The 56,904-nt window shown below is 47.4% G+C and overlaps 2 protein-coding genes across 3 annotated transcripts; one reads left to right on the top strand and one right to left on the bottom strand.

Moving 5' to 3' along the window:
* The first annotated feature begins 9,551 nt into the window (after positions 1-9,551).
* Positions 9,552-16,715, top strand: AVPR1B (arginine vasopressin receptor 1B). The gene is made up of 2 exons (XM_075910326.2): positions 9,552-10,461; positions 16,264-16,715. Exons 1-2 carry the CDS (start codon positions 9,552-9,554, stop codon positions 16,569-16,571), a joined length of 1,218 nt encoding a protein of 405 aa, XP_075766441.1. The 3' UTR covers positions 16,572-16,715.
* A 10,359-nt stretch (positions 16,716-27,074) lies between these two features.
* RHEX (regulator of hemoglobinization and erythroid cell expansion) lies at positions 27,075-40,843 on the bottom strand. Of its 2 annotated transcripts, none has more exons than XM_075910366.2 (6): positions 40,680-40,843; positions 35,806-35,877; positions 34,280-34,377; positions 31,142-31,249; positions 30,291-30,352; positions 27,075-29,295 (listed from the first exon to the last, which is right to left on the bottom strand). In XM_075910366.2, the coding sequence occupies exons 2-6, from the start codon at positions 35,817-35,819 to the stop codon at positions 29,089-29,091; spliced, it is 489 nt and encodes a 162-aa protein (XP_075766481.1). In that variant the 5' UTR covers positions 35,820-35,877; positions 40,680-40,843; the 3' UTR covers positions 27,075-29,088. The 2 variants fall into 2 exon arrangements, with proteins under 2 accessions (XP_075766481.1, XP_089629832.1); XM_089773706.1 differs by lacking the exon at positions 27,075-29,295 and adding an exon at positions 29,724-30,102.
* Between the last annotated feature and the right edge of the window lie 16,061 nt (positions 40,844-56,904).

Consider the following 56,904-nt stretch of genomic DNA (forward strand, 5'->3'; position numbering starts at 1 on the left):
ACCTCAGGAGAAATCAGTCCCTGTGGGCTCAGTTCTGTTCTCATTTGAGCCAATGACAAAGCTCCCATTGACTCAGACAATCAAGGGTAAAGCCATACCTACAATGGGATGCAAGAGAATGTATCTTGTGTGATATCACCACATGCAGGCTGCATATCAGGGTTATTTTAAAAGATAACCATGAAAATCAAATTGGAAAAATGTTAAGATATTCAACCCATGAAAGAAATAGTCCCTACAACTGGGAGAAATGCTAAGTCCATTGCCATCAACGAGACGTCTTTCTGACGCTCAGTTCTGCTGCCAAATGCTTTTTAAACTAATGCTCATAAAAGATCCCAAACTCTGTATTTTGCAGGGGAAAGGGGAGGATGTGGAATAGTAGTCAAGAGAAATATTATACTTTGATTTACTGACAAGGGACAGAAAATTAGCTGTTCTAAGACAGTATGAGACAAGCTATACAGCAGGATCTTAGTAATTGCATTAATCCATGTGTATGTCACCATCAGGCGGATGGAGAAAAGATATGGTCTTGTGCCTTTTTACAATGTGTGTTTCCTGAACAGATTTGGCTTGAACTCACTATTTGGTCCATGATTCGGCATCCTGATCTGCAAAGGGTGAGGTGCACCAACAAGAAGTGGCACTATTTGTTTTTCTGGGCTGGGGGGAGCAGGGTGTGTGGGGGGGCATTTAAAATCTCCTTTTGCAAATATTTCTAAAATGTCGGTTTGCACAGAGTCCATCATGCATGTGAAAAGTCAGCCTCAGTGACAGCTCAGCTGGAAACTGAATACATTCCAGTCCTACCAGAATACAGAGTGCTCAAATGCCAAATGAATTGGGCCTCCACAACAGAGGGGGGACCTCCAGGAGAGTCAGCACACAAGAGGTCTGGGAAATAGATTTGCATGTAGGCAGAGAGCTGTATTATTGATTTATTTAGTTTACTGAGGCTTATAATTGACACCCGTGTAGGAAGGCTAATTATGTATACCATAGTTATTCACTGATTTATAGAATATCTCTTTACAAACTTCACGCTGATTTACAACCTACACCCACAACTAAATTGCCATGCACAACTTTTATAACAGAGCAGCCAACAATGGCCAGGTGTTTTAGGGCAAGGAAGAAATATTGTATCTAACTGAAACTGCAGGAGGAATGTAGGGGAGTAGGTGATGGACAGAATCCATGAGAGACATTGCGAGGATCCCAGAGCAAAGACCCAGCTCTACCCACACTTGAAACAGTGCCCAGGTGCTTTAAGAACCCCTTGTCATTTTAGATCTAATGCTAAAGACCATATACTCCAACATCTCACTGAGGCCTTGTCTACACTGGCACATTTTGTCACCAAAAACTGCCTTTTGGGGACAAGGCAGTGAGAGCTTTTATACGGCAATGCAACTTTTGTTGGGAAAGACACCCAGTTTTAGTGACAAAAAAGGTCCACCCGAAAGAGACTTTTGTATTTTCGCCTCCCGTTATTGTCAACAAAGAGCCAATATGGACTCTGTTTTGTTTAGAGAACTGGCTTCTGCCTGTATCCCACAGTGCCTGGCCTGATGGCTCTGCTCAGTGTTTTGTGATCTCTGCTGCCCTGCAGGCAGGGCTGGCCTTACCATGAGGCGAACTGAGGCGGCCACCTCAGGTGCCAGACTGTGAGGGGGCACCACTAGGACACAAAGTGTAGAAAATTGTGTCTGCTTCTGGTGCATATGGAGGTAGCAGAGCAGTCCCATGAGAGGAGTACAACAGGAAGAAGGCAGAATAGAGACCTTTCAAAGTTTTGGCTCAAGCGAGGGGGCATGGGGCTGTCATTTGAGCTCCCCTCCTCAGGTGCCAAAATGTTGTTGGCTGGCCCTGCCTGTAGGCCTGTGCCCCTCCCCTTTCAAAGCTCTGGGAAGCATCTGACAGCTGAGCGAGCTTCTGTGTTAGTGGAGCAAAGAAACAAATCATTGGAATGTTCCTGTTCTGTTCTTCTAGGGACGCATTGACAGGCAGGCAGCTGCTGCAGAGGGAGGGCTGGAGAGACGGCTGTGGTGCTTTGACATTCTTCAGCACCGAGAGCTATGAGGGAACCCCAAAAAGCACAGGGATCAGTGCTGCCTTCCCACCACTCTGCACAGTGGGATGCTTACCCACAATGCTTTGCTCTAGCCGTCAGCAGGGTGCTAGCAATGTGGCCATGAAATGGCGACAATGGGAGGTAGAAGAACTAGTTTGACCAGTTTTCACTTTTGGCGACTTATGTCACCAAACCTTCCCAGTCTAGACCTAGCCTGAGACAGCAGCTAAATAACAGCAGCACCCACTATAGGAGAAGCTAACCAACAATCCTTCCAGCTGCTCTCCCATCCATATAGTAGCCTAGCCTCAACCCTGCTTTCTAAGGAGGTCTGACACTCTCACAACCCACGGTGGTACAGCTGCAGACTTCCCGTGGGAGCTGGAGATACTGTCCTACACATGCTCTCCTCTCTGCCTTCACATGGCTTAAAGGGATCCTTTAACAATGGACGTCAGAGCAGAAAAGCGACACCTTGCCATGAGGTTATGCAGGGGTGTTGTTGCATTACCTGGATTTGAACACTGGAGTTAACAATAATACTGCAGTGAAACTTTATGCCATGCGACTTCAGACTGGAAAGGTAATAGGCAGGGCTGTTGGGCAAACAGCTGGTAACAGCAGATGCCAGTTCAGCTGGAGGCCATGGGCTCAGATCCGGAGTGGGGCTAAACAGAGTAAATCCACTGACACCCAGAGCATCCAGCCCTTTTGTGCTTGCTGAACTGCCTGGTGGGAGGAGATTGGATTATTCGGGACACATCATCTAATGGGGGGTTGGAAAGTCCAGGAGAATGCTACTTACCAGCCAGCCTCCTCCAGGTCATCTCTGTGTTGTGCCATCCAGCTGGCCAGACCCTCACATTAGCACTCAGCTCTCGCCCATCCTGAGTGGGATTTGCAGTGCGGCTGGCCTAAACACAAAGGAAAGAAGTCAGCATTGCTATACGGAACAGTGACATGCTTCATTTCTCCCTCCCCTCCCTTCTCTGGGCCAGTCAACAGCCAGTCTGCAAAGAGCCTGGGGACTTCACAAAACCTGACACACAGCGCTGATCTCTTTCCCCGGTAAAACTTCCGGCTCCCAGCTGAGCCCACTCTGAAGGGGTGGAGGGGGGTGACCTCATTAGCCACAGCCAGCCCAGCTCTGCTCCCTGAATGGGTCTCACTATGGCCCTTCCTGTTAGCCCTCTGCCTGTCCATCCCAGCACGCCATCTGGCTGCCTCACATGGCTGTTTCCTATTTCAGGGAGCTCTGTGGGGGCTCGGAGAGGGATGAAGAAGCTAATTAAGTGGCACCACTAGTGTAACAAGGGGACCCTCGTCTCCCGTGAGAGCCCTCTCTGGTCGAGTGTGTTTGCCTGCACTGTCCCTTTAAAAGCCTTTTTGGCTACTCAGCCCTCTGGCCGAGACACACAGCCTCGTGTGACATCACTGCCCCTTCCTGGGTATATACTGTACTGGGGGCTCATTCCAGTGCCTCCTGTGGCATCTCTTGGTTTAATCCATTCTCCTGCCTGTTTCCCCTCTCAGTATGAGGATTGGTGCCTCCCAGGCTTCTGGAGACAAGATTCTACACAGCTCTTCATTCTGAGCTGTCCTTGGCTCTGCCCAAGTAGGAATAAGAGATCCTCTGGAAAAGGGCTTATTTTCCGGAGAATCACGTCTAGACTGGCGCTTTTCTCCGGCTTATCCCCAAGCCGGAAAAAAGCGGCAGCCATGTAAATGCAAATGCCGGGGGGGATATTTAAATCCCCCGTGGAATTTGCAATTCCGAAGTCTACATTAGCATCCCTTTTCCGGAAAGGGGTGCCAATGTAGACGTAGCCCATGTGTTTATGTTTTAAGTTGGATCTATTTGAAAGACTTCTCCACTGTCCATGTTGCTCTTTGATGATGTCTTTTGATTTATTCCTTTGAAGGCTAATTTTTATGTTGTGGCTTAGCATCATTCCTCTGAAAATATTTTTAGAAACACATTCTTTGCTCAGCTAGCCTGGTGGAAATTCAGAGTAAGAGCACTAACTTTGGGAGAATTGTTCCACACTTAAATTCATGTAAGTGAGATCAAAATCCTGCCCTGAAACTATTTAGATGCATCCTTCTCTCTCCAGAATCTTTCCTATCACCTCTACCTTCAAGTGGTTTTTCATTTATATATCCCTTTTCTAAAATGAAGTTTTTCTTCATGCAACACAGTCAGCCTGTGGAACTCCTTGCCAGAGCATGTTGTCCAGACCAGAACTATAACAAGGTTAAAAAAAGAACTATATAAATTCATGGAGGTTAGCTCCATCAATGGCTATTAGGTAGGATGGTGTTCCTAATCTCTGTTTGTCAGAAGCTGGGATTGGGTGACAGGAGACGGATCACTTGATGATTCCCTGTTCTGTTCATTCCCTCTGGGCCATCTGGCATTGGCCACTGTTGGAGGACAGGATGCTGGGTTAGATGGATATTTGGTCTAACCCTTTATGGTCTCTCTTATGTTATCTTCTGGAAAAGTAGTGGTTTGACTCTCAATTGTAAAAAACTGCAGTCATCCCTGTAATACATCCCTCCCTCTCTCTCTCTAACAACTCCAGTACCTAAGATATACATTTTATTGGGATGCACAGTTTCTGTGCATAGGGTCAACTCCTGAACATGAATGACCATTGAGTAAATATAAGCAGTGCTCCTTGTGCCCTTCTGAGGTGAACTGCAAACCTTTATTAAAAAATTAGTAGAACTCTTACAGGAAAACCAATGATAATATCACAAATATCCTGAGTCACAGCTGTCAAATCACCTGCAGGCAACAAATCCCATGTCAGAATAAACAATTTACATCAAGGCCTAGACTTAATTTTAAATTTTTTTCTGCAAGGAATGGCAGCAGAATTAGTTATTGACAAGTATAATCAATTTTGTTACACGGAACAGAGATGCCAATTATTTCTGTTTTGTGTGAACACAAAGATGACATAAAAATAACACACATTGTATGGTTGGTAGTGTGAGAAAAACGCTGCTGACTTTGATCTGATACTTTAATAAAACTGAATATTGTAATAGCATGAACTGCAGTCACAAGCCTCAGCTTTTTCGTTTTTCAGCGTAGCACCTGCGAAAGTACAGAACCATTAGCCCTTGTTTCTTACAGGCACTGCAGAAGCGGACGTTGCTCAAACTTCCAAACTCAAAGCTCTGCCAACACACTTCAGGCTCTCATTTGTGGCAACCTCCTGCTGTTCTGGATCCAAACCAATCATTCTGACACATCACAGTGTACAAAAATTAAAACAAACCTTAAAATCCTTTCCCCTGGGCCTGAAAAAGCCATAGTGAGCATCTAGAGAATGAGCAGTAAAAAGGAGTCTGGTGTCACTTTAGAGGCTAACAGTCCACATCCACCCGGATTGAATTAACTTTGATGTAACACTCCCATCTCTATATCCCTACAATCTGTTCCTTTTTCCATTCACTTCATGCATCTGATGAAGTGAGCCACAACTCACAAAAGCTTGAGCCATAATAAATGGGTAGTCTTTAACAAGCGTCACTGGATTCCTTATTGGTTTTGTGGAAACTGACTAACGTGGCTACCTCTGAACCTTGTCAGAATGAACACTGCAACACAGATAAATATACCAGTCTTCGGTGCTAGGTTCTATTCTATGCTTTTCCTGATACCGTGCCCATCACTGCAGAATCCCAACCTCTTGTGATTATGCAGATACAAACTCTACTGGTACCAGTCTTTCCAGAGCAGAGATAATGACAAATAATGCATCTTACATTCCTCTTCAAAGCTCTTTTTTTGAGATCAGGGCCCAGCTGGGCTTAGCAGTGTACACAGACAACGAGAGACTGTCCCTGCCCCCACAGAAATTACAACAGTTAAGTCAGACAAAAGCTGGAGAGTAAAGAAGGATTTTTATCCCCATCGTACAGCTAGTGAACTGTGTATTAACAATTAAACAAAGCCTTTCCCACCATGCCAGGATTTTGTAAATTTCAGTTCCCTGCTTATCCTCAAGATAAGGTTGTGGAATCTCCATCACTGAAGATACTTAAGAGCAGGTTAGAGCAACACCCGTCTGGAATGATCTGAACAGTACGTGGTCCTGCTGCGAGGGCAGGGGACTGGACTTGACAACTTTGCGAGTTCCCTTTCTGTTCTGTGATTAAGAACAGTAGCCTCGTGACCCCAAGAGACTCTTGCGACCATATACAATGGCCCACACACCCACACAAAGCAAGGAGAGGGAGGAGAGTGTCTCATTTTCAGCCCATCTACTCTGAGATTGTGTCTATACCAGGATTTTTGTTATTGCTACAGTGTACCATACCCAGTTGATCACAGTCTCCACCAATGGTGGCAGCAGTTAGCTCCTGGAGGACAGCAGGTTGCAGGGGACTGCCAGTGTTTGAAATACCATGTTATCTGCCCCTGCTCAGAGCAGGAAGACTCCTAGTAAGAAGGAATATAGCTGGAAAGTGAGAAAAACCAGGGCACCGGGGAGAGAGAAATAGTTTTTGAAAGGAAAAAACAGGGAAAGGGATCTCTCGTGTAAAGAAGTGAAAATCCCGGGGAGGGGTATTAAACCCAAAAGCTGGGGGAAATCCTCTTTTCCCTTCTAATTAACATAAAACATGTGTGCATTTATAAGGCTCTGCTGTCGGAGCATTCTCCAGCAGAGAATTGCCACCCACTTTACAAGCATCCCATGCATTCAACTTCACTGCACTCCCAAAAGGCAAGGCAATATCCTTGTCCCCGTTACAGAGAACGGGGAAGCGACTAGGCCAAAGCCACATTTTGAAGAGCTGGGCCCAGAAACCAAAACGTCTCAAATCCAGCCCCAGGGTTTAGCCACAAGGCCACAATTTCCCTCCTGCCAGCAAGAAACAGTCTCTTTCTCATAAGAGGTACGTCCGTCATCTGTATTTTCGGCGCTGTAATTTCCAACGCGTTTGCCTGTTGACAAAAGCTGCAGCATGTCTCACGGAGTCATTTATTGCATTGCTCTTTACTCAACATATATGCAATGCACTTTGCCCGCTGACGGGGATTATCGTGTGCTTGCATTCCCTTTCCCTTCCCATGAATTTGCATGTGGCCCACCCCCTAAATGCAGGACAAGGAAGACTGGGCAGTTACTCCAGACTGAAGACTGAAATTGCTCTGCAGGTGGATTCACAGAAGATGGGTTTTTCTTCTTCCCTGGTTGTGGGGAAGCTGCTGGCATCACTCTCCCACCAAACAGTCCAGAGACTGGCTCCTAGGTTGTCCTGAACTAACCACAGCGGAGCAGCCAGGTTTCTGCTCCCTGTCCTACGGGGGATGGCTTTCCATCTGATGAACCAAAACGACAGTAATTGGGCTAGGAGGACTAAGCAGGGCTTGTTCAGGTTATCCGGCATTGACCGGTCTCACCAAATTCTTGTAAGGGAGGGAAGTATCCTTCACCCATTGCACAGATGGAGGCTGGGGGAGGCTACACAATGAATCACAGACAGAGCTGGGTTATTTAGGGCACTCAAGTCCATCAGAATCTTTCCACCGACTTTAACAGGAATTGGATCAGGCCTTCAGTTTGTACTTCCTTTACAACGTAGATCGATATCGGCGACTCAAATCAGTCCGTTAGCTGTGAAAATCTTGGGCTGCAGGGGGTGGATTGTACCTCCCCCAGTGCACTAAGTACCCTAACAACAACTATGTGGGTGAAAGGAGACGGTTACTACAACTTTCCGATGCAGAAAAAATGATGAGACAAAACCACTCATCACCCGTGCCCAGTCGCTGCTCACAAACCGTCACTCCCGACCTGGCGTCAGCCCTCTAAGGGAACCTGCAGAGCAAGCTGAAAAGACAAGCCTGGAGCTTAAGTTCGTAACAAGATATTCAAAATCAGGTCCCCGCGCAGACCCTGCATTTACGGCTCCTCACAACAACCTGCTTTGCCCCCCCCCCCCGACTCCAGAATTGCTAAGTGCCCACATCACCTTGAATGCTCTCTCGCCAGAGGTGCTACCTACTTATCAGTGGTGTAGCCATGGGTGGGCTAAAGGGGACCATGGTCCATCTATTTTGCATCCAGGTTCCACCTACGGCTTTCCTTGTTCCCCAGCTCTTTCAGCAGGTAGGGAGCTGGTCGGGGCCTCCAGCCGGGAGCAGGGCAGGAAAGCTGGGGCTTACTCCATGTCTCCATCCTTGCCCACCTACCTGAAGTTGGCCCCCCCCCCCCAGTGTCCTTCTGGTTACCACTGCTGCTTATGCCTAACAATATGTTGCACCGTGTGTAAATAGCTGTGACACCCTGAAGGAGGCTCCTGTAAACCCCAAAGCTTAAGATATTGCCTCCTGCACCTTCTCTCTCTCTGGAATCTTGGAAGGAAGGGGAGGTATCGGAGCTGCACAAAGAAAGACATAGCTCTCCATGGTGCTTGAGGCTGGTAATAATGCCAGCCACTGAATGAGGGTGAGAGAAGAGATAGAAACATTCCCTGTCTGGGAGGCTACTGAGCATGTAAAGATTTAAAACAATGAAAGAGGCAATTTAAGGATGGGGGAGGGGTGTTGGGGTCCGGCACCCTCTGCCTGCAGATAAGTCACTGGTGGTGAAAACAAGCCTGGTGAACTGCTGGAAATCACAGCGTTGTAGGAGAAGTAGAAGGAGCAGGGATATTCAGCAGGGGAGATGCAGGGCATCTTCCTTTATTTCGCAAGGGAGGAAATTGACACCCACCTGTACGTGCTCCCGCGTCTGACTCCAGCCAGCTGCGGCTCAGCAGCAGGGTGGCAGAGGAATAGAACGGAGCAGGAGAAGGCAGTCGGCTGCCAGGCTATAAAACCCAGACCCAAGCCAGACACTGTTCACACTTCGCAGGCTGCACTCAGACAGCACGACAGCACCTAAGCAGGCACCAGAAACCTGCCTTTTCAAAAGTTACCCTCCGGATGAAAAATCCAAGTAGCTGGAGCATCTCTAAGGTTCTTGTCTGCATTTTTAGAAACAAGAAATTTCCAGGGGGGAAGACCTCTATTTAACAGCTGGGGGGGAAATATTTGGGAGCTGACCAGCCTGTGGGGGAAAAGGGGATTTGGATCTGGCTAGCACAAGGGGGAGAATAGGGATGTGGGAGATTTCCAGGGAGGCATTGCATTGCTCAAGAAGATTTGAAATTGACCAGGGTAAAAGGAGAGGGGATTTGATCTCAGCTAGCTCAGGACTTGTCTGAAACCGACAAGCAGCTTCAGGGAGAGAAAAAGGACAGACGGACTCACTCAGCTTCTCAAGAAAAGACCAGCTTTGGGATTTGGGGGTAAGGAAACGGAGCCCCCCGTCCCCAGCTCAGATCACTGGAGGGATTTGTTTTAAACATGTGGCTTTGAAAAAGAATTTCCCAGCTGGCCTCCAGCCCCAGCTGCTCTCTTCCTGCCTTGCCAGCCAGTTGCCAGCTCCCACGCCCATCTCGCCCAGCCATGGAGCCGGGCTGGGAGAGGAACAGCACGCCCCGCAGCAGCCCTGGGGACGTCCCGACCCAGGTGGGGGATCTCAACTGGACCCTCTTCCAAACCCGGGATGAGGAGCTGGCCCGGGCTGAGATTGGGGTGCTGGCCACTATCCTGGCGGTGGCCGCCGTGGGCAACCTGGGGGTGCTGCTGACCATGTACCGGCTGCGGAAGAAGATGAGCCGGATGCACCTCTTCATCCTGCACCTGGGGCTGACGGACCTGGGGGTGGCGCTGTTCCAGGTGCTGCCCCAGATGATCTGGGAGGTGACCTACCGTTTCCTGGGGCCGGACCTGCTCTGCCGGGCCGTCAAGTACCTGCAGGTGCTGAGCATGTTCGCCTCCACCTACATGCTCATCATGATGACCCTGGACCGCTACATCGCTGTGTGCCACCCGCTGCGCACCCTGCAGCAGCCGGGCAGGCAGGCCTACCTGATGATCGGGGCCACCTGGATGCTCAGTGCCCTGCTCAGCCTGCCCCAGATCTTCATATTTTCACTGCGGGAGGTGCGCCAGGGTTCTGGGGTGCTGGACTGCTGGGCTGACTTCAGGTACCCCTGGGGAGCCCGGGCCTACGTCACCTGGACCACGCTGTGCGTCTTCGTCCTGCCCGTGGGGGTCCTCACTGTCTGCTACGGCCTCATCTGCCACAAGATCTGCAAGAACCTCCGGGGCAAGATGCAGAGCGGGGCGGAGACAGGAGCCAGGTGCCCCTGCGGGCAGCCCTCCCGGGTGAGCAGCGTGCGCACCATCTCCAGGGCCAAGATCCGCACGGTCAAGATGACCTTTGTCATCGTTCTGGCCTACGTGGCCTGCTGGGCGCCCTTCTTCAGCGTGCAGATGTGGTCGGTGTGGGACGAGAACGCCCCTGATGATGGTAAGTGATGGGAGACAGGCAGGGAGCCGGGGGGGGGGGTGCCTCCTACAGCTCGCCAGTAACAACCAGACCCAGGCTGGGGTGTGGATGTCGGCACCCAGGGAGCCACTGGCTTCTAAAGCCTGACCTTTGCCCCCTGCACAGGTCCAGACATACCCCAACGCACTCAGCACAGAGAAAGAATGCACTCATGCAGAATTCAGTCCATACACCCCCGAAACACATATGCAGCACAGGCACACTACATGCATACATGGAAGACACACACAGCACAGCAGACCCATTGATATCCGCTTCATATCCACAGGTATCTAGGTTGGCAGATATGGAAGTGGGTATCCACAGCCCATTTTTGCGGGTAGAGATGTAGATACAAATGTGTGTATCTGTGCAGGGCTCCACGCACAGAGAACATGCACAGCACACTAACACAAACACACACAGCCCTCCAATACGCAGAAAAATTTTGTTGGCAGACACCAAAATCTTGATAAACACACAAAAAGCTAATCACTCACCATCCGAGAGATTCTTTAGACACAGAGTCTGGATACGCACAAAGACTATGCACACACGTTCTGTGCACAGAGATATCCTCACTCATCTAGCCTCTCTTCCATGCACAGAAGCATGCATTCAATAAAGGTACAAACACAGTCACACAGACTGAACAGCATACATTTCATACAAACCAGATGCGTGTCTGTCTGTTTTTCTCTCGCTCATACAAACAGAGTAGTTTATTAAACTGATGTATTTAATAATCATTCATCTCCATTTAGCTTAGAGTGAGCAGTATGAAGGTGTGTATTTTAGCTCTGAATGGTTCCCAACCTTTTTCAGTCTGGCTATGTCTATACTATAGCTATTTCCAATTGCTTTTCCAGAAGAGGCTTTTCTACATTTGGCCCCCTGTAGACGGGGCCAAATGGCGGAAAAGCCTCCTCTTTTGGAGAAGCCCTTATTCCTCGTAGAATGAGGTATATAAGGATCCCTGAAAGAACGCGTCTGCTCTTCCGAAAAAAGGGGGGGGGGAGAGCAAATGTGTTTCCAGTATCCTGGAAAACCCCCGCAGTGTAAACATAGCCTCTGAGACCCAAAAATGGGCTGGCAGATTTTTCCACTCTTCCCTATGGTTAAAATTATTTCCAAACAGATCAGAGGCACACTGCCAACAAAGCTCCATTCATTTTTTGTAATAATTTTACATGCTAGGTTTTTCACTCGGGTGGAATTTAAAAGGTTACCAATGTCTCATCCCAAAGTGCATTTAACAGAGTTTCAGTGCAAAGAGCTAAGATGTTATCCCTGATGCAAAATGTGCTGGCGCGACTTTGATTTCCTTGTTCTTGCGTCAAAGCTTTGCAACACTTGAGGACCAGCTGGTTTTTCAGACACAAGCAGTGTGTCTGTGTTACTTTCATCAGAGTCATTTCAGAGGAAAACATGCCACAAAGAGCTGTAGATACAAAAGGTAGCAGTGTTTTTAGGAGGAGATTGTCAGAGGCACACGTGAGATTTTATTTATTTCTGTGTAAAGTAATAGACTCCTATCAAAGGCTATGTCTAGACTGCAAGCCTCTTTCGAAAAAGAGCGCCTAGACTGCAAGCAGTACTTTCGAAAAAGCAAGCCGCTTTTTCAAAAGAAAGCAGCGAGTAAGTCTGGATGCTCTCTTTCTAAAAAGCCCTGTTGGCATTCAAGAACGCCTTTTTTCGAAAGAGCACTTTCGAAAAAAGGCGTTCTTCCTCGTGCAACGAGGTTTACCGCCGTCGAAAGAAAAGCCGCGTTCTTTCGATTTAATTTCGAAAGAACGAGGCTGCAGTCTAGACGCAGGTGAAGTTTTTTCAAAGAAAGGCTACTTTTTTCGAAAAAAACCCTGAGTCTGGACACAGCCCAAGGCTTCTAATATAATCAGTCATCCAAAAAATTTAAAATAAATCCAGTGAAAGCCAATGGGACTAGCGCTCCTAAATCTTCCAAGTGTTTTTGCACATCTTCCTCCGACTGTCTCACATTTTACAGATAAACAGGATGAAGTTTAATAAGGACAAATGCAAAGTAGTCCACTGAGGAAGGAACAATCTGTTTCATGCATACGGAACAGGAAAGAATACTGCAGAAAGGGATTTAGGAGGTCACAGTCTTACATTGTTGCAAAAAACAAACATGATTCTGGGATGCATTAACAGGAGTGCTGTGAGCAAGACAGGAGAAGCCATTCTTCCACTCTACTCTGTGGTGACTGCAATAAATTGCCCAGGGAGGTTGTGGAATCTCCATCACTGGAGATATTTAAGAGCAGGTTAGACAGACATCTGTCAGGGATGATCTAGATGGTGCTTGGTCCTGCCACGCGGAGTGGGGACTGGACTCAATGATCTCTCTAGGTCCCTTCCAGTTCTAGTGTTCTATGATTTTATATCTGGATATTCAGTCAGAGTGAAATGCAGCCCCTGGGCAAAGGGCCAGCACAGAAACCATAATTCAACTCCAAAGATTAAAAAGGGACTTAAGTAATATCTAAGTCTTGTGCTGACTCTCTGCACAGGGTGAATGTCACCTGTTAGGCACAGAGCCACAGCTACACAGTGCTTGGGTCTGAAATTCAGTTCCCACGGAGCCATCAGTCCAATCAACACCTCTGCATATTTAACGATCAGTGGAATATAATTAACAACTGCTGCACTGGTAGGAGTTCTCACCTAGTCATACTTCTCTAAGTCTTTCATTTCAGACACTGGCAGAGGAGAAGACAAGGAACTTGAATTATAATGATCCTATATGCCTAATAAGGCCTAATGCCTCCATGCCTGTCTTTCACAGAGTCCAGGAGGATTTCAGCCTCTAAAGAAGACCCATTACAAAGTTCTGATGGGATCATTTACATTGTTTTCTGTTCTAGCCTCTTATATCATTTGAATAAGACTCCTCTAGTGATAAAGTATTCCTACTGAATGGGAATCAGATCTCATGCTAGATTACACAGCCAAATTGGTCAGAAAACAGTGGGCCAAATGCTACAATGTCACAAATCCAGAATAACTCCACTGGAAGTCAGTGGCATTACTCCAGATTTAGTCTAGTGTGGGACCAGAATCTGGTCTAGTTACTGCCCAAGGATCCATTAGAGCAGTGTTTCTTAAACTTTTCAAGACCTAAGAACACCAAACAATAATTTTTTTAAAATGAGGAACACCAAGGCTTTTTGGTTGAGAAAAAAAAAATGGGGGGAGGGGGTCCTGGGGGGAGTTATTGAGCAAAAAATAATAATAATAATAATAATTACCTGCCCCTGGCCATTTTGAACTCTGTTGTTCTCCGTGGCACACCTCCAACTGCCTCACAGCACACTGGTGTGCCACGGAACACAGTTTAAGAAACACTGCATTAGAGAAAACATCCTGGGCCAGATTCTCATTTAAGGGAAGGACCCCTTTACTCTGCTCTGGCAGGGGTGTAAAGATAATCTATGCCCACGTTATCATTCCTTTACACTGCTAGAGCACTGTAGACGGGGCCTAACATATGAAGAATAGAGTCAGACTCTCTCAGTTCAAGACACGGGCTTAGAAACATATCAGAATAGCTGCCATACCTGGATATATAAGCAGCTAGCAGGTGACTTCAGATAAACCTAATAAGAGAACAACGAGCAGTGGCACCTTAGTGACTAACAAATATATTAGGTCAGGAGCTTTCGTGGATAAACCCCACTTCAACAGATGAATTGGAGTGGAAGTTACAGAATCCAGGGTGTATATCTAACTGCAAAAACAGTTACCTGCTAATTGGCAATTCCCCCCGCCTTTGATATCTGTGTTTCCACAATATTAATGAGACACATGCACCCTGACTTAATTAGCTTAATTAAACACGGGGCCTACAATGGACAGGTAACTGCTTTTGCGGTTATATATACACCCCAGATTCTGTAACTTCCACTCCAACTCATTTGAGGAAGTGGGTTTTACCCAAGAAAGCTCATGACCGAGCCTCTAAGGTGCCACAGGACTGCTCATTGTTTTTCAAGTTACCGACTAATCTGGCTGCTAGGGATGTGAAATCCCGTTTAATTGGTTAACACCCCTAATGGCTAGCCCTCTGAGACTAGTTAGAAAAGGAGCTGTTGACAGTCAGCTCCTGTCTCACGCACAAAACCCCCTGCAGGGTCACCGAGCAGATCAGATACACCAGTTTCGCAGCAGCTGCTAACCTTGCACCGGCTCTTACAGAAAAGAAACTCTCTCTGCAGACACGGCAGCCAGCTCCCTCGATAAACTCGATCCAAAGCCCACTGAAATCAGTGGGAGCCGTTCTGCTCACTTCAGCGGGCTTGGAAAGCTTTGAATCTAGCAACAGGGTCACTGCCCCATCGGTCTGGACAGAATAACCCAGCTCCCATCGGTCCCCAGACACCTTACGCATGCTGGGTGGCACTTCACTCACCGAGTGGCCCATTGGCATCGTCTGGACCGCTTGAGGAGTGGACCCCACTTCACAAGCATGCGGGAATCTGGTCTTGCATCTTATTTTCTGCTTACACTCATCATGGAGATGGCGGAGCCCGTGCTCGCCTGTCGTGCTTGTGGAGAAATGCCTGCAGATCCAGATCGCTGCTGTAGTAGAAATCTAGCCAAGGCGGCAATCTCTACCTGCCCAGCAGCATGCACAGTTGCCTCTACATACAGCACAAGCCTCATTGCCCACTGCAATCCCAGACTGCCCACAAGGAGCAGCTCTGCAGGTTGGGTCCTTAACAGGCCATGAAAGAAAGGGGAGGATTTTAACGGCATCTGTTATGGTTTCAGTGACCTCCGGGAAGGCCAGCAGCTCTTCCTCTATGGGGCTGGGCTGCGCACGTCCCTAGCAGTTCTTCAGCACCCAGCCCCTTGCAGGCTGTTGCTGAGACAATTGCAGACTTTAGAAAAAGGAGGTTTCTGTTTGCTGAGGTCAGATCGCCTCCTTGGACAGCGTGCAGCGAGGCCCCGGGTCGGGTGTGTTGGCAGGGGTGAGAGATGATGGGTGACAAGTAGGCTAGCCCCCCCGGCAGTTCCGCTCCGAGCCACCAGCAACCTCTTCTGCTGGGGCTCGCTAGTTCTACAATGTGTTGCCAGAGCAGAGAGTCCCAGACCCCAGAGGTTCAACCTGTATCACGACTTGTCTGACAGCGGCAACTGCCAAACTGAGCTCGGCGCCCCCTAGAGCACAGGGCTGCGCCCACATACAATCCCTGCCCCACTGCGCTGAAAGTTTAAAATCGAAGGAACAAACGAAGAGGGGGAGGGACGGAACCTACATGGCAGGCCCACGCCTCGCCCATTGGAGAGGAGGTGGCCGACCAAACCCGGAGAAGGAGCCAGAATTGACCAATGCACATTGCCCAAGAGCAACAGTTCTATGTCACCAGCCCCGATCATCTCCCCACCACCCCGCACATCCCGCCCACGAGCAGCCGCATTGGTCAGTGCCTCCTTCTCCCTTTCCTCCTGCTCACTGGCGTCAGCTCTGTCTCAGTGGGACATGGGTGTGACAGGCTCAGTGGAGAGGGTAGGAAGTGGCAGGAGACTAAGGGGAAGTGATTTAGGGCAGAGCTGGGGTTGAACAGTGAGCACCAGTGCAATGTTGGCACCTGTAGCTCCAGCCCCAGATTTGGTACCTATGCCAGGAGCCGCCTATTAAGTCCTGAAGAGCCGCATGTGGCTCTGGAGCTCCAGGCTGCCCACCCCCGCACGGACCACGCTGCCTCTTTGTCAGTGCCCCTCTGGAGAGTTAACGGGTGGTGTTTTTCATGTTCCTTGCAGAGTCCACCAACGTAGCATTCACCATCACGATGCTGTTGGCCAGCCTCAGCAGCTGCTGCAACCCCTGGATTTACATGTTCTTCAGCGGGCACCTCCTGCATGACACCCTGCGGCATTTCTCCTGCTGCCGGGGCGTCCGCCCGGGCCTCAAGAAGCAAATCTCCAACGGAAGCCTCTGCAGCCGGAAAACTACCGGCCTGACGCAGAGCCATCCTGCAGCCGTGGCAGAGATCCAGCTGCAGCAGGGGTGCTTGAAAGATTTCTACCAGTCCTACGAGGACACGGTGACGGAGTCGGGTGTGCTCTAGAACGGCAGCTCCGTGCCAGCTGCCATCATGGCCGGTGAGCCTTGCAGTTTGCCTGGCACCCAGAACATGGAATGGATGTGGGACTAGAGGACACGTTATGCCTCCTGGGTGAGATGGAGGACGGGGGAAGGGAAGTTTTTTCACATCAGGCAGCAGAATTTTATTCCGCAGGAACCTCTATGTTTAACCCGGCAAGCCTCCCAGTGTCTCTCTTGTCCTTATGTGCTTTGCTACTGGGCAGAAGCAGCATCTTTCACTCTCTTTCCCCAGCACAAGGGAAATCAGGTCTTTCCCCTCTTCCACCTGCCCCATAAGTTCCAGGAGACGTTGTCTGGTGTAACGCTATGGTCCACGTGCCTCTTAAATAACCACATCTCTCCCACCCACCTTCAAAGCTGTTCTGCCTGGAAGCGGGTATGAAAGAAACAAGCATCACTGAAGCTTTTACTCAGGCTTTACTGACACAAAGTTTCCATTGCAGTCTTGGGCCCGGGTCTCACTTACGCCTCTTGGCGGGAGTCAGGGGTTCTATTGCTGTAAGGTGAGGGGTGAAGCCTATAGATCATAATGCATGTTTTGCCTGAGAAAGGCAGGATTCAGTGAGTGGCTATGCAGGGTCCCTTAGGCAGAGTGGTACATTCCCCAAGTGATCTGTGAATGCATTGCAAAACCAGCCTCCTGCCCTAGGGGCACAGGAGTTTGATCCTGCGGTTCACATCCCCCCAGGGTTCAGATCTGACTGCAGAATCAAGGCAAAGAGTCTATTCTTGTTCCATGCAAATCAGTGGCCCGACTCCCCTCTGCTGAACTAGCAGCAGGCTCTCAAGGCTACGCCCAGCTGTCGTTCACACCACTGTCAATCCAGGGTAACGCCCCGGACGTCCACGTTCTTTTCACGAAGATGTCAGTGAGAGTTCCTGCAAAGGGGCCAGCACAGTTAGCAAGAGGCAGCTCAGTTACGTCTGTCTGAAAGCTGATTAAAAATAGCTACACAGCCTCTGGATTCTGATGGGCTTTTTTCAGAGGGGAGAAAATTCAGCTTCTCCTGCTCAGACTGGACCTTTTGCAACCGGCTGCTAATGCCGTCTGCCTTGCTGAGGTCTTCGTAGTTGGGTGGGATGCTGCCCTCTGGTGGGATGCAGGTGTAAAGCGTTCCCTCGGCCCACAGCTCCACTGAGGTCACTGGGATTATTTACACCGTGGCAGCATCCGGGAGCCTGTGCCAGGGATCGGCCCCCCCCTCTGTGCTAGGCGCTGTACAAACAGACCCTGCTCCACCTCTGCTGTATAAACATCGTGAACAAGCGGGCCTAGCGAGGCGTTTCTGAGCCTGATGCGCCGTTTGCTTTGCCCCTTGCGCCGTCATTTACACCAGTGTGAAGTGCAAACCGAACGCCACCAGGCTGGAACGGTGGCATCGCACGCTGCCGCCTCCTGGGTCAGGATGAAAGAGAATCAGTGTCTCTCCCCCTGTGTGTTCTCTTCTGGTGTGTTTGGTCTTTTTAGGTCATTGGTGGCTGCTAAGCTTTCTAGCCTGGCACTTCACTTGGCTGGAACCTCAGATGTCTGTATCAGGGGGCCTGAAACATGTGCCCTCTCTCAATGGGTTGTTTAAGAGCAATTCCCCTCAATGGCGCTGTGATGGGCTGGGCTAGGCCCCAACGCCCCCTAGCCGCTCCCCATCCCAGCAGGAGGAGCAGAGAAGAGGTCCTCCAGATACTATAGAGTGGCTGTCTCTGCAGCAGCCAGAAGAGGGGTATAAAAGACCCAGAAGAGGGGTATAAAAGAAGCTCGACCCAGCCAAGTCTATACCCTGACTGGGAGATCAGCACTACGGCTTGCTCCCAGTGTGAGCTGAGCCTAGATCTGGGTAAAACCCAGACCCAGTGGCCAGAGACCAGCCACAAGCAGATACTTACTAGCTTGTCAGGCCCTGGTTCCAGGACGTGAGGGCAACCAGGCAAGGACCCTGCACAGCACCACTTGGCTGCAGCAGAGCGCTCACCAGCAGGTGGGCCAATTACAGGTGCTCCTTGCATTTAATTTGTACCACTCCATAAGCTCAAAGCAAATGGCCATTTTGCTGTGGTCAAGGAACTGGTCCGAAGCAGAGGCAGGGTTGGTCCTGCTGTGGGCAGGAGTCTGGTCTCGATGACTCCTGAGGTCTCTTCCAGCCCTAGGATTCTATGAAATAGCTAAGTAAATCCAAGCAGAACGTCTTCGGAGATCTTCGTCAACCCTTTACTTGGTGTTGACCCATTGCTCCTGGTCGGTGTTATGTTGCTAACATCACCCGTCAGGGATGGTGTAGGTAACAGTCCTGTCTTGGGGAATACGGGGACTGGACTACCTGTCCTACAGTGCTATGATTATATTTCTCAGAGTCTCATAAAAAGCTTGGGGCTACGCCTGGTGAACGGCATCTGGCCTATGGGCAACTTATTGCCCACCCCCGCCTTAGATAGACAAGTGTCCGACACCCTTTGAGTTAGGTACATAATTCCCTTAGGCTCCATTCCAAACTCCATAAACAAATGCCAGATTTCAATACACTTTTGCAGTGATCTCTCCCTGGACTCCCTTTCCCTCAATCCACATTTCTCTTTCTTGCCACCTCTTCCAGAAAGAAAACTAACCAATCAATCACACTCGCTCTCTCTTTGACATCTACCCTTTTGATTCTGCAGCCCCTTTCTCTTTAGCTTCAAAATCATTTGCAACTGTCTCAAAAACGATCTTTCATGTCTTCTCCCAGAGGGGACAACTCAGATAAACAAGGTCATGGAGACAAAAAAACAAAAATCCCCCCAAACCTCTCTAACCTCACGAATCGATAAGTCTAAAACCCTTCCTTAGAAAATAAGATACCAAATTTTACTCTGCAAGAACTGTGTACTTCAGGCTGCTGGCCGTTCCTTTGTTTGGGTTGCAACTACCGCCAGCTGCTACGGGATAATGCACATCATCAAAGCTTAGTGTTTAGCTTTTATCTTTGCTCAATTCTAAGGAACACAGAATAAAAAGTGACGACAACATATAATTTTTTTCAGCAGGAAGTTGCTAATCAATAGGTTTTCAATGAGAATTTGGTCTTTATTCCTTACTCCAGGCTACTGTATTAATGGCAGACAACGCATAGCTAGCTTACTATATGTGTGGTATTATTTCGTCCTTTACACAGCCGAGCATTGAACTCCAGCACTCCCTTCACCAAAGCACTTAAGCGCATGTTTATCTGCTGAAGTTAAGCATGCGCTTAAGGGCTTTGCTATTAGGAATCAAGCACCTTCTTAAAGTTAAGGGTCTGCTTAATGGCTGTGCTCAATCAGGGCCTTACTGCAGAACATTACCTGGGGAAAAGCATGTCCTGGCCCCCTGTCCAGTCAATCCAGCCTCTCAGCCCTATGGGACAGACGCAAAGGAGCGAGTCTCATTCTAGAAACCGCTGTGTTGAGACAGAACGTTAGAGTCGTGGCTTGAGCTTTTGTGTCTCTTTAATAAAAGCGTAACAGGATTTGCAATGGTGTGTTTGCCATGATCCTAAGCGGGCTGAGAGCAGCGCACCAGATCTCAAATCTTACTTGAAACTGTTCAATGAGTTCTAGCAATACTTCTGGCTCAATGAATACAAGGCCCCTCCTCAAACTACCAACCACTACCCTGTCAAACCTACGCTCCAAAGTGCTGAAGTCACTACAGAACTTTCCTGGGAGCAACGGTCTCCCTATTTTTTTTCCCCATCCATGTGCAGAATACATTTTGTGATGTGCACCAAGGCAGGTACAGAGGTGCACCACCAATAGAAACATGCGGCTGGCTGTGGACCATCTGCTAACAAAGGGCGGGGAAAGTTTTTTGGGGAAGGGGCTGCTGAGCTGACCCAAAGAAAAAACACAGTTGGGGGCCACACACAAGTGAGAAGTAAATAAAACAAAACAAAAAACACGAAACAACCCTCCCACCCCAGATGTGGCCCCTGCCTGAGAAACAGAAAGACCCTCCTCATGCTCCTGTCACACACCAGAGCCTAAGGGGGCCCAGGCTAGTAGATGTTGCATGCTCCAGCCCCCCAGGGGGACAGCAGGAGCTGGAGTGCCACCATGGTCTCCCCAATGCTGAGAAGGGAGCCCTGAGCCTTGGGGGCTGGATCCAGGCAAGCTAGGGGCCTCATCCCGCTCCTGGTCTGAGGTTCCCAAGTGGCTACAGGGAACACTGCCAGGGAACCTTTTAACAGGAGATAGCGCCTATCTCAGAAGCACTGAACCCGTCTCTCTGGTTTCATTCACATCGCTGAGGAAAGAGAACACAGCCTCAAGACAGTTCACTAATCTATATGCTAAGTCAGTGGGCTCCAACCTTTTTAACCACAAGATACTTTTTCAATTTTAGGGGCAATGTAAGATCTACCTGAAATCCAAATTTCCCGGCCCCACTTCCTTCCCGCCCCTTCTTTGAGGCCATGATGCTGCTCCACCCCTTCTCTGAGGACTCCCCCTGCTCACTGCATCCCCCTTCCTCTCCCATCCTCACTCACTCACACCAGGCTGGGAGAGAGGGTTGGGTGCAGGCTCTGGTCTTGGGCCAAGGGGTTTGGAGTGTGGGAGGGGCTCTGGGCTTAGCTCAGGGTGGAGGATTGGGGTCCAGGAGGGGCTTCAGGAGTTTCAGGGCTCTGGGAAGGAGTTGGGGCACAGGGGGACTCATGTCTGGGGCAGGAGGTTGGGTGCAGGAGGTGGTTCAGGGCTGGGACAGGGATTCAAGCTCTGTCTGGGCACCGTTTAACTGAGACGGCTTCCGGGTGGTGGAGCAGTGGCATTAAGGCAGGATTACTCCTGCCCTGGCCCTGCACCATTCCTGAAAGCAGCTGGCACATACAGCAATAGTTCCTTGGTGCCCTGTGCTACCCCTCATCCACAGGCACGGAGCCCACAGCTTCTACTGCCCATGGTTCCCTGTTACTGATCAATGGGAGCTGCAGGAGCGGTGTCTGCAGGCAAGGACGGCATGTGGAGACCCCCTGCTCTGCCTCTCTCAGGGCCTGCAGGGACATGCCACCCACTCCCAGGAGCAGCAATTGCCATGGGGATAAGGACTCCAGCCACGACAGGTTTGGCATTTGAGAACTCTCTGCTCAAATCATTAAATTTAAGCATAAGAGAGAAATGAACGTTCTGAAACGCACAGGCCAGTCAGAAACCAAGACCAGCCCACGCTGCCAGCACTGACAGAAGTAACAAGAACCCCCCACGTATGTGTTGGGTCGGGAGAGGAGAGTGAAGGGCAGCGTGTGCTTGTGAGAACGACAGAGACACACACACACTGTGTGAGAGTGACAGAGATTTGCATTGCCAAGCTCCCGCCCTCCCTTTCTCTCTGTGTGGAGACGGGGTACAGGAGTGGGGGGAGGAGGGACACCCTGACATCAGCGCTCCTCCCCCTTCTCCCTCCCACACTCTGCACAGCAAGCAGGAGGCTCCCGGGGGGCAGCTCCAAGGCAGAGGGCAGGAGCAGCATGGCAGTAGGTGGAGAGGCAACTGAGGTGCCAGCACTTGAGAGATTCCTGGCCAAACCAGTCAGGATCACCTGTCAGAGTCCAAGATCTACTGGTAGATTGTGATCTACTGGCTGGTGAGCACTGTGCTAAGTAAAACACTCCCCCCCAGTCTGCTAACACCACCTGCTGGTGTGAATGTCCAACAGGGCAATAGCTTTTGGGGTATCCCTTTTCTTTTCCCCATCTGCTAAACCCAACTCACGGTTTGGAGTTTGTGGGATAGATCTCTGTTTCAGAGTCTCAAGGGACGCTCCAGGAAGCTTGTTTCCAGCCTCCTGGGTTGCTTAGTTCTGTCCTACAGCTGCACTGCCTACCCCAGCTGCAGTGACTTCAGCTTTATTTAATGGCAGGGACAGAGCCCTCTCACCAAAGCTCTCGCAGCTGTGCTGAGGTGCTCTGCACTTTCCAAAAGGAGTCGTCCCTCTGTGCATTGAACCCGGCTGGGAAGCTTAGCCGTGTGTCTTGTCTTGCCATACACGCCTCTCTACAAGATACAGCCCCCAGGAAAGGGACATCACTAGGACACAGAATCCTCAAGCAAAGTCCTTGAAGCCAATTACAAACTGCTTTTAAGCCCCTTCCATTACCTAACGCCCATCCTGAGTTTGTGGCTCTGAAAGTGGAGGAATTCTGGGCAGGAAGCTGATGCAAAAGAAGATCTCTGTCGGTACACGCCCTGCTGTTCACCCACAAACTGGAGCAGAGATTTCCTTCCTTATGTAGCTTCTCTCCAGTGGGAGTTGTGGGTAAATAGCTTACATGGATACAGCAGCTCTCTGGCTGCCCTGGTTTGCCAACAGAGGGGTGTGGAATGCGACTTTAAATGATCCTTGCTTATTGATTTCCTACTTACTCTCCCTGCATTCCTTGTGCACTAAACATTCCCATGAAGCTCCTCTGCTATTTACCGGTATGACACAGATCCTTTTGTTTCCTGGGCCCTGCACCTTGACATTTCGAAGCATGCTGCTTGTCTGCCGGCACCCAGCTAGTTTGTTCCCAGCACGGCTGCAGTCCGTGACAGCCAAGAGCTTTACATGCTGTGGTCTCAGCTGGTCTTGCTGGTGGCTTTTTGACTGCCTCTAAAATAAAAGCCATTTTAAGCCAAGGGCTGGTGCAAATCAGTATAGTTCCATTGAAGTTAATGGAATTATCTCAGTTTCCACCAACATAGGATCGGGTCCCAGAGGCCTCTGGCTGTTCTTGGAGTATAGAAATAGAGAAGGGAACTGTTTCTCCTTTATACCAAAGCAGCTTTGCATCATTCTCACTAGCTTTAAAGTGAGCATGAATTTACACATTCTTGAGACCCCTTTTCTCTGCCTGAACAAGTAGAACCCCTCCCCCAATATGCACCAAGAGCACAAGTCTGCTCCTCCAAAACCAGAAGACATTTAAAAAAAATAAAGGGTGAGGCCTTTTGCGGTGCCTTCTGGTTTCTGTGCTTTTAGGTTGCACTCAATTCACATTTTCTAGCATCTCTCCACAACCCTGAGGGCTAAAAATGGGCTTTAAAAATGAAAGCACGGCCTAGTGATGGGCATTCCGGAGACAGATTTGAAGCTTGCATCTGACATTGCTTTGGCTGGGGGACCAGGGCAAGTCACTTCCTGTCCTGGTGCCCCAACTTCCCCATCTGTGAAATGGGAACAATAAATGATATTAATGTCCTGTGCCAATCTCACCGATGGGTGGGGGAAGAAGGACAAAGGAGGCAATTGCCCTGGGGCCTGGAGATTTAAGGGGGCCTGGAGCTCCCAGCCCCCACCACTGCTACTGCGGCAGCAACAGAGGCTAGAGCCCCGTGCCCCTTTGAATTGCTGCTGGATTGCCGTTCCACAGGGCTCTGAGGGCTGGGGGGTGCACTGTGGTTTGGGTGATGGTAAGGGCTGATTGCCCTCAGCCCCACCCTTTCTGGGGGTACAGAGCTGGCCCCCTCCACCTGGCCCCACAAATCCATCGATCCTGCTGTAGAGCACTGAGCTCTGCTGATGAACTGCTAACCTCATACCTCACTGGGGTTCCAGCAGCTGGGGCCTTAGGAAAATCTCTAAAAAGTCTAAGATTTGTGAGAAAAATGACAAGCGTTGGCAACACTGTGCAACTGAAGACCAAGCCAAATGGCTACAGTGGGAGCTCTTGGCTGCTAAAGGATTCGCCTGTAGTGAGGACACAACCAAGCTCCTTTGCACCCGTCGGCTCAGAGAGAAGGGTTATTTGCATTTAGTTGGGGAATAAATGGCAGCTGTAGATGAACTTCTGCTTTCCTAGGAAGCAGTACAGGATGCGGGAGCAGAGCTCCTACCTGTGCGTAGCTTCTAAAAGCTACTGGGTTCAGGAATCTCTCTCATGCTTTATCACTTTCTAATTTCACTTGAAAAAAAGAAACTGGGACCGCTTTGAGTTAGGGATGTGAACTGGTAACCAGTTACCAGTTACCATCACCCAGAATCCCAATTAGATGGTTAAACTGTGGGTTAACTAATGTTTAACCAGTTAACTGATTAATCAGGATTTTACATCCCTTCTTTGAATCAAAACACAATTCACATTGCGGCTGTAACGCCATCACGGCCCCAGCTGCTGGAACCATGGCGTTTTAGGAGACTAGTATTAACACCGAGCTTTCCCTCTGAAGCTAATGGAACAACTCTCAGGGACCTGAAGGATGGGAAGAGGAGGAGGGCTTGGGCCAGAGGAAGGCTTGGGAAATAACTATGAAATCAACTTGCTGGTTCATGCAGCCAGCAAATTACTATAAGCTGCTCACCGGCAGCCTTGCCGCGACCCTGGAGAGCACAGAGACGCGTCTGCAGACACAAGTCCCCTTTGAGGAAGTGCGTCTTGCTTATTAAAGCACTTCAGCAAAATCAATTAGCCAAGCAACCAACATGGCCAGGAAATTAGCAACAGGCCGGATCCTGTGAGGTGCTAGGTACCCTGGTTTCCTACTCACGGTAACGGTTGTGGGTGCTTGGCACTTTGTGGGAGATGTGCAGCACCTACAGGAGCAGATCTGATGTTACCAGTTAGGAATTGCTAATCGTAGCAGCCTCCCTTCTCCCCTTCCTGCTGCCTCTGATAGAGGCAGCGCCGGCTCTCACAGCGCTGGCTCCTGTTTCCCCCCCTTGCTGCCTCTCAGCAAGGCAGGGGAGGAAGCGACTAGTCGATATTCCAGTCGACCACCCAGTAAGCTTGTGCTAGTCGACTACTGGCTAACATCCCTAGCTGAGGGCCAGCTGGCTTTTAGCTCAAGCAGTAGAGGCCCCTGCACACCGCTCCACACCGCTGCCACTCTAGTTCGAATGTGGGTGGCTAATGTAGGCATTCGAACTTGCAAATGAAGCCCGGGATTTAAATAGCCCGGGCTTTATTTTTATGTTCCCAGGCGCCACCATTTCTAAATGACCTATAGTAACTACCTGCCCACAGCTACATGCAGCACAGACTAGGTAGTTCGAATTAAAGCTCCTAATTCAAACTACCGTTATTCCTCCTGCAAGGAGGTTTACCTAGTCCATGCTGCATGTAGCCGCTGACAGGAAGTTCGAACTACAGGGCGTTTAAAAATGATGGTGCCCAGGAACATGCAAATAAAGCCCAGGATATTTAAATCCCGGGCTTCATTTGCAAGTTCGAATGCCTACATTAGCCACCCTAGTTCGAACTAGGGTGGCAGTGTACACATACCCCAGAGGTCTCCGGTTTGGCTCTGAGTGTTACACTGTCGCTACTCTGCATCATCCCAGTGCAGCACGAGGCCTATGAATGACTTTAAACCTCTTGTGAGAGCTTCCGTGGCACTTGAATCATACATCTGGAATGCAGTGCCTAGGGAAATCTATTGCACTGAGAAACAACAGCCTTCTTCTCCACTGTCTTGCGTCTGCTGTTGTTGCCTATGCTTTACACTCAGAGAAGTACAGCTATAGAGAGATGCTCCTTCAGGCCCCAAGTGTTTGCCATGCCAGATCAAAGCACAGGTCCGGCAAATCCCTCACCTTGTGTCTGGCGCGGCTCTTCACCCTACTGAATAGCACAGTGTTTCTAAATCTTTTTATATAAAGTACCCCTTTTAAAAAATAATTCTTATTATAAGTACCCTCAGTACCTACAGTTTTCAGACACACAATTTTTTTCTACTGTTGCAACACATTGGTTTAAACAACTTAATTGTAACCGGGTGGACAATGAAATTTTTGGGTGTAAAAAGTACACAAACTTAAAACAAAAATTCAGATGTATTGGAGCATAAGCTTTCATGGGCAAAGACCTACTTTGTCAGATGCATCTGACGAAGTGGGTCTTTGCCCACAAAAGCTTACGCTCCAATACATCTGTTAGTCTATAAGATGCCACAGGACTCCTTGTCGCTTTTGCAGATCCAGACTAACACGGCTACCCCTCTGATACTTAACAAAAATTCAGTTTTCTCCAGATTTCAGTTGTGTTGACGTACTCCCCAGACTTCTCTCCAGTACCTCTGAGGGTACCTGTACCACTGGCTGAGAAACACTGCAGTAGCACACGTCAAACCCAGGCGTCTACAGGCAGGGCCACTATGGGGCCCTACACAGCACTATTAAACCGACGCTACGATGTCAGATAGCAGCTGGGGGCAAGGGACCGACGATTTTTTTAGAGACAGGATTTTAGAATCTTCAGCAACACACTTAGGAAATATTTTTAAAACAAATTTTAAACTGAGGCCCTGTCAAATCAAACACCATAAATTGACAGAGCTTGGCAAATGCCTGTTAAATGGCTTTGTTATTACGTGAATGGCTCTTTCACAGGTGCTGCTAACAGGCCTGGCCGGCTTTTTCACTTCTAAGTCAACTAGATTCTCTCGGGAGGAAGCAGAGCCGCAGAATAGGGAGGCGGCGGGGGGGGGGGGGAGCATTAAGACCCAGCAGTGCCCCAAATCTTTGTGTGCCCTCTTCAGCTGTGTATTCTATGTCTGGGTAAAGACGGCTCTGCCTACAGGGAAACCTGTGATTCTGTGTGTTCAAATGCATCTTGTGCCCACGGACTGTCAAGCGTGTTATTAAATTCTGGCTCTGACATTACACCTGACATTTCAGCATCAGGGCCCGCTACTCTGAAAGGGAATTGCAAGGCAGGCTGGGATTCAAAGCTGCAGGCTGGAAATGGCAGTGGTGACTGAGGTGGCATTTTGGGACTGGATTAGGGAAAGGCTCACGGAAAATGTAGGTGGAATTTCATTTTCATTGAGTGAGAAGGCCAGCACATTATTGCAAGACAAATAGCGCAGGACTAAACTTAAAACCCTTCCGGTCTCAGGCTGCATCTTGAGTTTTAAAGTTTATTTTAAGTGAAACTCTCTTCCCCAAGTTAGTCGCCAGATACTAGGATTGGGTCTGCTCACGTGGAAAGGGTGAAATTTGCCAGTATAGACAAGTCCTTAAGGTCAGCATCTAGGCATGTTACAATTTTGTTTTATACATAATCATTTGTTTCCAAAAAAATCTGAGCCACGGTCATGTGAATCTCTGTTCTCTGTTCATCAGCTTATTCTTGTTTTCACCATCACAGCACCTTTGTGCTGTCATGTTAACTGAGGATCACCACTTCACTCAAGTCTTAGAAATCAGTGTGCGTGGCTCTGTTGGTACCAGCAGGCCTTTTTGCTCTGTGGGTGGATGCTGCAGAGACACTCTTATGCCAGGTCTACACTAATGGGGAAGGTCAAATTAAGATACGCAACTCCAGCTACGTAAATTATATAACTAGAGTCCACGTACCTTGTTTTGAAGTTTTCCTGCCATCCCCACAGTGGGAGGCTGACGAAAGCAAATGCTCCTGGTGGCTTCCCTTACTTCTCGCAGAAGCAGGAGTAAAGGCCACCACTCGGGGGTACCCTCTGAGTTTGATTTAGCAAGTCTTTACTAGACCTGCTAAATCAAACTCTGGAAGATTGATTGAGGTGATGTCAATCTTCCCCAGAGTGAAGACATGGCCTGAGGATGCTTGGGCTGGTGTGTGCCTATTGCTACCTGGTCAGAGACCGCGAGGCCTGTGGGGGCTTAGAAGGTAGCACCTGTACTGCTGCAAACTGGTGGTTGCAGGGAGCTGCTTCTCAGCTGGCACAGAAAAGACTTCCTCACATCCTAGACAGATGGTGGAGAGGTGCCCTGCAGCCCTGTGTACCCTGAGGAATGTGACAGGGCTTACTAAAGCCTGTCACAGGCAAATCATCCTCAGCAAAGAGAGCCCCTGCCTCTTGGCTGGATTTGACTGCTGGCAGACATGCGCTCAGAACTGTCACTCAAGCACTGTCAAGAATTTAAAAAATAAAATAGAATCAGAGAGGAACAGTGAAAAAAAGTCAGTATTGGTCAAGGGAAAAGACAAAGGAGGCCCAGAAAATATATTTATGCATTTTAAAAGGTGGGTATTTTAAATTCATTTGATATCAAGCAAATAAAACAGAAGTCAAGTCAAAGGGCCAGGGCAGTTATCATAGCCCCATTGAAGCAGAATTAGGTTTTGCACCAGCTGTGGATTTGGCCTGTATTATATGTATTGGGTGTTCTGAATTACTCTCTCCTTTAACATGAAAACAAGGAGAAGTCAATGAAATGGAAGGGCACGATTGTCTGAGAGACAAGAAAATGCTGTTTTTACACAAGCTGTGACTAACCATTGTATCAACACAGTTGAGAGCTTTGTAGGACTAAGAAAGGGAGAGAGCGTTGTATGGACAACAAGAACATGCACAGTTACATTAGGCAGAATAAAATGTCAAAAGGAATATAAAATGTCATGCTTTGGGACATGGCAGTGGCTAATTGACGAGGATTAGGAGGAACATACCTATATGAACAGCTTGGCAGGGATCAATGTGCAGAGACAGGATTCTGACTACCAAAGGCTCACTTATTTGACCTGCTGTGGCAATTGTGATGTTCCTGCGGAAAACTTGGTCAATAGCATCTCCATAAATCACAATTTCACTTCGGTATATTCTATCGGTGCGGAAGCTACAGGGCTCAAGCAAGGCCAGAAATCCACCGTCCTTTTTTTGGGATCCACATTGACATAGTCTGCTCCCGTCTTCATGTTCTCATAGTCCCCCGTGTTGCTTGCGCTGTGACCTGCAGCTTGGAAGACGAGGGATGTGTAATCGATTTCCTGTTCGGACCGAGGACACTAGCAAATGAGAAATCAGAATCAGACCAGAATTCAGTCTAGCTTTCATGGGCATTGTCGGTTTTGATTCAGCCATACTGGCAAGCAATACTAGACGGGTCATAATACTTAATATACTCTCTAAGGCTAAGCTCACTGCACAAATCCTACCCGTGTGTCCATTCCACTATAAGCAGAGGTGTTTGCACAGCACAGAGAACAACTCCCATTCAAATCTTAAGTCATTTTGCTGGCTAGTTTAGTAAGATATTGAAGTGACTTTGCTTGGGATTTTGGATCAGCAGCAACAGCTGCCAACAGCCCAGAGGCACAGAGATCATGAACACTCTGTGTTATCTTTCAGCCTCTCTCTCTCTCTCTCTCTCTCACACACACACACACACACATGAACACTCACATACACACATGTATCCTGAGGTCCTGGATCATTCAGGCTATCTGTCTGCTCTTTTTGGCACCCTCCCCTCCCCAGGATGCTTTGACTCTTTCTCATGTGTTTCCTCCCTCTGACCAGGGAGTGCTCTGCAGACAACAGACAGCCCAAGCGTCACTGTCTGAGAGCCTGTGTCCTATAGGGCGAACCCGGAGAGGTCATCATCAATGAGTAGGACCAGGAGAAAAATTCAAGTGTGTCATCTGACCTGGCCAGCTGCACCCTTGGCAAAGTTCCCACTCTCTTCTCTGATGCCCGCACCCTTTCCCTTGGTTGTCTGCTGAATGGTGCAGAAGCTGAGAGTTAGGCCGACGTCTTGCAGGGCAGGGATTGTCTCTTGCGATAGGCCAGATTCCCACAAGAGTTTGGCTCCTCTTTATGCACCAAACAAGAGGGAGAATTTTCAGGGGGGCTGCTCAGCCTTAGGGGAATCTAGTCTCATGTAAATGGAAAGCAGGATCTACCACAATGGGGCTTCACCCTGATTCAGGGGGACCCATTAGGTCTACATTTAAATAAATAGATAAATGAATAAATAACGAGGGTGGTGCAGTTCCATTACCTGTCTCGAGGAAGGGCTGCTGTCTGAGCTCTCGGCGCTGTCTGAGGAACTGTCGCTGTCACCTTAGAAAAAAGATGACAGCATGTGTGTCTCTAAGCACTCTAAGGTGGAGAATGGGCAGGGAGCAGTTATCTGGCGAAATGGAATGGGGGGCAGCAGATGACTTGAATTGCTAATGCCCATAGCTCACATGTACAGGTCTTCGCTCTGTACTCAGTCCCTTGCACTGACTCAGGCGGGTAGAGAAGCCTTTTCAAAGCTAGTGAAGGAAGACGTGATTGTGTGACGAATACATTATCGCGTAATAAATAAACCGTTCCCCCTCCCCTGCCCAAACACTGAAATATGAAGGCAGGAGCCACACCTGATAGCATTTGCAAAAAAAAAGGTGCAAACCATGTGTAACACACTCCCATTCCAGAGGCGTAACATGCTATTCTCCCTTAGCGTCAGTGTTAAGTATCCACACAAGGTGAGACACAGGGGTGAATCTAGCCCTATGTTTATAAATACCTGTCGGCCGAGGTTCCCACTGATTTTTTTTCCACCCATGTGCAGCATACATTTTGTTATGTGCACGGAAGAAGTGTACCACCAAGCGAAACACATGCTGCCGGCCGTGGGCACTCTACTAATCAGCTGGGTGGCCTTTAGATCTCTCTTGGGTGGCTGCCCGAGCACTCAGCTTACAGCGTTGCTGTCAGCAGGGACAAGTACCTCATGTCAGAGAGTCAGCTGGTGTTGGGCCACTGCAATGCATGAAGCTGAGCCCATTTGCAGCTGGTGCAAGCACAGATTTGCAGACTGCAGCTGAGCTCACCGAGCCGAGACCCCCAAAGGTGCAATCTTACCCTGGACGGCTGGCCTTCGCAAAGCCTCCTTTCCTGCGGGGGACGTGTTGGGCTGTTCTGGTTTTGGGAAAGGGGTGCTACTCGCCTGCTTGCTACAGGCATGGTTGTCTGAAAGAGAAAGTCAGATTTGCTCACTACTTCTGCTACGGGAGGGAAAACACGACAAGGGCTATCAGGGCTGGCCACTCGGCAGGGAGAATCCAAAACAATTTAAAAAAATCCTTCCTATTCCAGTAAAGTAACGCACAAGAAGCCAGTCATTTGAGATTTTATTATTTTTGCCATTTCTGCCTGCCAGTGGAGCACATAGGGTTGCCAGATGGTTTCAACAAAAATTCCGGACACACTTGACATGACATCCCAATCTACATGACATCGTATTTAGACAATACCGGACATTTCTATTTTCTATTTCATTTATATTTTCTCAATTTGTTTCCTGAACAGAAAGCTTGAACACTGGACTGTCCGGTTCAAAACCAGACACCTGGCAACCCTACATAGCACAGGGCATTACAGAATGACAAGCCACTGAACTACAAGGAAAATTGGTCCCTCCTAGAAGTGCCCAGCACTTATAAATGTAACAAAAAAATAACAGTATTGGTTTGAGAAAGTCAGCCCCCCGACACACACACACACACACACACACACACACACACACACACACACACACACACACACACTATTTCAGTCCTGTGTATCCAGGCTTGGCCTTTGGGCAAGTGAGTGAAGCGGTTGCCTTGGGCCCCGTGCATTCAGGGTACCACGCTGCCCAGCTCCTGGTCCTGCCCACCTGGTCACTCACTTGCTGCCCTGACTGGGAGCTGCGCGGTTGTCATACTGCATGCTGCCTTGCGCCCCGCAAACTCTTTGGCTGGGCCTGTATGCCCCCGACATCCAGAGCTGCCAGTGCCCCTGAATCCACATCTCAGCATCCTCTGTTATTCCACTTCTGGGACTTCCACACGGGGTGTGTCTGGATTACAGGGTTTTTTAAAAAAAAGTGGCTTTTTTTAAAAAAAAAAAAAACTTCCTCTGCTTCTAGACTGTTGCCGCATTCTTTCAAAAGTAAATCAAAAGAACGTGGCGGTTTTCTCGACCGTGAAAAGCCTCGTTTTACGAGGAAGACCGCCTTTTTTCAAAAGTGCTCTTTCGAAAAAAGGCGCTATGGAATGCAAAATGCGCTATTTCAGAAAAGAGCATCCAGAATGCCTGGGTGCTCTCTTTCGAAAAAGCGGCTCACTTTTGTAGTTTAGATGCTCTTTTTCAAAAGTATCTTTCAAAAAAGTTTCTTTTGAAAGAGGCTTGCAGTCTAGATGTAACCAGGGAACCAACTCTGAACTATTGCCCACTTCTGGAGCACCTCCTGTCTCCCCCATCAGGGTCACTCCTGAGCAGAAGTACTAATTTATATTATGTAACGTAAGAGGTGAGTGGGCTATTTTATTTCTGAGCTGAGCAAACGAGTGAGAAAGTGAAAAATGACTGAAGCTGCCAAATTGTGATCTGAAGCAGATTTGGGCTCAGATATCTTGCGGTGAAAGGTTCGCTGTGCTTCTGAATCTCATTCTACACAAATACATTATCAGATTAAGCAATAGGGCAGTTCGGAGCAAGTATTATATTTAACACTTGCCAATGGCTTTGGTATGAAAATGTTTCTCACTGGAAAATGTCACTTAATCAAAATCAAAGGCTGATTTTGGTGAAAATGTCCTAACTTTCAATGGGGAGAAGTGAAACAAAACATTTTCAAATCAGCATTTCAAGATGCAGTGGCATTTTTTGTTTGTTTAAAATTGTTTATTCAAAAGAAAAAAAATTGTTTTGAAACACAAACAATGAAACATCAACCTGTTGGCTTGTTTCATGTTGATCAAACGGGTCAGAATTTTCCGTTTCCACATTTCTGATGCAAAACTTTCTGGAGTTTTTCATTTATTCATTTTTGCTACAAAAATATTAATTATAGACCAGATTCTGCTTGTCTCACTTGTGCAACGGACCCTGTTGACTTCAGTGGGTCCGCTCATGTGAATAAGGCTGGCGGGATTTTAGCTTTCTTAGTATGCATGTGATAACAACATGGGATGCCTCTGCATCGGTACAATTCTCAGCTTGGGTAGCCATGAACTCACTAGCTCTGCATGTGCTGGCCCAGTGATGGGCAACCCATGGGCTGCGTGCAGTTCTGTGTGTGGCCCGTGAGACATTTTGTTTCCTGTTGTTCATGTACAGGGTTGGCAGGTTGTTCTGATTTCCATCTGCGTAGTTTTTACCTATCACAGCCAGGGCATGTGAACTGAGGTGCATGCCGACTGCACACAGCACTGACGTCAAGAGCTGTGCACTTCCGCTGCATCTGATCACGGTGCCACTACAGTGCAATCGGCACCCCCTGCAAATTCGAGCTATGCAAGCGGAGTGAGCATCACAGCCCTATTCCAGGAGACCGTCTTGGTTACGACAGTCTTGTGGCCCACTGAGATGAAGGAGGGCCCCTCATGCAGCCCCCTCAGTAACCTCGCTTGCCCCTCATTGCGCTAGCTCAAGTGACACTTGGGTGTCTAGTCTGAGCCAGCTTCTATTTTTAGGCACTCGCACGTCATACTTCCCCCGCGGCCATGTAGACATACCCACGCTGTCCTGTTCTAACATTGCTATGCTGCACAAAGTAGGCTGGGCTGCAGCCAAGCCACGTCAATGCTAATTCTTTCACCCCCGGCCACTACTCGCTTTTCCACCCCCAAAACATGCGACTTGTGTGGGCCCCTCCTGTCCTGTTTTTTTCACACACTATCCAGAACCTCAGCTAGTGTCAAGCAGAGTAGCTCCATTGGTTTCAGTGCATAGAGTCAATGGTACTGCGATTTATACCTGCTAAGGAGCTGATCCATCTCTTTTTCAAATCTCATTGGACAGTGTTTTAAAAGGATCCCCATTCATTCCCCTCTCCCATCTCTTGGAGTGCTTGGCATTTCATGAACCAGACTAGCCTTGTGCAATTCAACAGTGCCCTTCATAAACCAAAGAGTTACAGCTCTTGGGCCAAATTCATCCCATTCGCTTAAATTGATTCACACGAGGGATGAAGAGAGGCACATTATAAATTAAACCAATAAGAGTTGAAATTACCTATTTTCCTGCTGAGCTTGATGTAAAACACCACAAGGAGAAGAACATGAAAAGCAGAGCTCACAGCTGAGATGAGAATGGGTATCCACCAATATATGCTAAGGGAGCAAAAACAATTAGGTTATGTTGGATCTTTCAAGTGCTGATGGGCTGACATGGTGTCAGACTAGGACGTTGTTTTTAAGGTGATTTCCCAAGGATTTGGGCCAATATTTTTCAAGAGTGACCAGTGGTCTGAGGTGTCCAGTTTGCAAAAAACTAACTGATTCTGATTTTGGGTGCTCTGCACTTTCTGGGGAAAAAATGGGTCCTTTTCTAAGACTCAAGTTGAAAGGCATCCAAACACGGTGGCGCTAAGCATGGTATAAGACTAGACTAGAATAGAAATTGGGCTCCTGAAAATAGAGATATCCTAAACCGCTTGTGTTTATTGACTATCGGACCTGTTTGTCCAGCAAGAATATATAATTGCCCAATGACTGACAGACAAAATGAGATTAAAAAACAAAAAAGCAGAAGAATCATAGAATCATAGAATACTAGAACTGGAAGGGACCTCGAGAGGTCATCGAGTCCAGTCCCCTGCCCTCATGGAAGGACCAAATACTGCCTAGACCATCCCTGATAGACATTTATCTAACCTACTCTTAAATATCTCCACAGATAGCCCAGAGCAACCTTTTGGAATTGGACACCCTTGAATTTTGATGCCTTACAAATCGGGATCCATTTCTAAGTTCTTCAGATTTGGTTAATGGGGTGAAGATTCTCTGCTCAATTCTATAGCAAACTGATCATAGACTTTTTAGAACAGGTTTCTCTCTATATTATGCAGCACAAATGGCTACTGCTCTGTATTATGGGTGGGCACAATGCAGGGCAGAATTGTTTTATGGCGATGTGATGGATGGGGGGAAGAAATGCCTATAAAGGCTTAAACTCAGAGAATCTGAGAATCCCTGAAAAAAAAGTGATTTTATTAACAAAACAAAAAGACATACTTGGTAAGTATACTTGGTTGCTAGGTGTTATAAAGCAACTGAAAAAAGAATAGATTAAAGCACCTTAGTGCTTAAGCAATTCTTAAATTGCTTCCCTGGGATTCAGCTTAGTTACAATGTATGCGGGGGGGGGGGGGGGGGGCGGGGGAAGGCACATGGACTCAGCACAGAAGAGTTTAACCAAACAACAAAACAAAGAAAATGACCCGATCACATCTAACTAAACATTCCCTATCACATGCCCGTATCTTCAAGGTCCGGTCCATTTCTAGGCATGGGAATTCCTTTTCTGGGCATGAATATCCCTGTGCTTCAATTCATCCGCCCTCTCCCCCCAGCTTATGGTTTAAAAACTCCCACAAAGAAAAGCAGCAAGCAGATTCCCTTTCAATTCAAATCTCAACACTTTCTTCCCATTGGTTCTCCTGGCTCCCTATCAACACTTCCTGGATTTTTCAGGGATTCTCTGAATTTAACCCTTTGTAGGCAGTACTCTTCCCCCTCCCATCCATCACAAGAGCTTACCTTTGAAAAGGCATCCTCCCAGGAAAGGGTCTTCACAGGCTCGACAACTGCTGAACAAGCAGCTAAGGGTTTCTTTTAAGGAAAGAAAAAGAGACAAGCTAAGGATATCCCATGTCCTGATAGCAAGAACAATGGGCATCATCACCTTCAGGGTTAGATTAATGCATAAAGGAACATGGCTGGGTTCCCCTGGCTCCTGTAAAACAATCACACTGTTTTATCCAGCTGTGTTGCAGGATAGGGGGGAAATGCAGACACAGAGAGACTGAGCAACTTGCTCAGAGCAAAACAATGGCTCAGGAGCTGAGCCACGGAATGGAATCCATAATACCTAACTCCCAGTCCTGTACACTGACCACTAGATAAAACTCCCGCCTGTGCATCTTGGGCTGTCTATTGTGGTCCTCCTGGCTTCCATTCTCCTGGAGGTACCCTGAGCCACAGAGGTGAAAATCATGCAGTGTCTCACAGAAGCCACCGGCAACCCATACATCAGGGGCCAACAAGAGGGCCAATTAATGCTAACTATGGCGCTGACCTGTACCAGGCAAATAGCAGCTTCAATAAGTCTTTCTTACCACCCACTGAACCTTATATGGGCTTGATGCTTCACAGCCAACAGCAGTGAGGGGACCAATCTGATGGAGCAAAAAACGCAATAGTCTAAGCAGACTGATGCAACAGGGAAAATAAACCGATGCGGCACTAACATAAGCTGAGTGGCAAAGTTGTAAAACAAGGGCAATGAAAGGAACTGTGTGCTGGAAACAAGGGAGCGAGTAGGGTTAAGTCAGAGGAGCTGTTATCATCTCTAGGCCAGACCCCAGTGCAACTCAAGTCGATTTCCACCAGCCAAAGATCTAGCCCATTAGGTTTCTCCAGTAGCATCAGTCCAGTAGGACTTTTCCAAAGCTTCAAAAATTAGCGATAGGAAAATAAACAAAGGGACTTCTTGTTATTTCTAATTCATGGCCTCTCTTTTATGAAGTGTTGTTCCTAGACCCATCTAACCAGTTCTCCATCCTGTAACAAACGCACTGAAACTCACTGGCTTGCTCTGTGGTAACCCAGGGGAGAATACAAGTCCCTTTGGCTTGTAGGGGAGGTTCTCCACTGACTGCAGTGGGAGTTGGATCAAGAGCTGGGAAGGGAATCTATTGTAGGCATGATAGGACTCCAGATATGTATCATGTCTGTTTTGCATTGTTGTGGCCCCTACTGTTTGTACATGCAGTTATTTTCCATATGCTTTGCCTAACCTAAATTTACTTTACATGTACTTCTACAATATAAATGTTTTAGAGGGAAAAACAAAGCAATACATTATCATTCAGGCCTGCAGCAAGAGGTGCTTAATAAAAACTTGCCACACATGATATAGAACTGTAAATAATAATGTAATTTCCCTGTCTCTACTGCCATTAGACAGCATCTGTCTTACATTCTCCCCAGTACAGCTGATGTGGGAGCAGGATTAGGGTTCCATAAGGGACTCTCTACGTAGTATATAACAAGCAATTCATAAAAGGACTTGACACCAATGAGAAAACCACTTCTTATCCAATGTTAACAGCTGGCTAGATGGCCCCCTTTCAGTGCAAAGCTCTGTTCACTGCAAATTGTGGACCTGCTGCACGACAGACTCGTCTTACTTCAGCAACGCTGGTGTTCTTTGCAATCCGAAGCACTATTCCAAAGAGTAAGTTTCTCTATGGGCCCTGGAATCTACAAAGCAGCCACCATTCTATCGACTGCAGTGGGAATCAAATGGTACTGTAGCGATTCCGCATCTCTCCAGGCTTGGCCCAAATGGTGCAAGCAGGGCCCAAAGTTATTCAGAAACAGTAATGAATAATCTCAGAGAGGGAGCCGTGTTAGTCTGTAACTAAAAACGAGTGGTTCTGTGGCACCTTAGAGACTAACCAAAATATATGGGGTTTGTGGCGTTTTGCTCATGGAAGCTCATAATTCCATATATTTTGGTTAGTCTTCAAGGAGCCACAGGATCACTTGTTTTTAAAACTAATGAATAATAAATACCTAGCTCTTGTATGGTGCTTTGAATCCAGATATCTCAAGGTAATGCAGCCTTAGACATGCAGATTGCTAGCTTCAAACCCACAGCTCCATTCCGCATCCTCGATTCACATAAGTAATCCATACTCGTGCAAACAGCCCCCTGACTTTGGAGAGACTGATAAGGCCTATCATTAGCCTTCACTCATGAGAGGGAGCAAATGTTCACTTGCTAATTTTCGGCGGCATGCTGTGATAACAAACCGAGTGAGCTTTTCTGCCGGGGAAGCGTTAGAGAATTCACAGCGTATTATGCAAATGTTGGTTATTAAAAAAAAAAAAAAAAGACTGATTTGTCTTTCTTTGCCAGAGGTTTAGGACTTTCTTAGAATGCTCCTGCATTGATCCACTGCTCTCTGAGGAAATCTGTGGGAATGTTACACTGTCCGCAGCAGTGAGAACTTCCAGCCTAGGTCGGCGGCTTTGAGCTAGGGGGTTTCATGCTGGCGTTCTAAAAATAGCTGTGTAGACAGCACTTCGAGGAAGTGGTTCAGGTTGAAGCTTGGGCTCAGAAGCCCAGCCCACCCCAGGCTTCAGGGCCCAAGCTACAACTTCAAAGTGGTGTTTATATAGTTACTTTTGTTGCACAAACCTGAATCTCTACATCTGCCCATCCAGGCTGGAAGGCCTTAAATCAGGAGAACGCTTAAGCATGTACTGAACTGGAGCAATTTGCTTACATCCCCGTGTGTGGAATGAGCACTCCTGGAATAGGGATGCTTCTTCAAATTAGTTTGGGACAAGATGTACCTGACCGTTATCCGTGAGTTTTACCAAAAGATGGCACCCTCCAAAGCTGTGATCCTGGGCACGAGCACCCAGAGGGTGTCAGAAATCATTAGCCTGTCTCCGGCCATTTTGTGGGGTTTTCCTGGTGTACGTTACAAAGGCTCGTTCAACAAGGGTTGTATTGACTTTGACCTTCCACTGGAAACCCCAATCATTACACTCTGCATAGGTCTCACCGGCTATTGTTTAAAAGTAAAAAGAGTCATTGCATGAGTGGGACAGAGACACGGCCCCTTGTGTGTGTATGTGCTCTGTGCCCTTCTCAAAGGGGCCCCGATCCTTCATTGGAACTTCTGAGCACTCCTGCAATCCAATAAAGCATCACAATGGGCAATTACTTAATAATGAATAATTAATAGTTAATTATATTAATAGTTAATACAATAGCTAATAAAAGTTAATATAATAATATAATAATTAATGCCAGTTAATATAATTAATAGTCAATAATATTAATATTACATAAGAACATAAGAATGGCCGTACTGGGTCAGACGAAAGGTCCATCTAGCCCAATAGTCTGTCTGCCGACAGTGGCCAGCGCCAGGTGCCCCAAAGAGGGTGGACTGAAGACAATGATCAAGCAATTTGTCTCGTGCCATTCATCTCCAGCCTTTGACAAACAGAGGCCAGGGACACCATTTCTATCCCCTGGCTAATAGCCTTTTATGGACCTAACCTCCATGAAATTATCTAGCTTCTCTTTAAACTCTGTTATAGTCCTAGCCTTCACAGCCTCCTCTGGCAAGGAGTTTCACAGGTCTACTATACCCTGTGTGAAGAAGAACTTTCTTTTATTAGTTTTAAACTTGCTACCCATTAATTTCATTTGGTGTCCTCTAGTTCTTCTATTATGGGAACTAATAAATAACTTTTCTTTATTCACCCTCTCCACACTACTCATGATTTTATATACCTCTATCATATCCCCCCTCAGTCTCCTCTTTTCTAAACTGAAAAGTCCCAGACGCTTTAGAAAAAATGGATTGTTAATCATTGATAATTGATGATAGTAACTATAATTTGTTTTTCATAATTTTATCCTTTTATTTCTTAATACCCAAAGGAGCATTTGCTCTATTGAATTTTAAAAAAAGATGAAATAATCAATAAAAGCCACAAACCATAAAAGGCTAAAGGTTAGGCTCCTAAGACCATACTTAGGCACCTAAATAAAGGAGCCTGGATTTTCAATGTGCTGAGTGCCAGCAACTCCCAGTGGGATTCGTAGGCACACAGTACGTTTGAAAAAAAAAATCACACCTCTTTTATTTAAAGCCAACACACGGATTTAAAAGCCTAACATTAGGTTCCAGACCTTTAAAGGTATTAGGCACCTAACTCTCGTTGATTTCAGTGCCTAGATGATTTAGGTGCCTAAATACTTTTGAGGATCTGGCACTCAGGTCTTGATTCAAAAAAGCCCTTTTGAAAATCCCAGTTTAAGCTAACGAGGTGCCCAAATCCCCTTGCAAATTAATGGGAATCAGTCATCCAGTTGCCTTATACGCCTTTGAACATCCCAGACTTGTGTTTAACTTGAAGTTAGTGCTTAAATTCCATTCTAATTAGTGTGACTTAAGCATATAGATAAAATTAAACATGTGCTTTGCTGTACCGGGGGCCCCCGCTTGAAACTTTTGGCCATAACGTCCAAGAGAATTCAACTTTATAACTAAAACAGATTGAATTTGCATGGCGTGATTTCATTTTTGTAAGGGCGTGTTCAGTTTTAGATCAAAGCCTTAAAATGATCAAATAATTATGACGAAATAAATGTTTATGCCTAATTATTAAACAAATGTCTCCTCTACTGAGGCAGGGTTTAGACACCACGTGGAGAAGAGTCTTAGAAATGAGACATTGGAGGCTCAGTCTGCACTGCAGACCAGAAAATTATTTTCTATTCTGATCCCAGCACAGAATTTCCAAGAGTTGCTCCACAAAACATTTCTTGAGCATCCCGTTCAACTTCCCTCTGAATCCATCTTCCATATAATTCTACTTACCCGAAGTGCTAGGCAACTACCAGACTAGAAGTCCATCCACACTGGATTTTTTCCACCTCCCCAATTGAACTGATACATCCCCCGAAGTATCCTTCTTAGATGGCTGTCATTCTTAAATGGTTCATTTCCTATTGCGGCGCAGGAGATGATGCTGAAGCAGATAGCAATCTGAAAGTGAGTCGGTGCAAAGGAAATTACAAAGAAAGACCCAAATCCAGAATTCAGTAGCAGGCGTCTTTTTTGCTTATATGGTGATAGTTAGATAGAAGAGATTATTTAAAAAAAATACATTTAAATATATATTTTAAAGATAAAACCTAATGAGATATTGACTGCAGCTGCACTTGCTTTGCTTATTATGCTCTCTCCTGTGTGCCTGCCCCCTGCCCCTCGCTTCCTCCTCAGGTATTAACACTGCAGATTTTGTGAACCCTTCATTCCTGTTTGTAGCTCTGGCTCAAGGAAGATACCCCATTGAAATCAAGGATTTGCAAGGAACTTGTACTACTAATGTTTATTGAATGTAGCAATCAAGGGATATGTACCTGGTCCAAAGGAAGTCACCAGAAAGACAATATTAACGTCAATAAGCGTTGGATCAGGCCTTTACAGCCTCAATCCAGCAGACTGCTTAAGTACACACCTTGGGTATATCTACACTACAGCATGATTTTGAAATATCTTATTTCGAAATAGTTAATTCAGAAAAAGCTATTTAGAAATAATGCGTCTACGCACAAAATGCATTTCGAAATAGCGTTTTGCTATTTCGAAATAGAGCATCCACACCAAGTGGACGCTAAATCACGTTTAAGGCCAGCCGAAACCAGGTCTGGCAGTACATCAGGTCAGGAGTTTGTGTGGCTGCTGCCTGAGACTATCTGAGGCCTGTGCTTAAAGGGAACTCCCCTGGACAGCCGGTTCTCAGCTTTCCCTGCTTGCTTGCCTACCTCAATGAGGAACAGCAAAGCATTTTGTCTCTGCGTGCTCTGGTTGTCCTCACTCGGGACACCACAGTACTCTGCAACATGGAGCCGGAGCCGCACCTGGGCACTCTGGTGCTTCTCTTGGACATGTTGTTGTGAGCCTGGCTGCAGTTCTGCAGGCTGCCATCTGGGAGGTCCATCGGGGGGCTGTCAGTATACAGGAGGCCCTGCGGGAGAGCTTCCACCCTGAGGAGCACTAAGAGCCTCCCTGGTCTGCCCCACTGGAGGCTTGTGCCTCATTCCTCCCTCATGGCCTTCCACTTACCCCTCCTTAACCCCCCTTCCTGATGTCAAATAAAATAAAGGTATTTTCATGAACACAAACTCTCTTTATTTAACAAAACTGGGGTGGGAAGAATGAAACTCTGGTGAGACTGGGGAAAGGAGGTGGAAGAGGGGAGAAGAGAAGGTGGGAGAGGGGAGGGGGAAACCTGGGAGGAGGGAGCTGGAAGGAGGAAGCAAGGGGAAGACGGGGGAGAGGAAGCTCAGGGTTGGGGAGTCTCGCTGGACCAACTTGATTTTTATGCGAACCTGCTCCTGGGTTCACATGTGGCTTTTGGTGGCCAGGCTGGCAGCTATCCTGCCATAGACGGCCACGTTCCTCTGTCTAGAGCGGAGATCATGGAAGTTGGGGGCATCCCCCCCCCCCAAACCTGAATAAGGTCCATGATCTCCATCCTGGACCAGAAAAACGCCCACCTTCTCCGGGCCCTGGAAGGCTCCTGGGAGCTGGCAGATTGCTCGTGGGCTGCCAGTGGCTTGCTGGCTCATGTTTTGGGGCCACTGGGTCAGGGGCAGTGACTGCTGGCTCTGGGCTGGCAGGCTTGGAGCTGGCACAGGCACTGTGGCCAGAGTCAACCCCTTTAAGGGCTCCGGGGGGAGAGGGGAGAGGAGTGTTCTTGGATGAGGCCGGAGTGGCCACCAGGGCACCCTGGGAAGGCTGGAGGCCCCCTATTTCGATATAAGTGTCTACACAGCACTTATTTCGAAATAGCTATTTCGAATTTGGTGTTATTCCTCGTGGAATGTGGCTTACCAAATTCGAAATAAGCACGCCACTATTTTGAATTAATTTCGAAATAGCGGTTTGGCTGTGTAGAAGCTGGGAAAGTTATTTCAAAATAACTTTGCTGTGTAGACATACCCTGAGAGTTAAACATGCCTTTGAATGCTTTGCTGGCCTGGAACCCATATGAACAGTTACAGTCAAATCTTCCCCTTATTACCAGCCTCTTTGGTGCCCATGCCATACCCACTGCTCCACTGGTTTGAAGCCAACGGAGTGGGGTGAGCAAGCCAGCTTGTGTATTACACTGGAGATTCAGGCCTCGGGTAGGTTTGTTTTCCTTCAGCAATCCTGAACTAAGAAGAGTGTCCCAGCCATGTCGATATGAGGATTTGAAGAGGTGATGTTAACAGTGGAGGTTCACGATGTACTAACCGGGCTGAGTTGAAACGTAGGCTTTCTTGAGTTTCACTGGCCAGTGCAGTGCACATTAAAGGCAACGTGCTTTGTCTACACTTAGAACTTGTGTCTCAACCTGTTTCAACAATCTCCCTCCCCTTTTCTCCTGGTCTAGACCAGGTGATACACACCAAGCAAGTGACGCTAATTAACTGAGTAGGAGAGGGATCCTCATTCAGGCTGTTTAAAGCTTCTTGGATTGATGCTCACATCTATTTAATTCAAATGCTTGAATAAACACTAGGAAGAAAAGCTCTTTCATTAAAGACTTACCAACCCTATGCCTTCCAATCTGAGTGGAGAGGGCTATGCACCATGTACATCCTATCTAAGGTTAATTATGTGGCTGGAGTTAATGTATCTTAATTCAAATTTCCCCACCATCTCCACAGTGGGAGGCAGGCAGGAGCAAATGCTTCTGTAGACTACCCTTACTCTTTGCAGGAGCAAGAGTACCAGCCACTGATGGGGGTCTCCCTCTGAGTTCAATTTAGCGGGTCTTTACTAGACCTACTAAATCAAACTCCGGAAGATCGATCACAGCAGTTTCGATCTTCTCCCTAGTGGAGAGATGGCCAGAGCTTATCTACACTGAGATTTCAAGGGATGCTATTAAGAAAATAGTAGCTAACAAGAAGGTGGTAGCCAAAGCATTCTAGAAGTCTAGTGTAGAAAAGGCAGTGTAGATTTTAGTGAGGACAACAATTCTCAACTCTCTCCGTAAAGTGCTTTGGGATCTACAGATGCAGAATGCTACATAGGAGCTATGTATTACTAATTATTATTTACATGAATTAAGATGGCAGAGCCTCTTGGGAGGTCAAAGGCTGAAGCAGTACACATACCTACTGCTGGCCCTGTGTCTAAGGGTGCTTATTCCACATCATGGGGTCCTCCAAGGAAAACAGGAAACACAAGACTGGACCTTCCTGGCATTGCTAGAGTAAAAGGCACACTATTAATATTAAAAAAAAAGAAGAAGGAACAAATATGCACAAACTCAGTTATGTTCCTTCCCACATTCAGATTGCCTTTAAACCCTGGAACTAGCTATGTGAGGGGGGCTCTAAGTCATATGAGAATGAAAGATGCCTTTGGTATTTATTTATTTATTTGTTTATTACTGGAATAGAGCTGAGACCACTCCTTGTACTGGCTTCGTTTTTTCTGTCCCTTCCCCCCGTATTTTTCTGTATTTTCCTTTGTTTGCCTGCTCTCTTCTGGCTTTGTCACCATTGTCAAATGACCCAGCATCTGCTCAAACAATGAGGAGTTCTGTGGCACCTTAAGGACCGAATACAATTTATTAGGGCACCAGCTTTTTGTGGTTTCATGGCTTTCATGTCTGAAGTGGAAGCTTCCGTCTGGCAGAGCTGTATACACACACACAGAGATAGGAGTGTTACATTAGTGCTGATGAGGTTAATTCAATCAGGGTGGAGGTGGCCCACTTCCAACAGTGATAAGAGGAGAATGGGCAATGAGCTAGCCATTCCTAGTCTCTATTCAGACCCATTCTGATGGAGTCAAAGTTGCATGGGAATTCCAGCTCTGCAGTTTCTCGCAGCAGTCTGATTTTGAAGGTTTTTTACTCAAGGATGGTAACTCTCAAGTCTGTAACTGTGCGTCTAGGAGATTAAAGAGCTCCTCTACTGGATTTTTGTATGTTACCATTCTTGATGTCTGATTTGTGTCCTTTTATTCTTTTGTGTAGGTCAATGTACAAGGCAGAGGGGCATTGCTGGCCCTTGATGTGTAGGTGAATGAGCCCCTGATGGTAGGGCCAAAGTGGTTAAGACCTATGATGGTGTTGCTTGAGTAGATGTGCTGGCAGAGTCAGCAATGGGGTTTGTTGCAGGGATTGCATCTGCTCATGTGAGCTGAGTGAGACGTTCAGATGCTGCCTAGGTCCCCATGCTCCTGGGACAAGTAGCTGGGAGGGGGCAACAGGGATGTGAAAGGCTGAGAGAAGAGGCTGCACAGGATTAAACCCACCTCACTGTGGGCATATCTGTCACATTTAAAGATCTGAATTCAAACTAAAATCAGGGTTGGCAGAAGATTAGCAATGGAAAGTCCCATACGCCATTAATAAAGAGCATTAATTATTACTACTCATATTCCAGTACCCCTTAAAGGCCCCAAATAAGATCAGGGGCCCACTGTGCTAAGTGGTGTACATAACACATACTAAGGCCAGGTCTACACTGTGGGAGGAAGGTCGGCTTAAGGTATGCAACTCCAGCTGTATAAGTAATGTAGGTGGAGTCAATGTTCCTTAAGCTGATCTTGGCTCCATCTCCACAGCAGGAGATAGATGGAAGAAGCACTCCCATCAACTTCCCTAGTACCAGCACCAACCGGGGTGCCCTCAGCATTTGATTTAGGGGGTCTTTACTAGACACACTAAATTGAACTCCAGAAGATTGATCACCGGAGCATCAATCCTTTGTAAGTGGAGACATGGACTAAGGAACAGTTCCTGCTCTGAAGAATTTACAGTCCAAATAGATAAGAGAGGTGAAGAGGGGGAGAAAGGAAGGGTTATTTTACAGATGGGCAACTGAGTTCCAGAGAGAAATTAAATGATTTGTCTAATGTTTCATGCGGAGTCTGTGGCAGAGCCATGAATGGACCCCAAATCTCCTAACTCCCAGACTGATGGCTTAACCACAAAAGCATCCTATCTCTGTAAAACATTTCTCTTCTCTGATGAGCATAGTGTAATGACCCAGTCAGAGAGCTATCTGGGGGCAGAAAAGAGGTTCAAATCCAGCCCAGGCTGTTAGTAGAATGTGTAGGAAAACAGGTTTTCCATCACAGAGGAATTTCCGATGTTCCAGCATTTATTTTCATCCTGAATGAAGATGATTTTTTTCCCCAAATTTCAAACATTTCACAAAATGAAACATTCAAACAAATTCCTTTCAGAAATGGTTGGATATTTTTGAATGAACAAAACTTTCTGTTATTCAAAAAAAAAATTTTTTTTTTGCCTTGCACGGGCAATTCAAAACAAAACCCTTTGGAGTCGACAATTGCACTTACTTCAAAATGAACATTTTCATTCAGACTTTTTCTGCACGGAAACTTTAAAAACCAGAATCAATCATTGATCGTTTCCCACAACGAATTCTCATGAAAGCCGCATTTTCCTGTGGAAAAACTGAGTTCAAAATTTTCAACCTGCTTTAGAGCTTAATGGCCAAAAGCTGTTGCTGACTCTTTTGGGGTCCATCTGAAGTAAGTTTTGTGAATCTCAGCCAGATCGTATCACAAAGCCACTACAGTTAATGGCAGACTGGCTGGCTTAAAAGGACAGGTGAGCCCTAAATGCCCCAGATTAGAATTGAAGGCACTGTTACCTATCAATGTACCTATCCGGTAGATAATGAGGTGGCAGTATCTTAGGGTATGTCTACACTGCCACCCTAGTTCGAACTAGGGTGGCTAATGTAGTCATTCGAACTTGCAAATGAAGCCTGGGATTAAACTATCCCGGGCTTTATTTGCATGCTCCCGGGCGCCACCATTGTTAAATGCCCAGTAGTTCGGACTCCCTGCCCGCGGCTACACGAGGCACGAGCTAGGCAGTTCGAATTAAAGCTCCTAATTCGAACTACCATTACTCCTCTTTGCAGGGAGTCCGAACTACTGGGCATTTAAAAATGGTGGCGCCCGGGAGCATGCAAATAAAGCCCGGGATAGTTTAATCCCAGGCTTCATTTGCAAGTTCAAATGACTACATTAGCCACCCTAGTTTGAACTAGGGTGTCAGTGTAGACATACCCTCTGTCTGTTAGCTCTCCACCTGCTTACATGAATTCCACTGGTTTGTGCTTTAACCCCTCTATTGGCTCTGTGAAGCAATTCCTTTCCATTGCGGGAGGTGTGAGGGGAATTCATGCAGCTGAAGATCAGAAGACTGATTAAAAAAAATACTGTAACAGTGTAACGGCAACAGGAAGTGGCTGCTAATCAGATAGCTCCACGGGGCTGCTGGCTTTATACAAGTCGCCTGAGAGAATAAACCTGCGCCCCCTACTCCAACTTGTATCGCTCGTTGCCCTCTTCTAAAGCTCACGGAGAAGCACTCCAGGCAGTTTGGTCTGGGGTTGATGGAGAAATAGTCATACAAAATCTCAGAGGGGTAGCCCTGTTAGTCTGTAACTTTAAAAACAACTACCCAAAATATATAGAATCATGAGCTTTCGTAGGTAAAACCCAACCCATCTGATGAAGTGGGTTTTACCCACGCAAGCTCGTGATTCTATACATTTTGGTTAGTCTCTAAGGAGCCACAGGATCACTTGTTTTTAACAGTGGTACAGTTAGATGGAATGGATCAACAGCGCTTGTTGATTTCTAGTCTATGCTGTTGGTCCACCTTTCTCGCTCTGGGAAATAAATGGCCTTTTGGTGGGCTGAAACCTGCCAGCTGCACTCCCACACACAGAGATGCTGAGCGAGTGTTAATCAGCCTTGTATTTTTTAATAGATGTAGGCTAGTAGCTCCCAAAGGCCTCAGTCAAGGTTGGAGCTCTGTCATGCACACTGAGGATGCCTTGCCCGAAAGAGCTGGCAATGTGCATACACAAAGCAGTTGAACGGTGAGTGGGGAAGCAGGTCCAGGGTGGGGAAGTGGTTCACTCTCATTGCTTGGCCAGTGGCCGAGCTGGGAACAGAGCCCAAATCTGAGATGTTTCCATCCTCCTAAGAGAGTTAGGAGCTCAGATGGCCAGAATCTCAATCCATTGACCTAACCACTGGGCCTTGCTGCCTGTCTGATAACGGCAGGTCTATTCTGACTCCAGCTGAAGAGCAAGCCCAGGCTGTTGCACTGACAAGTGGTCCTCCAGGCAGGCAGTGTCGCTGGAACTAGTGTTGGAGTGCTCCCCCCCCCCCCACTTTAGACCTGTTGAGATCAGGTTGCCAACTCTCCCAGACTGGACCGATCTGATTCCATTGCTGCAAATGGTGTCTGATCCATCCAGTCCGGGAGAGTTGGCAGTCCTCTCAGCTCCAGGCTGGGGCCACAGCTGGGGGCAGCTACAGTGCCCTGGGCTGGCGGCAGGACCTGGGGCTGGCTCAGCAGGATTCCAAGGGCTGGCGTAGCCAGTGGACCCAGAGGGCAGCAAGCATGTGGGGCCAGCAGGATCCTAGGTGGGCTACCCACAGGCTGGGACCCAGGGCTAGGGGAGCCAGCAGCGAAGCCAGTCCCCGGGTGTGAGGAAGCCTGGTACAAAACCTGGGGGTACTGCGGTACCCCCTGCATCTCTACTTCCCATGCCAATGCTGGAAGGGCTACTTGTGTCATTAAGTGCCAATGTGCCCTCTAACTTTCTCCATCCACAAGTGGAATAAATTTTGTTCTCTGCACTGAGGCATGTGCCAATGTGCACCAGCAAAAACACATGTTGCTGGCTGTGGGTGCTCTGCTAATCAGCTGGGCAGTATTTGAATCTCTCCTGGGTGGCTGCCCAAGTGCCCGGCATACAGGGAACATAAGAATGTAAGAATGGCCATACTGGGTCAGACCAAAGGTCCATCTAGCCCAGTAGCCGGTCTGCTGACAGTGGCCAGCACCAGGTGCCCCAAAGGGGGTAGACCAAAAACAATGATCAAGTGATTTGTCTCCTGCCATCCTTCTCCAGCCTCTGACAAACAGAGGCCAGGGACACCATTTCTATCCCCTGGCTAATAGCCTTTTATGGACCTAACCTCCATGAAATTATCTAGCTTCTCTTTAAACTCTGTTATAGTCCTAACCTTCACAGCCTTCACTGGCAAGGAGTTCCACAGGTTGACTCCTTGGAACACTGGTAAGTGTTACGTGTTGTAAACACAGGTTGCGGAGATAGGCGCTCTGTGGTCACAGACACTTTTGCAAGTCGCGTGGCAGCATACACGCACCCTGAAGGCCAAATCTCAGCCACTTTCCCATCCCAAAGACCCTCAATACAGAGCCCTGTTTTCAAACTGTGTCCAGTTGGACCTCCAGCCCAGGCCAGCAGAGATCCCTTCCTTCCTGGCTGCTGAGGGGCCAATGGGAGGAGAGTTACAGGCTCTACAGGTGGTCAAATATTGGAATAAATTGCCAAGGGAGGTGGTGGAATCTCCCTCTCTGGAGATATTTAAGAACAGGTTAGATAGACATCTGTCAGGGATGGTGTAGATGGAACTTGGTCCTGCCATGAGGGCGGGGGGCTGGACTCGATGACCTCTCGAGGTCCCTTCCAGTCCTATGATTCTATGATTCTAACCCAGCTGAGTGCATATATTAAATATTTACTACCACAGCTGGCACTAATTGGCCCTTTTATTGGCCGTCGCAGTCTCAGCCTGGAAGCTAAAGACTGGCTGGGCCCTGGAGGCAGGCCGGAAGTGTCTTGGCAGAGCAGTATGGAGAAGGGTGACCAAGTTGCACCTGTTGTGAGGAGGGAGAGGATTTCGCTCTCTGGGACTGCTGTAAATCGAGCACCTCTCCCCAGCAAATTCACTAACAGGGCCAACTCCTCAGCCAGCGTCTCCAGAATCCCATCGATTCACATCAGCTAAGGCTCTGGCCCGCCAACTTTCACAAGAACAACGTGTTCCCCACAACAGAAAATTGCCCCAGGCGCTGCGGCACATTAGCAGGCGCGAGAGGCAACACGCACGCACTTTCATTCCAAGACGCTACATCAACGCACATACAAATAGACAACAGATTCAACGGGGGAAAGGAAAAACGCATCCCAGGACAGATACTTTTTCAGCACAAGAAGAAATATCAGAATGTACGAACGGGCGTATTGGGTGAGACCAAAGGTCCGTCTAGCCCAGGATCTGGTGTGATAGTGGCCAATGCCGGGAGCCCCAGAGGGAATGATCAGAACAGGGAATCAGCAAGTGATACCCGCCCTGTCACCAGAGCTGTTCGGTCCTTAGGATGGTTTGGAATGGCCACCCCAGAGCTCGCAGTGGCCGCCTCAACCGTCCTATGGGCAGGACCCATGGGATTACCATGGGGCCTGGCACAGGCCGGAAGGAGAGGTCTCTTCCCCTGCTCACCATGGCAGTGGTAGCCGGAGCAGCACAGCATCCTGCTCTGCCCTGCCATCCCTTTGGGCCCACTGCGCTCAGTGGCAGCAGAAAGCAGAGCATCCCGGCCCCAGGGTGCTCTGTTGCCGTGGAGAAGCAGAACACAGTGGGCTGGGAGGGGGCAGTGGGGAAGGCCCAGAAGGCAGGATGCTGGGCCATTCTGGCTCCCGTTGCCATGGTAAATGTGAGGGGAGGGCAACCTTTGCTGCTGCCCTATGCTAAACCCTGGTAATCCCCTGGTTTGTGTCGTGTAGGAGAGGGGGAAAGGAAGGGATGGAACAGGGGCGAGAAGGGGCATGGAAGGGGTAGAATAGGGGCAAGGCTTGGGGAAAGAGGTGGAGTGGGGGTGGAGCAGTGGCAGGGCAGGGCCTGCAGTGGAGGGTTGCCCCAGACCCCGTGGTCCCAATAGGGACAGCCCTGCTTGTCACCCATTCCCAGCTTCTGACAAACAGAAATGAGGGACACCATCCCTCCCCTTTCTAACAGCCATTGATGGACCTATCCTCCATGGACTTATCTAGTTCTTTTTTGAACCCTCTCATAGTCTGGGACCTCTGGCAAGGAGTTCCACAGGTTGACTGTGCGATGCATGAAGAAATACCTCCTTTTGTTTGTTTTAGCTGTTAATTTCATTTGGTAGCAGTTCTTGTGTTATGGGAAGGAGTAAATAACTCTTCTTTATTCACTTTTTTCATGCCAGCCATGATTTAATAGATCTCTATCATACCCCCCCCCCTTACTAGCTAAGGGGGGGATGTGATAGAGGTTCAAGATGAAAAATCCCAGTCTTATTAATCTTTTCTCATATGGCAGCCATTCTGTGCCCTACTTATTAAATTCATTTGGTGACCCCTAGTTCCTGTGTTATGGGAGCAAGTCAATAATTTTCCTTATCTACTTTCTCAACACTGGTCATAATTTTACAGACCTCCACCATAACCCTCCTTTGTCTTCTTTTTTTCTAAGATGAAAAGTTCCAGTGGTATTAATCTATCATACTATGACAGTCATTCCACACACCTAATCATTTTTGTTGCCCTTTTCTGAACTTTTTCCAGCGCCAAGACATCTTTTTGAGATGAGGTGACTACATCTGAATGCAGTATTCAAAATGTGGGCGTACCATGCATTTATATTCAGGCAATATGATATTCTCTGTCTTATTCTCTATCCCTTTCTTAATGATTCCTAACATTGTTTGCTTTTTTGACTGCTGATGCACACTGAGGGTGTGTCTAAACTACATAGCTCTGTCGACGGAGCCATGTAGATTAGTGAGGACGGCCAAAGGGAAATGAAGCCGCGATTTAAATAATCGTGGCTTCATTTAAATCAAAATGGCCGCCACTCTGTGCTGATCAGCTGATTGTTGGCTCAGCGTGGTAGTCTAGATGGGGATCTGAGGACCGCAAAACCCTCTGTCAGCAGATCCTTTATGCTTCGTGAAACGAGGCTTACAGGAACTGTTGACGAAGGGTTCTAGGGTTGGCAGATCCCTGTCTAGACTACTGCGCTGAGTCAACAATCAACTGATAAGCACAGTGCGGCAGCCATTTTGATTTAAATGAAGCCACGATTATTTAAATCACAGCTTCATTTCCCTTTTTCGTGTAAACTAATCTAAATGGCTCCGTCGACAGAGCCATGTAGTTTAGACACACCCTGAGTGGATGTTTTCAGAGAACTACCCACAATGACTCCGAGATCTGTCTCTTGAGTAGTAATAGCTAATTTAGTCCCCATCATTTTATACATATAAACTGGGATTATGTTTCCCATTTATCAACATTAAAATTAATCTGCCTTTTTTTGTGTGCCAAGTCACCTAGTTTTGTGAGACACAAGGTAAATTACAGTTCCTAGGGGTGTAAATGTGATTCCTTCTAGACTCTTCCTTTCAGCGGGCATCCTGACGCATGCTATGCCAAAGCTTGCATTACTAAGGCCAAGTCTACACTAGACACAGAGGACATGTCTAGACTACATCCCTCTTTCAAAAGAGGGATGTAAATTAGACAGATTGAAAATGCAAATGAAGCTGGGATTTAAATTTCCTGTGCTTCATTTGCATAATGTCAGCCATGTGTTCTTTCGAAAAAGGGCTTTTTGAAAGTAAAACCGCCGTCTAGACGGGGTTCTTTCGGAAAAAAAAACCTTTTTTGAAAGATCCTGTACTCCTCGGGGGGGGGGGGGGGGAAGGGGAGGTGGTTCGAAAGAACCCCATCTAGATAGCAGTTTTACTTTCAATAAGCCCTTTTTTCGAAAGAACGCGTGGCTGCCATTATGCAAATGAAGTGCAGGAAATTTAAATCCAGGCTTCATTTGCATTTTCGATCTGTCTAATTTACATCCCTCTTTCAAAAGAGGGATATAGTCTAGACGTGCCCAGAAGGTTGGCTTAAAGTACACAACTGCCGCTATGTAAATAATGTAGTTGGAGTCAACTTACCTTAAGCCAATCTTGGTGCTGTCTTCATAGTGGGAGGCTGGTGAGAGTAAACACTCCCATTGGCTTTGCTTACTCTTTGTGACAGTGAGGTGCTGACCAGGAGCAATCTCAGTATTCAATTTAGTGGGTCTTTAGTAGACCTGCTAAATCGAAAGCCAGAATATCGATCTCCAGTGTGGGAAATGGAGATGTAGTTCCTATAAGGTACTCATCACTCTGATAGCTGAGTACCATCGTTTTCAGAGATCTCTGTCCCTAGTATTTACTGCACGATTGAAACGCAGCCACTTCATGCTGCTTTGCCATCACCAGTGGGAGGATCTTAAGACACTTTACAAACATTGTGGAGCTTGGCTCCATTGCGAGGCAGGGAAACTGAGGCACAGGGGAGGTGATGTGTCTTGCCTGTGGTCACACTGTGAGCCTATGACTGAGCCATGAGCACAGTTTGGATGTCCTGCACACAACGGATGATGTTCATGGTCCTTGGGAGATTGTGGAATTTCCATCACTGGAGATATTTAAGAGCAGGTTAGACAGACACCTGTCAGGTGCCTTGATAATTAATTATTAATTAATTATAATAATTATTATAATTTAATTATTTTCTCATAGTCAGCCATTCACCCCTTACAGGAACCTTAATTGTGGACTTGGTGGCACCACCTTTCAAGAAAGATGTGGAGAAACTGGAGGGTGTCCAGAGAAGAGCAACAAAAAATGATTAAAGGTCTAGAGAACATGAGCTGTGAGGGAAGATGAAAAAATTGGGTTTGTTTAGTTTGGAAAAGAGCAGACTGAGAGGGGACATGACAGCAGCTTTCAAGTACCTTAAAGGCTGTCACAAGGAGGAGGAAGAAAAATTATTCTTGACCTTTGAGGATAGGACAATGGGCTTAAATTGTAGCAAGGGAGGTTTAGGTTGGACAGTAGGAAAAACTTGCTAACTGTCAGGGTGGTTAAACACTGGAATAAGTTGCCTAGGGAGGTTGCAGAATCTCCATCACTGGAGATATTGAAGAGCAGGTTAGACAGACATCTGTCAGGGATGATCTAGATGGTGCTTGGTCCTGTCATGCGGAGAAGGGACTGGACTCAATGATCTCTCGAGGTCCCTTCCAGTTCTAGTGTGCTATGATTCTATGACTTACATTTGGAGATTGGAGTGGGATTGCTCATGTTTATATCATTAGAGGGTCTGGCCAAGTGAGAGCAAGTGCACTCTGGGAACAGGAGGAAGTGTTGCACTGTGTGAATCAGTGATGCTCTAGATAGATTTCTAAGCAGTTTGGGGACAGCACCAAGACATATCACCATACACAGTGACACTGTACAAAGACGGAGCTGTTGGAATGGTAAATGTCCACAGAATGTAATGGATTATCGAGTCCTCCTTTGACGTTCCACATACGTCAGACCTTCTGTAGAGTGTCTCCTGTGACTGCTAGGGGCACTATCAGGACTCAAAGAGAACAAAATAAAGCTAAAGTCCCTTCGCTCACATAAACAGATCCCAGACAAACTCACTCCAGAGGAATGACTCACAAGACGGAAGCTGGATTAATCATAGTCAGCCAAAGGACGGCTCTCCTGGAGAAAGGAAAGGAGGTAAAAACCAGGCCCACTCACCTCAGTGTGCACAGACTCTATCTATCTGATTAAACAGGCAGGAAGTGAGCCAGGCAGAGAGATAAAATTCACTATTTGGTACTGGAGGGAAGTTAACACAGACGTTCAAGCCGGAGTCCTATTCGATCCCCTCTGGTTCTTTGCCACCTTTTTTTGGTGCACATTGATCAGTATCAACTGATTTTTCAAGGAAACAAATGGTGTGTCTGTGCCGGGGTGACTGTCTATTAAATACTGTTCAAACCACTGCATCTGGAGTTTGAGGGGGCAGAATGACCGTTTTGGAGGTCTTTAGCAGCTCCTAGCATGGGACACCATGACCTGCAGCCCCGCAAGCTTTCCATGCACGCTGCCTCCTACCAGCATGAGACTACGGCTGTTTGGCCTTGCTGTCTGCTGCCCCACACGCCAGATAAAGCATTCGTGGCTGTGGATGTACTACATTCATGGGCTTCAGCAAAGGCTAACCCCTGAATACTTCCCCAGGGGCAAGGTGGGCAAGGTATTTTTCTTATATTAGATCAACTTCTGTTGGTGAGAGAGAGACAAGCTAGCAAGATGAAAGCTAGTTCCAGCAAGCTGCCGGATATAGCCACACACTGTGAGACCAGGTCTATACTAGACCCGGCAGATCAGCTTAAGGTACGCAACTCCAGCAGCGTAGAATATTTTGCTGGACTTGACTTACCTTAAGCTGAGCATGGTGGTGTCCCTACAGTGGGAGGCCAACAGAAGCAAACACTCCTGTTGGCTTCCTTTACTCCTTGCAAGAGCAGGAGTACCAGACACCGGCGAGGGCACTCTCTGAGTTCAATTCAATGAGTCTTAAATAGACTCGCTAAATCAAACTCCAGAAGATTGATGGCGGCAGCGGCGGTGTGAAGACATGCCCAGACTAATGCCAGGGACAGAGAAGAACTCTTTCAGTCCCCTTTCCACTGGCAGAGCTGTGCTAAGAGTCTACTGCAATAAGAATCAGGTTGAAGGTGCAGTGACGGTACGAGAACCGTAGGTAGGCAGATGAGTTCTTTGTCCTGTAGTAGACTAGATGGAAGGATAGCAATGGTCCAGAGCCTTTAGATTATCACCCTCAGGTACAGCCATTGTTCATCTATCATCTGAATAATCTTACCATTGGAGAGGTGCATTGTACGTGACATTTAACATCATGACACTGCCCCTATGCCCGTGTTCTCTAGTGGTCCCATCATGATGACAGGGAATGTTCCATTTTCCCTGCTTTCTCGAATGGCTGCCCAGCCCTGGTGCGCAACACTGGTATTCCCCTGAGAGTGCACAAGGCTGAGGCACTGCCTGACTGCATGTCTGCACCACAGCTTCTCCAAGGCACTGTTCTCAGGGGCGTAGGGTCAATTATCTCACTTCTCTCCTCGGCTCCTGCCAGCCCACGGAAACCCTCTGGCTTTTCATAGAGATCATGATCATCATGAGCATTTCTGTAGCCCTTCACCCGAGGCTCTCAAAGCACTTTAAAGCATTCAGTAAGTCTCACAACTCCCTGTGAGGCAGGCAGTGTTATTACACCCATTTTACAGGTGGAAAAACAGAGGCACAATGAGGTGAACTGAGAGGTTAGTTCGTTAGCACCAACAGCTGCTCAGCAGTTTATGAGAAGCATGCAGAACTTGGCAAGATCATGCCCTGAGGTGCATGGAAAATATGTATGGAGACTAGCAAGAACTCAGATATGCTGACTTCTAGTCTTATCAGCTAGCTTCTCTTCTCTTCCTGTCTAATCAAGATATATCGTGCCCATTATGGTAGTCTCTCAAATATTCTTCACCTGTAAATAAGAAAGGAACTACAGCTGTTCAAAGACTAGCATTGTCTGCACTAATTACAATTAATTAGGGCATCATTAATGTTTAATCCTTCTATTTAATGGATATTCAAAACAACTTGAATTTGCAAATAATAATGTTAATTAATATCCTTAAATACCCACACAGTTAATTAATGTCACCAAAGATTTGCTGGCTTAGATCTGTGCAAGATTTGCTGGCTTGGCACTGAAGTGGAGTCCAAGTCACAGGGCTAGTAACCTGCTTCTTAATCTTTTTGTAACCCTGTTAAGCTCTAGTATGAGCAGAAACCAAATTGCAAGCTCTCTGGGGCAAGGACTCTCCTTTTAACAAGTGCTGACCCTTGAGTGGGATGCTAAGATATTCCTCTTTTAAGTCAAGGAGACAAATAAAGTTGATCATCAAGATGCAGATGCCTTCCCCTAATATATAACACATGGGAATGACTGTTTAAGCCATGAAAAGCAAATGTGTTCTGAGTCAAGTTTCCCATTCTGTCTAATCATTTCAGTATGCAGAACCCCAGAGAAAGGAGCTGTTTACTCTGTCTCCTTTTCATTTCAGCAGCTGGATTCAGCACTGCCACAAGGCTCATTCAGAGGTGAAGCAAATTGGTTACGGGGTCTATGTGTCACAGTAGAACACAGATCCATGATCTGCATGAGTTCTGTAGCCAAGCAGTTTGGTAATTATGATATGAAATCCTTCCAAAGTGACATAAGTTTCCCACTGCAGACATGCTCGGCAATTATTTTAAAACAAGTTGTTAAGGACCAGACCCCACTCTCCA

The sequence above is a fragment of the Pelodiscus sinensis genome, chromosome 27 (genome assembly GCF_052426305.1).
Source record: "Pelodiscus sinensis isolate ZL-2025 chromosome 27, ASM5242630v1, whole genome shotgun sequence".
In the NCBI taxonomy this organism is placed as follows: domain Eukaryota; kingdom Metazoa; phylum Chordata; order Testudines; family Trionychidae; genus Pelodiscus; species Pelodiscus sinensis.

Bases quoted from the DNA above. Each gene is read 5' to 3' on its own strand.
- AVPR1B (XM_075910326.2), top strand. From the start codon at position 9,552: ATGGAGCCGGGCTGGGAGAGGAACAGCACGCCCCGCAGCAGCCCTGGG. The intron at 10,462-16,263 runs GTAAGTGATGGG...TGTTCCTTGCAG, and splicing joins CGAGAACGCCCCTGATGATG to AGTCCACCAACGTAGCATTC.
- RHEX (XM_089773706.1), bottom strand. The intron at 31,250-34,279 runs GTAATTTCAACT...TTTCTCTTTCAG, and splicing joins CAAGCTCAGCAGGAAAATAG to ACAACCATGCCTGTAGCAAG. The intron at 30,103-30,290 runs GTAATGGAACTG...TGGTGCATAAAG, and splicing joins GCAGCCCTTCCTCGAGACAG to AGGAGCCAAACTCTTGTGGG.